The sequence below is a fragment of the Dermacentor andersoni genome, chromosome 1, assembly GCF_023375885.2.
Source record: "Dermacentor andersoni chromosome 1, qqDerAnde1_hic_scaffold, whole genome shotgun sequence".
Taxonomy (NCBI): domain Eukaryota; kingdom Metazoa; phylum Arthropoda; class Arachnida; order Ixodida; family Ixodidae; genus Dermacentor; species Dermacentor andersoni.
In genome coordinates this window covers 367989324-368061412 of record NC_092814.1, presented here as the reverse complement: position 1 = coordinate 368061412, position 72089 = coordinate 367989324, and the positions used below count along the sequence as shown (strand labels likewise).

At 46.5% G+C, this 72089-nt stretch overlaps 1 protein-coding gene across 2 annotated transcripts; it reads left to right on the top strand.

The window, feature by feature from the left end:
• Nucleotides 1-30377: 30377 nt before the first annotated feature.
• On the top strand, nt 30378-66621 carry LOC126516890 (uncharacterized). 2 transcript variants are annotated; one of them, XM_050166978.3, is made up of 3 exons: nt 30381-30723; nt 39612-39692; nt 65086-66621. In XM_050166978.3, exons 1-3 carry the CDS (start codon nt 30647-30649, stop codon nt 66269-66271), a joined length of 1344 nt encoding a protein of 447 aa, XP_050022935.2. In that variant the 5' UTR covers nt 30381-30646; the 3' UTR covers nt 66272-66621. The 2 variants fall into 2 exon arrangements, with proteins under 2 accessions (XP_054920028.2, XP_050022935.2); XM_055064053.2 differs by lacking the exon at nt 39612-39692 and having other exon boundaries at nt 30378-30723.
• Nucleotides 66622-72089: the final 5468 nt, after the last annotated feature.

The window sequence follows — 72089 nt, the reverse complement described above, 5'->3', positions numbered from 1 at the left end:
GCGTTGCACGCGAATGCCAGAAAAGACAGGTCCACGTCCTTATCCCGGTGATTAGCGGAAATGTACATCGATAGCATGTCGGTTGGTGGGTGGCTCAGACTTCATTAGGGTCGCTGTGATGTTTCTGTTGTTTCTTGTACACGCGAGTAGTCATCGATGCCATTTAGAGAGAACTGCATGAGCCCAGGCCGCGATAAGTTTTCGAGGATCGCCATATTGACCGTTGACGTCGTGTAGAAGAAAGTCTGTGACATCAGTAGGGCAGGCTCTCGGGAAGGATTGAGTGGTAGCTTACCATTTGGCGTATTTGGTAACCACAACAATATAAAGGCACTTGGAAAATGAACAGAGGGAAAGGCCCGAGTGACTTGTAAAATAATTGAATGAAAGGGCTCGTTTGGTATGTCAAGAGACTGAGGGAGACAATCGGTTTAGATGGAGGGCTTTTTCAAGCACTGGCAGGATTCGTATGTGATGAACTATGACGCACGGAATAGTATCATCCAAGCCAAAAGAATCAGCGTGGTTATGCGTGCGTTACACGCCATGGTCGCCTGCCTCGAGAAGATCATGGCAGTTGCAAGATGACGGTTTATCTTGGGTTCGTGAGGATAACAACCAGCTCATCACAAACATCAGGGGGATGTTTCTGTGGTATGAAATAACACCTTTTAAAAAAGTATGCTTGCGAACAGAGGCTCCTGAAGATGGAGCATTGCAGCCTTTGTTGATGCTGTTCAGGATGACGCCAGCGTTTTATTCGTCTCTTGTTCTCGGCAAATGAGTCCAAATTATGTTTATTCGCATCACGATTAGAGCGTGCTCAGACAAAAGATGACAGCATCTCACTTGAGGGTGGCCTAGTACCACATGTACATCACATACGTCAATGATGGTAAGAATGCGACAGTGTTAACAAACAGAATTCAAAAAGAAGTTGCTTTAGTAGTAAATTGTAGTAAAAAAATGAACTTCCCAGTATAGCTGCGTAGGACGCAAGGAATCAAGAGGCTGCAAAACAAATAGCCTTGTAGGTCTGCAGTATAACTTCATAGATAATGGCGTCATGGCCACAGGGTAACGGTAGTTCTGGAGCTCAGCCTTTCATCTGAGTAGCTCAGCGACGCCATCGCGCAAAGAACGTGATAATATATAACTAGGCGGGACTGTTCACGAATAGATAAAGACCATTTTCGAGACTGACAATGTATTTGTTTTACAATCGCGCTGAATAATGGAAAACTTTCAGTTAAAGTGAAAAAATGTGACTGTCGCGCCCATTGTAAAGTTTACTTTAAACGGCTTCAATCCTATGACCATTGCGTCATTACGGGCTTTCGTGAAAGCGTAGTCTTCAAGATGGGCTGAAATCAATGGTAAATTTAGGATGCTGATGAACGGCAGCAAGGCAGAAGCTTGCAGAAATCCCCTGGAAAATAAAATGACTTTTTGGGCAACATGGTCAAGGAGTGCGCTGTTGTTACAACGTCGTTCAACAATCCCCCCCAGAATATGAACTGGTGTCAGCAAGTATGCAGACATCATGGAAAGGTTTAAACCGCTGGAAGTCCGATGACGGCACTAACTTGGTCTGGTTAAAGACAAAGACCCATACGGTCAATAAGGCGGCGGAATATCGCGAGAAATAAGTTCCCTGTAGAAGGAGTTCAGCTTACGCACGATTGTGCGAAGTAAAATGAGAATGCCGGCAGGTGTTGGACAGAGCCCCTTTGGTGCTGTGGCCGATGCCAGCGCGCGGTTACTGTCGGGCGACCATCCATATAACCGCCTGGTCATCATTTGTCGTAGGGGCTGAAATTTGGGACGCAGGCTCTATCGCATGAGAGACGATGCTCTCCATGGTGCTATTATTCAGCGGCTGAACACTGATCTTCGCGCGAGGAGGATGCGAACGAATTGCGCCATGTACCGAATCTTAACTTCCTCGAACAGCTATTTCTAACGATGCCTTAACGTTCTTCTCCAATACCAGTAAATGAGAGGCGATGTGCGCAATGTCTTTGAATACGTGGAAAGGCTTGTCGATATAGATATCTGCTATAGTCTACGTTGGGGTTGTCGCATATAGGCGGAATGGCAGCATCGCCGACAATATGGAGAATAGACAAATCCCGCATACATTACTGCACAATCATTTTAAATGGAAGTCTTCGTTCACTCACATTATTAGCAATCACGTGACAATATTTTGACAAGCAACACCAAGTATTCTACATATCTTAACCCAAACGTATATACGTGGCCCGATGGCAAAATTGCTCGGGAGTGTAGCTTTGCGCGCACCTTAGCAAATATGAATTGTGAAAATCCAGAACCGTACACAACGGCATCTGTCATAGTCGCTCTGCGACGTTTGGACGTGAAATCTTACTAACAAATGCAGAATAAGTTCTGGTTAAAAAAAAGCTGCCGCGCAACGCTTCTGACGATTATCCTAGTACGTTGGCTTCGCATAATATGTAACATTGAAGTGATTATTTGAATAATAATTTCATAAATAATTATTTAATTACCGCAGCATATCAACGACTAGAAATCTATTGCAGCGAAGCTTTATCTGAGCGCATACAGAGTCCTAACGCACACACAACGTATGCCAAGCCTTTTGTTAAGCGGCGTAGCAGACTACTAGCGAGCACGACGGACGCCTTGAACGTACCTTGGTTTCTGAGGCAGCATGCGCATACGTACGTAGAGCAATGGGAATCCATTCTATCGGCAAGAAGCGTTTACTTTCTTATTACCGTGTAGCCGCAGGACGGACGGACGGACGGACAGATGGATGGATGGATGGACGGACGGACGGACGGATGGATGGACGGACGGACGGACGGACGGACGGACGGACGGACGGACGGACGGACGGACGGACGGACGGACGGATTGACGGACGGATGGATGGATGGATGGACGGACGGACGGACGGACGGATGGATGGATGGATGGATGGACGGACGGACGGACGGACGGACGGATGGACGGATGGACGGATGGATGGACCGATGGACGGACGGACGGACGGACGGACGGACGGATGGATGGACGGACGGACGGACAGATGGATGGATGGATGGATGGATGGATGGATGGATGGATGGATGGACGGACGGACGGACGGATGGACGGACGGATGGATGGATGGATGGACGGACGGACGGACGGACGGATGGATGGATGGATGGATGGACGGACGGACGGACGGACGGACGGATGGACGGATGGACGGATGGATGGATGGATGGATGGATGGATGGATGGATGGATGGATGGATGGATGCTATGAGCGTCCCCTTTGGAACGGGGAAGCTCAGCGGTTGTGCCAGCTACCTCTTGCTATATTATTGCCTAATGCCCCACCTATGTTAAAGAAGGAAAAAAAATAAAAGAAAAGAAAACAGGACGAATCTCCATAACCAAAGTTTCTGAACCCCTATTGTGAACTTTGTTTTTGTACGCATTCATTGTTTGTCGTTTCCTTACTTTTCTTTCACCAATCTTCCAGTCGCCTCTTACTAATCTCTATTGCGGACATGTTTACCTTTCCCCTGCTCTCACTGAACACAAGGGCTTCAAGAAGGCCAGTGATTCCTAAATCGACCACTGGGTAGATATCTTCACATTCTAATAAAACATGGTCAATCGATTCCGTAGCATTACCGCAGCGAGCACATTCTTCTTCGTTTTTATATAAGTGCTTTATAAGTGCGTGTTCTGAGGCGTCCTGATCTCGCTTTGAAAAGTAATGAGCTTCTCTTTGAGTTATAAATTGTTTCTTTCCTGATTTCGTTTTTCCCTCATAAGGAGTTACTAAAGGCAGGTTTATTTTCCATTGCTGCCACCCACGAGATTATCTCAGCCTCTCTAACTTCCCGCTTGACATTCCTTGTTGCTGTGTTACTCACCATACAGGCCGCATACTTGCTGGTAAGCTTCCTAGTACTTTTCCTCCACTGTGAATCAATGTTATTTCTGTACAAATACCTTAACATTCTCCAAGGCCATTTACTTTCTTCCACATCCCTCAGTCGTTCTTCATAATTTTAGTGTGAGGTTCACTCACTTCAAAACATGTACAGCCCATATCATCCTGCACAGCTTCATTTGTAGTCTCCCCTTTAGTGCCCAATGCGAGGCGTCCCACTGATCTTTGGTTGCCATCGAATCCTAATGGTATCCCTGATTTGAAGCAAACATCCGCATTTCCAAATGTAAGTCCTGGAACCATTACACTTTTCCACAGACCCCGGGGCACCTCGTACCTATCGTATCCCCATAGCGCTCTGTGTCTCATTATGGCCGCATCTCTCTTCCCCTTTACTGTTATTGTTCTTTCCTGTGTTTTCACATATCTATTGCCTTCGTTTATCCACACACCGAGTTATTTCCTGCCCATTTATTGTCACTGTCTGTTCGCTGTTTTCATTGAATAGCATAACACTTGATTTCTTTGACGCTAAATTTCAGACCCAACTTATCGCCTTCCTGTCCACAGATATTAGCCAGATGTTGCATATGACTTTGCTTGTTAGCTAGCAACACAATGTCGTCTGTAAAAAACAAACCCAGAAGCTGCTGCTCTACTACTGTACCCGACTGTTTGTATGAGATATTAAACCCGATAATACCTTCCTCTAGCACCCTTTCCATCCTCACAATGTACAGTGCTCACGGAATGAAATAGGACGCGGATCATTTAGTAGAACCCTACATATGTGCAAAGTACGCGAGAGCACCATGTCATGTCGCTAGGAATTTCGTCACCAAACGTGACGAGGACTCCGGTGTAAGCGTACGCGCCAAAATTACGTCGATGTGACACGAACTGCAGTCAGTTGAAACGAAAGTATGCGCATTACTTAGCCCTAAACTGACGCGTTTCATTCCGTGAGCACTGTACATCATAAACAGCAGTGGGGATAAAGGGCACCCCCGCCTAAGTCTCTCGTTATCAACTTTCTTCTCCATCCTCATCCCTTCGCATTCAACGCAAACGGTATTTTCTAAGTAAATCTCTCTCGAAAGCTCTAGACAATCGTCGCCTAAGCCTTTCTCTTCCAGAATATCCCACAAAATGTTGCGGTCTACGTTGCCATACGCTATTGTAATGTCTATAAAGGCCACATACAATGGTCTGCTTTTTACTCTTGATATTTCAATACGCTGAGTAAGAACAAATAAGTTATCATCCAAACGCCTGCCTATTCTGAAGCCATTCTGAAGTTCTGTCAAAATGCCATTATTCTCAGCCCATGGTTGCAGCTTTAATTTGATTGCCTGCATTGCTAGCCTGTATATTACCGATGTAATGGTCAACGGTGTATACCAGTGAATTCTATCTTCTGCCCCTTACCTAAAAAAATTAAATTCATTCTTCTTTGTCGCCAGCTGTCTGGTATTCGTCTACATTTTAGACTTTCTTCTACTGACCTCAACAGAGCTTTCTTACTTTTTGGTCCTAGTTCATTAATTAGCCTAACGGGAACCTTGTCTAGCCCTGTGGCTGTGCGCTGCAGAATTCTCTCTTCAGGTTTCTTCCAGTTAAAATTCGCCAGCACCAGCTCCTTTTCCATGTGGTTCTCTTTCGTGCCGATTTTTTCTTCAACTACAACCTCGTCATAACTTTGGAAAGATTCGCCAGTTATATTTCGGATGTAATTTAATGCCGCGTTCCTTTTCAGTTTGTTTCCATCTTCGTCTAGGATATGTTGTTGCATTCTGCCAGACTTCCGGCCTAATAACTTTATCTTGTTCCAAGGTATTCTAACTGCGGTCTTCTTTTTCTCAGGTATTTCTGACAACCAACGTTCACGTTCACCTATCTTTGCTTGCACCAATATTTGAACCATAGGTTTTTCTCCCGGTATATTTCCCATTTTCTGGCTGCTTCATCCTACGGCAAGCGCGGTTATTTTGCCTGCCTGTACTTTCGGGATGCTTTCTGTCGTTCGGAGATCGCTTTTCCTATCTCGCTGTACCACCAGCTTTTCTGTTTATTTTTTCCTTTCGAACGACTATGTTGCGTCTTTTCCGTATTTCTGTCATTATTACACATAGAAGCTCACTACATTGCCCATCTTTGATTGGCCATTGCCAAGAATCTTTGCTTGGCCTTCCGTTGCACGCCGCCGCAATTTTCGATCAACCACCGTAAGCTTAGTAAGGGAAAGCGGACCAATCGCAGACGCCGGCACAACTATCTTCATTCGGCTATCGATTTTCAGTGCGCTGGCTCGGCCTCATGGAAACTCTCTCCACTTGAGCGTGCTACTAGCCTCCTGGCAGCCAATTACGAACGAAAAACCGCCCAATGTAGGCAATGTTATTCGTTTTGAAAGCAAAGTGAGCTCCTATAAACTACGACAGCGTTTGAGTGGGCTGTTGAGCCAACGCTGTGCGACACCCCCCGATGCTTGCGTCGGCGGTTACGCAAATTTGACGTCAGGAGATTGGAATAAAACATATTGGAATAGTTCGACGTTATAGGGCCCTTAGATCCTGTGTGTGGGCAGTCATGTCACCAAATAGGACAATTTCGGCATCATTCCCGAAAGTTAGGCATTCTACTAACTCTTCATTATTCTCTCTGCAATTATTTCCAGTCCACAAATAGGTTACGCCCCGACAAATTTTCTTTCCACTCATTGTACCTGATAACCAAATATGCTCTTGACATTTTGAGTTAACTATGTTCCATTTGGCTCCCTGATGGATGAGCATTCCGACTCCCACTCCCTTTCTTTCCGGTTTAGTTCTGTTGCACCCTTCCCAACCATAATTCTCAATCACTGCCGGATCTTCCGAGTCTCTAAGATGCGTTTCTGTAACCTCGTATACCCCTATTTGTTCTTATTTAACTGGTCCTCAATCTCTGCCCATTTTTCCTTTCTTCTGCAGCCCTGCATGTTTATGCAGCTTATTGCATGACGATCTTTTTCTTGTTTCCCTGTTTTTTTGTTATTGGCAGCAATGATGTTCTGTGGTTCCACTAGGAGACTTTCTACATTACCACCTACACTGGCCTCCTGAGCACGCGTGGGCACCCTAAGAAAGCAACAGTACGCCCAGCAAGTCGCCAACCCACTTCTCGTGGAAGCCTGTAATTGAAGTGGATCCCGTCGCGTTTAAAACCATCACACCTTCTGACTCCCGGTACCTCAAAACATTTCTCTCGGCTCATTGTCTATATAGCCTCATTAGCAGCCACTACGGCTGTTTGTACGTGACTGTCACGTACAGGAACCTGCGGCATTGTGCACACCATGATCTGCATCTGAGGAGACAGATCACGCAAGTCGTCTACCCACTTCACCAAGCGCTGGGCTTGGTGAAGTGGGTAGTGGGTAGTGGAAGTGGTGAAGTGGGTCGCACGTTGCGCGCATTCCATGTGCTTTGTTGACACCCCCTCTCTTGTCACGTTGGCACACCACGTTCCATTGTCACGACCATTCTCGTTCACGCTGGCGGCCCTGTTTAGCTCTTCCTCGGCTGCTTGAAATCTTTTTTCCACCGCCTTCCGTGCATCGCGCTCCACGTTTTGCTCATTTATGAGCTCTTCGACTGGTTTCACATGCTCATGTTGGAAATACTCCATTTTCTTTAGCGTAGAATCGACATCACAGTGTCTTCCGATTGACTTGATCCCTTCTCCATTCTCATCTTTCCCCTCGTCTACCTTGAGGGACCACCCGCACACTGCACGCTTTGCCGTCTTTTTTGCCATGTGTTGCACTTAAATATTTCTAATCCAAACAGTAAAGCTTTCAGAGCACGTGCCTTCTAGCAAAAGCCGATACGCACAGTTTCTAAACCCTTAAAATGCCGCAAAGTAATTATCAACAATGTTTTAGAATCAATAAATGCCGCAGAGACTGAAGGTATGACACGTGTTCGCGCGTGTACAACCACGTGGCCACGCTCTCACTGTCCTACCAAAGCAATATTTCCGATACCAATGCACACACAGTAAAACCACTAATAGCTTTTAGTCTTTCCACTTCCAAGCTACTATTTAGAGGCTATAAAAATGTGACGTCCCACGCGGTTGCACGTGGCGCGAAAGGACGCTCCGACTACCCTCCAAAACCAAATATACACAAAACACACCCGCGCTCACGAAAAAAAAAAAAGAGAAAAGAGAAAGCTGGCCAATTAGTACTTCAGGCTAAAAAAATCAGCAAATCAAAAACAGCAACAAGCTCAAAGAATGCACGAAAAACTTATGTTTTCGTCGCGCCACGGAGCCTTGAAAAAACGCGTGTGACTGCCACAAAAATCACCACCATGGCCCGAGGGGCTATCGCTCTAAGGATGATTCCTGGAGGCGAGCGCCATCTGGTGGTGCTGCAAGGAACCAAGCGGTGCCTATGGTTCGAACCGGGCGATGTTCGCAAAGAAAAGCTTCGCTTTTATAAATCAGTAAATAGAATCGTTGGTATACTTTTCAGTAATCCTCTCCAGAAGCGCTTGTTTCCTCATTACCGCGCCGCTACATTGATGATGATGATGATTTAATGGCATCCCCTGTGAAAACGGGCCGTGACAAATAGTCACCTACCCTCATTGATTTAATCAGGTACTCTTTACGTATTTTTTATCTAGCATTCTTGTATACATCTCTTTAATCTTCTTTTCCTTCAAAATCTACCTTGTATCGCTAGTTATGACTTTAAGAGATCCGGTCGTATCAATTTGTTCCCTTAATTTATTCGACCTATACTCTAAACGTCTCTTGCTTATCTCGACTGATGAACGGTTGACGCTACCGTCCAGTTTAAATCGCGGTACTTCTGGAATGTGTACATTCTCAATGGGTTCTCAACCTTCGCATTCCAGTGGGATGTGTTGAGCGGTCTCTGGATTTTTGCTGCAGCATGCGCATTCATCTGGCTGCGAATATTTTCTCCGGTATGTTTTTGTCCTTTGGCAACCGCCTCGGGCCTCAAATTGCAAGGCACTGCATTTCTGTTATCGTACACATTTTACTCATTTCTTTCTTCTCGGTCTTGTAAATCTCCACGGTCCTTTTTGTTTCCGTTCTTTTTAACTGTATCTTTTTCTCTAACTTTCCTTCTGATTACCCCTGGATGTCTATTTACACTTTCAGTTAGCCTGTACTTGGTTCGCTACTTTCTTGACCACTTCCTCCATTCTGTGTCCACACTTTTCAAGTGCAGATACTTGTGCACATTAGCTCGCCATTTATTTTCATCCATGTCACCCTGCATGTGGCCAACCATGTCACCCACCCTTGCATTTATAGTTATACCGTGGGCTCCCAAAGCCAACCGGCCTATTGATGTTTGGTTAACTTCCAACCCTGACAAGATTTTCGATTTTAAGAATGGCATTTGCGAATGTTAGCACTGGCACCATTACTTCTTTCCTGATTCTAAACACCACCTTATACTTATTGTGACCTCATAGTGCTCTGTGTTTCATTATTGCAGCATTCCGCTTCCCGTTTATCTTCAGATTCCTTGGTGGGGGCTTGAGTAAGTATTTCCTTCGTTTATGTATGCGCAGATGTACTTATGTTGCTTGGCTATGCGTATGACTTGCTCTTGAATTGACACCACGTAATTACTTGTCTCTTCATCAAAGATCATAATTCCCGATTTCCCCGTGCTAAACTTGAGGCCTAGACTTGCCGCTGCATTGCACACATATTATCCTCAGTATTTTTAATTCTCTTTTATTGTCCGCTAGTAGCACTATGTCGTCCACATACATCCGTCCAGGGAGCTTCTGTTGCAGCATTTATCCATTCCGAATTCAGGATAATTCAAACTCTAATTCAGCATTTTATAGTCGTCCTTCCATGCACTTAACTTAAAGCGGATGCACGAAGGTGGGTGCCATTTGATGATGCTGCAAGGGATCCAGCGGCGCCTACAGTCCCGAAGCCACGCGATATTCGCAAAGGAAAGCTTCGCTTTTAATAAATCGATTACTGTTAAACATGGCTGCCATTCAGGAATCAATCTTCACTGTGTTTGCCGAGTCGTCACGAAACACTAAGAATGATGGGTCATTTCCACCTGACGGGTCGCTACTATGCGGGACAAGCTTTGTGGTGAAGTTGAGAGTGCTGGGATAACATCTTTTTTCGCTGACGTCATGATGACATTACCGCGGGCAGTTTAAAAAGTTTGAAGTCAATACGCCACGTGGTGGCCCTCACGCAAACTAAGCTCTAATATCCAGGAAAGCTCGATATGGTGTGTCATCAGTATGATGCTTCAGTATAGTGCTGCAGCAGTCACCAAGCACATTTTCATCTGCATAACAATGTGTTCGTGTTCTAAATGTGGCGGGAACTCTCATTCTCAAACATGAATTCATCATATTATTTACGTGATTCGAATGTGCACGATGCTATTGCATTGGAAACATTTGACTATCGAGACTTCTCAACCATTTAATGACTTCACAGGTGACCTCGACTTTCCGCTGCATTCAGCGAGAATGGCAACTGTGACTCCTCAATAGCCGTTCGTTAACCGATACTTCTCTTATCATTGCTTGGGCACCAGCTAACGAGAGCATTGTTAACAGCTCACGGTATAGAAATGCGGCAGGCAAACTAAGTCGCCTGACCACTTCACTAAATACTTTTGTACACCTCTGCTGACACTCGAACTTAAAACCGCGTAAACATTAACACAAAAATGCAACCAAAGCATAATTTATACGCATACTGAGCATGATAATCAAAAGAAAGCTCCATGTGGATGCCTCCTTGCCTCAAAAGTGATGTGGTTTTCAATGGGGTGCAATGTTGGGCTTGTTGGTGGTTTGCGACTCTTTAGTACCATGCGGGGAAGACAAGACGAACAGAAGTAGACGCTCAAAGGGCTGACTTTCAACATTACCTTGAAAGTCAGCACTGTGTGCATCTACGCATGTCCATCGTGTCTTCCTATATTCGGGATATGGATAAAAGAGTGGTGCTGGTCCTAAATACATATAAGCACGCGAAAAATACAAAACTGAACTGTTGGCCAGCCATCGCAATAGCTGGAGACAGCGCCAGAGCCACGACTAAGATGCCGAGTCCATTGTGATCGGCAACTTCGTACGGCGAGTTTAATTCCTGAAATAAAACGGATGTTTATTTTTCTTTTTTGAAGACTGCCAAAACTTCTTGACAATGGAGAGCTTAAGATAAAATTGCCATTTTTTAGAAACAGGACTATCCAAAATGGCAGACGTCAGAAAACACGTTATGTGTTAAAAGGATCTCGCTAATTAAATATGTACAACAATGAATATATTTAATTAGCACGGTAGCGCGGCTACTGACAACGTAGGGAGAGGGAGATAAACCGAGTGGGAAAGGCAGGGAGGTTAACAGGAGAAAGTATTGATTTTTTACCCTGCACTGCCGAAAGGGTAAGGGGTAATGAAAGACGAAAAAAAATAGCGGAGAGAGAATGTATAAGAGGACACTCGAATGCAAAAATTTCAAAAATGTCTTGATTGTATCGTGCTGTGACGACTGTATAGTTTGGCGTTGCAAGACTGTGTGCTCCGAAAGCGGCAGGTCGTCAAGTCGCGCTAGCGTGGTCGCTGATGATTGCCTGGGTGCGCTGTATTGGAGACATTGGAAAAGAAAGTGTTCGATAGTTTCCTCGTTGCCGCAGTGGTCACACGCAGCACTGTCTTCCCTTTTGATGCGCAAAACAAAGTATTTTATAAAAGTGACCCCAAGCCATAGTTTATAAAGAACCGTTGTCTCGGTTGGGGATAGTCCAGGTGAAGGACGAAGTTGAAGTCAGGAGTCTAGTCGATACAGACGTGTGTGCTGCAAACTAGGCGTGTTCCACAACGATTGTATGGCGTAATTTGCGAGCACTCTAAGTGTCGCTGCTGCATCTGCTCTTCACAGCCGGATTTGTTCCTTCACGCCATTTTCATGAGCAGATTGAGCAGCTTCATCGGTATGCTTTTTACCCATTACGCCATAGTGGCTAAGAAACCACTGTATTCACCACTGTCTTTGCACTACGAGGCAACGAAGGATCTCTCGGATTCCTAGAATTATATGTTCGTAGGGGCGACGACGTAAAGCAGACAGGAAGCAATGTTGTCACTTAAAACATTAGTTTTTAAGGCGGTTCCTCTGGAATTATGTGATGTGCGCTACGAAGAGCAGCAAGATCCACAGTTGTCACTGTCGTCTGGTGTGATGTCTTGAACTTCAAGGTGGTGACTTCCGCAGGAGAAATCACTGATCCTGCAGAACCCTCTACGGTGATTGAACCGTCAGTGTATAGATGGGTATTATTGTCGTATTTTTTGTACAGCGAAAGTAGCATGAGAGCTACGAAGGCTCAACTCTCATCACCAGCTCTCAAGCAACTTTTACTGACACTGTAAAGTTTGTAGCTAGAGACGAGGTGATCTCATATCAGTTTCCAAATTTCGCGAAAAGTCCTTCTCTTGGGCCCTTGGCGCAGTCGAACGTTTGTCGTTCTCTTTTCCTCTGGGAACTTGAAACTGTGCACTTGAGACGTGCACAAAACCACGTGCTTAAGAAACGCCAGCATTTGCTGCCGTCTGAAGTCTCCTTATTTGCGCCATGCAAGCCGAATGATATTTCTTGATTGGGCGTAGGGATTACGGATCTTAGCGTGCCCTCCGTTACAATCTCACGTCGGCATTGCTGAACGTTTGTCTTCACTTATCACTGGCTAGGTAGATGTTAACTTAAATAGAAACAAACGACCCAATTGTCACTTCTTAATGAGTGGAAGGCATACACAGAAAAGAAATAGGGTTTATCTTTTGCTTGAAAAAAACAAAGAAAGGCAAAAAAGAAGATAAACCCCAATAAGAAGCCCCGGGATGCAATACTCTAGAGAAGCGTGACCAAGTAGAAAATACACTAAGTTTCGTTTTGGCGGATCGATGACTTGTGAGAGAAACGCCCACTACGAGGTGTAAATCATCATTCCGAATTGAGAAAGATGGTTCGGCTGTGCGGCGGCGACCGGGTGACGTGGAGCCGTCAATCGCCGACATTTCTTGTGCATGTGGTTTCCTGCGCTCCTCAACCGCCCACTTTCAGTTTCCCAGCGAAAAAGCGAGGTATTTTCTTGGGCTGCACGGCCGAGAAGGAAGAATTTTTCACGAAGTTTAAGAACCTACATGAGATCACCTACATGAAATCACCTCGTCATTAGCTACAAAATTCACATCGCCGGTGCCCACGTACCACCGTTAATTCACTTCACCTAATTATCTTAATGATCTATGGAATGTACGGAGCTAATTAAAGAGCTTAAGTATTGAATTTGACTATTTAGCGTAAAATTAGAGCACATAAACGGCATGATTTTTGACGTCCACTGTTCCCGATAACCCAGTTTACAGAGATCAAATTCTTACCTAGAGCGTGCTATTTTCAAGAATTTTCAGCAGTTCTCAAAAGAACACCCAATATACAACAGGCCACCGCCATTTGGAATGACTTACTCCACATTTCACCTGTACAAGTCTTCGAATCAAGCCCAACATAGTTGCAAAATGGACTGCCATAGAGAGAATGGCTGAAGAAACAACAGAATAGCTGCACCGACGCACTTCCGCCTACACCGGACTGACGTGTTGAGACATCCGCTTTGCTTTTCCGCCTTGTAATCGTAATGCCCGGGCTACAAGGAACGAAATTTCACGACGAACTTCGCGCGTCAGAAAAAGGAGACGGTGGCATGACGGAGAATGCACGCTGGCTTGCGTTACATGGAGAGAAAGGGAAGCGCAGACGCCACTGCGTGGCTGCGAGTGGGACCGCAAAATGCGCAAGCGTTTTATTGTCTTGTCAGTGGACAACTAACTGGTCTTCAGTGTTACCCATTGGTAATTAACGATAGACAAATGACTTTCGAATTGCCAGTACGTTTGATGCTGTTCTTATATATTTCTTTACGATCATTCACTGTGAGCCGCCAGCCGACAGAAAAAAAAAAAACTCCCATCCGTATCGCCTGGTTAGTGTCGCGGCTTGCAACAATCATTTCGAATGAAAGTGATAAACTATATAAATATGTCAATGTTTATATGAGTTAAAGAAAGCCAGGTGGTATTCGAACCGACACATCTTTCATGGGAGGCGGGTGTTGTATCTCTCAGTAAACAAGCAAGGGCAAGGTGGTGGCTTCTTAAATAGCAGAGAATTTCTCACGCTGTCAGACACGCTCAATAATCTTGTTAACACTGCGCCTAATTTGTGCTTGTTCGGATGACTTTCATTTGTTTATTTCATGCCCACTGTGCACTGAACTAGACTCCATGATATAACCAGAACCAGTGGTCGCTGCTAAATTGGCTTTGTTTGCGCACGTTCGGAGAATTGCCTTGCTGACAACGGAAACCAAAGAGACATACGGCATTACACGCTCTAAAAACAGTTGCACCCTTTAGGGAGTATATTTACCACGCAGCAATAATCGTCATCTGCCTTGCCCACATTTCCGTTTTTTAATGCTGCGAGCCCGGTGGTTCCAAGTCACGAACGGCATGCCCGTTATCAGCTTGACAGAGCATTCTGGACGGGAATGGAAACGTTCAAGAAAGGAAACGCAAGCAAGACAGATGACGATTATTTTTGTGTGGCATATATACACCCCAAACGGTGCTACTGTTTTTAGAGTGCAAATCTCGTGAATGGCTGCTTCGAGGCGCAACCGACACAACTGCATCAATTGTGATTGCTAGTTCACTGAGTATTGTACCAGTTGCATACGTAACATGGCACATCTCTTTTTTTTACATTTGTGAGAAAGCAGGATGTCTCATATCATGTTAGTGGCATTTGTAGTTGCTCCAGCGCGCCACTCACCACCACGTTTTATTATTTTTTTTCTTTGCTTCTTTATTTCTGGCACTAGAACCAAATAGGGTTGCACGGATAAAAGTTGAGTTCACAATTTCCCCAGAACGCGATACTAGGTACGATATGTTCTGTTCATCTTTTCGCACAACTGCTCCGCCATTACGAGCTGACACACCATGATTCAGAGCATGTTGGTGGAGCAGTGCACCACCCGGATTGGCTTATTTTCTTCGCCGCGCGTTTGAGGCTTCTGGTGGCGGCGTTCTCCCAACAAAAATATACAGCTTTAGAATAGCGTTTGCAAACGAACGTAAACGCATTACGTAATTCTCAGGCACACTAGTCTAAAAGCAGTCGAGTGGCCGGCTGCGAACTGCGCCAACTTCAACTACTACACAGCGGTAGCTGCTGCGTTTCGCTTATGTTTGTCCCATACCGCATGGGCATACTAGCGTGGGGCAGGACCTTAAGAGGTCTCACTGAGGCGCCGGCTTCTGCTTTCTTTTTGGGAAACAGCGGCTAAATAGGTCGATTTATCGCGTTAGAGAAGTTTCATACCGGCAGGGCGTAAATAAATAGCGTTGTCCTAACTAAGCATGCTCCGACCGTTGTTCGGCTGCTGCTGTTTCCCTACATTATAGTATTTTATTCAGCGTGTTTGGCGCACTTAGTGCTTATGTAGGTTAAGAAGTACCGTTGTCGAACAACATTGAACATATGGCTCTCGCTTCAACGTAAATTCGCGTGATTGCTACGCTCTCGCTAACGTTGATTGCCAGGAAAGGATTTTTGTCTTACTCTAAACTCGCCTGAAACCTTCGGCGATTCCGGCGTCGTAAGCCCAACGAAACACGTCGGCATAAAAACTACACGATGGTTGCTGATGAATTGTCTTGGCTTGGATATGTTTTGTACGAGGCACCAGACGGCGCCCCATGTTCTATGTTATTTCTTGCGTTTGCGTTCGCATATGTTAACTTAAAAGTGGTGAAAGGACGCGCACAGTACACATCCCGCAAAGGAGCTTTCGTTTCATGTACGTAAACCGACAAGCGAAATTTTAGAACTGCCTAACGTCTGGCCAGGGAAGATCCGCGGCCGGCCGCAACTTTTCTCATTCCTTGCGCCTGGATATCGTCGCCGGACGAAGTTTGTTGCTCCGACGCTCCATGTACTCCAGATCGGCGTTTACATTCGGGAAGGGCTGAGGTGCACCAATTGAGGACATAACATTGGCAAGTAAACATTGCACGTTAAGAAGAAGCCTTAGCATGGCGCCAAGTTTGATGTCGCCTATTTGAACGCATATAAAAGACAGAAATGCTTTTATGAGACAACCGCTTGATGGGTTTGAAAGAAATGTGTTGCATTTCCGAGTGACAGTTCAATTATAATGAGTGTAGGAAGCGGAATTGTAATTTAGGGCATGCAATCTATTCACGAAATTTCGCTGGCATTGGTAAGTTAAAGAAAAATGAAGCGCGAAGTCTGCAAATCTGCAACTTTGCAACAGAAATAGATATCGCAATTTTGTAACCTGAATCCGCTAGAGCGTCTCTAAGGTACACAAATATGATATGTGAATGAAGGGCTTGCGTCAATTTGTTGCAACATTTTCCAGGGTCTTGGAAAAGTCCTACTTAAAAATTAGAAGCTAATTTTGAGACTATTGTAATATCTAGTTGTCTGCTTATTATTAGTATTAGGTTCTGTTTAGTGAATTGTAATATCGACGTGTTACAGATAATTGTTACACTGCATTGTTAGAGAGTAGTAAAGATAATTGATTGCTTCAAGTTTTGTAATTTTTAGAAATATAAAAAACCTGATGCCGTAAGTAAGAAATCTGCTTGCTACAATAACTAGATTTTAGCATTTGCTCTTAAATGCGGCAAACCTAATCATAATTGGTGCAGTGGTTAATGAGAAAAACCACTTCTTCGTTTTATTTATTTACGAACGTACCCACAGCGCCTTCGATAGGCATTACAGTGGGTTTAGATCAGATTCAGATTGATAGGAGGCCTTGAGCAAAATTTTCCTCGTAAGTTTACATTACAATCTAGTCTTTTAGAGGGAGATTATATTTACATATTTGGGTGCGATGCAATGCTGATGCTAAGAACGCAATGATGTTTGCGTGCCTCTACGAAGCGAGGTAGTTGAGTCCATGCGCTGACAGAGCTGTGTAGATGGAATACCTTTAGATCTGGCCGCGGATCATCAAGCATACCACTAACAAAAACTTTACGCAAATGTTATGAATCTGGCAGTCTATAGGTGACGGTTTTGCCATCCTTCATCTGTGATGTTTATTTATTTATTCACATTATTACTTTCACTCGAATGTGGTAGTTGATTGATTGATTGATTGATTGATTGATTGATTGATTGATTGATTGATTGATTGATTGATTGATTGGTTGATTGGTTGATTGATTGATTGATTCACGGCTACGGATCTAACGGAAGATTCTGCAGCTTGTCATCCTCTGCACCAATATAGCATCTTTCCATCTTAACATGGTTTCCTCATCCTGCCTGACTGTATGCTCTGTCTCAAAAAGTGAAATCACGTGAGTGTCCAGGGGTCCTATAGCGTAAAACTATTCCAATATGTTTTTATACCAATCTCCTGCTGCCAAATTTGCGTAACCACCGACGCAAGCATCGGGCGGCGACCCGCAGGGTTGTCTGAACAGACCAATCAAACGCTCTCCTCTTTTCTAGGAGGTCGCTTTTGTTTCCTTTAAAAACGAATAACATTGCCGACACTGAGCGGCTTGTCTTATCTAATTGGCTCACAAGGGGCGAGGAGCACGCTCAAGTGGAGAGGGATTCGATGGGGCCGAGGCAGTGCACTGAACATCGATAACCGGATGAAGAGGGTGGTGCCGGCGTCTGTGATTGGCCCGCTTTGCCTTACTTAGCTTGCGGTGGCTGGTCGAAAATCGTGGCGGCATGCAACGGAAGGTTAATAATGCCGCTAAAACGAATCCTCAGCAAAGAAGAGTTCGCAGAGCGAGGTCGTAAACGTGCCGAAAGTTCTCGAAAACGTTACATGGCCACGTAGAAAGTTTTATTGTACGCAAATAAACCCAAGCTCTCCGGCAGGTGCGAGTAACCAGTGCCTGAGCGATCGGCGGCAGCCATCTTTTATTTCTTTCGGAACGGGGCAGCCTGCAGCTATCCCGAAGAAAATGCAATTTTGTTCGGCATATTAACGCGTGCACATCACTTTGACGCGGTGAGTTTTAGCGGTTTTGTGACGTGGCGTGACAGGCAGTTCAAGGGGGTGCAGCCCGAAAACTTTTTACCAATAGCCGAGGACTAATGGCGAACAGGCGTCGAATCAGAAATAACTATTTTTCTTTTGTTCGGTAAAATCATGCATAATGAGTGTGTACACGTCATATCAGACGGGGAGCTATTGCGGTTTTCGTGACATCGCGGGACAGACAAGCGAAGTGGGGGTGCTCCAAGAAAGTTTTTGACCAATCGCGAAGGACTGATTACAGAATTGGGATAGAAAAGTTTGCAATAGCTTTACGTTAGAGCGCCCCATACTAACACGTGGCCACCAGCCAGACGCTTTGGCCAGTGCCAGACCCCGTAGGCATAGAACAGGGTGCTCATGAAAATGTCCGCCAGGCGCGCCGCTGGCTATAGGTTCCGGAGTAGCAAAAGCGTTTACTCAATAGCAAAAGCAGACTGTACCGAGCACTACTTGAAACTTTATTCATTTATCCCACACTCTGTACCGACACGCTGTTCCAGGAAAGTAGCAAGTGCAGCGTTCTTCACGTAGCCAGAAATAAAAGAGTAAACGTTTAATGCCAAAAATATGCAAGCACGAAAGGTTCCATTGGACACACTAATTATACAATACGCGCCGAAAAAGTACCGGTGTTAAAGGATGGCATACATTCGGTTACCACGAAATTATGCAAATTCACTCAGCTTGTTTAAAAAAAAAATCCTAATTGAAATATTTAGCACCTAAAATCATAACATGTGGTTCTTTCTCCTCAAGTACAATTAAAACATTTGGTACAATAACTTCAACGTAGCCTAATTAGTCTTATTCATGGGTACAGTGAAATGTTCTCAAGTTTCTCCTGAGCGTCTAGTTTTACAAGTGCCTTATGAAAATGGAGATAGCAAAGAAGAAAAAGAAAACCTCAGGGATGGCGTCATTCCAAATTCAAAAGCGTAATCGACTCGGAGAACCTTATGGAAAATCTTCGTGAGCCGTCTCTAAGCTGGCTGCAACAATAAGCCTAAGTTAATTGATATGCGTAATAATTAAAAGAAATATTTCCATTAAAGATTGGCCCCATAGTCTGCCCAACCTAGGCTAGGGGGCGCTACGGAAGCTGCTGCGCAGCACCGCTCGCGGGAGCAATTGACGAAGTCGCCAGGCAGCGTGGTCGCGTAGGCGTGTTGTGTACGGGTCTACGGGCAGCGAGATTGCATCTCTTGTGCTTTTGTCGGCGCAACCCTGCCCTTCATTGCCACGAGAGATTAAAAAACACCAAGGGCAGACACCAGCTCGTGAAATTCTGCATGTTTCCTGCTAGGTAGTGAAAACGAGAGAGGAGGCAAGCACGCACCACTGCTGTTGTTAGCAGAACCAAGTAAGTCGCACTTGTTCCGTGTCGCTGCCAATTTATTTAACGTTTTCGCAAGCAAAATTCTTGTTTATATCGAGCAGACAGTCGAGGCAAACGTCGCATGTAACCGGAGTTCATTATTAAACGGGATACCGGGGCTCGTATCCTGTGCTGAGTGGCACAGATGAACGTCAGCAGGAGCGGCAGCATCGCGCAGGTGCTGCGAGCGGCGTTGTGTGATATGCGATATCACTCAATGTTAAAAACGAAAACGAACTAACAGGCAAATAATTCGTGACAGACTAAAGAAAGCGCCAAGAAATTCGTGTCCAAAGCCACCCAAAAAGTGCAAAGAGAGACGAATTTACTATCGCATCATGCAATAAAATGAGCGTGACGTCCCTGAGGCGTCGAAGCCCATTATTAATTCGTACCCCGGCCACTTAGGCCCTTTGGGGCACTATTGAGCCCATTCCGAATTGGGTGCTCTTAGACGGGCGTTTTCGGTCACGATTTAGCACGATCCGCATGCAGTAGATTGCGATCGTAGGCTATCGTCTGTACTGTAATGCTGGATGATCTCAACCAAATCTATTCGTATTGTTCTACCGTTCTTGAACACGACTTTGACAATTTATCCGCATCGGGCTTGATCGCGGTCGAAAGTGCCTATGTTGCGCCAGTATTGAAGAAAGACCAAGAGCCAAAGTGATTGAAACCGCCGCTGCCCTCCTATCGCAGTACAACTGGCCGAGTGCAGATGCCACACCGTACGCTCCACATTCTTTTTAAACAGAAGCCTTCTTTGCCTCCTCCATCGATTTTTCACTACTGCTGCTGCTGTCGCTGTCTTGCACCCCACGTCGGGAGGTGCTTCAGAGCATACATATAGATGGGAGGAGTGTGGCGGAGATGAAAGCAGACACAATAAACTCGTTCGGACCTTTCCATCGCGGCGTCAAAATGTGCGTTGGAGCTCCCTGGCAGTCGCCACAATGCCCTTTCGTTAGCTGTAATTATCAGTACCCCCGAAAAAGCATTGTCGAAACTGCAGCGCTTACCTTTGTACTAACGTACAACAATCCAGAGAGGAGGTAGATAAAACCGTAGTGATGAGGTAGGGGACGAGTCACAAAATGGGTATAAGCGATGCAGCCTTGCCACTATTCGTTCTGAGCTCCCATACATAGGCGGGAGTGCGGGAGCGGGAAAATGCGATGTAAAAATGAAAGAAACGCTCCTACTAGATACGAAAGCGGTCGCGGACAAACTAGATAAATTTAAGTTCAGGAAACGCTACTCAACATTTCTGCTATTTCTGTACATTGATTGATGTAGATGTACATTAAAGAACGCGAGTGGATCAAAATTAATTCTGAGTCTGCCACTGCAGCGTGCTTCATAACACGATGGTAGAGTCGGCGCATATAGCCCTATGATTCAGCTAATGTATAAAACTTCTCGCACGATGCGATGTGCCGTGTGAGGCAATGACAATGGTAACCTAAGAGGTTATGAACGATGGCGCACAAAGACACCTCAAACAAACACGTCTGCCTGTCTGTTCTGTGGGCTACGCAGACAAACCACAGTCGTGCACGCGAGGTAACGCTTAACATCATTTAAGCACTCTCGTATTCGACCAAAGGATCAAGACATTAAGCAGTTGCCGTCAACGTCCCCTCTAATCATCGACTAGCAAGGCCAACAGCACAGAAAGCTTCGCTTACATCGATTCCCACAATACATGATCCCCACATTTTTTTTTTTTTGCACATGGGCTACCTAATCATACACCTGTACTGAAGTGCTCAACTGCTTGCACTTCGCTACTACAGGAATGTTACAGGTGAAGACACCAGTCCAAACAGCCCGAACGCACTGTCAAACATGATTAAATGATAACGCGCGTCGCACGCGCAATTCACCGATGCTCAAAGCGTCACTCAAACTGCGTCACAGTAGAGCTGCAGTGATATTCCTGTCGTCACGAGCAAACTCTCATGACTGAGCAACAAGGCGAAGCAGCAACGCTGCCACGAATAATAGAAATATTTAGGTTAGGGGACGAAAGCCGCCCCCAAGCGTTGGGGGCCGCAAACTCCATTGTGGGCCCTTGGGCCTCTTTTGGGCTCGGCTTGTTGTTATGTTGCGCACCCGGAGCTTTCCGTCCCCCATTGTTTGGCTACGGCTTGCGTCCTCTAATTTTAACCTCTCTAATAACAAGTATTAAGTAAAACGGCAAATTTTCGCATTCCGACTTACTTGATTCTGCGGATGGCGGTTATCCGTGCCTTCCTGCGCTCCTTTTCATACCATTTACCCGGGAAACTGTATGGAACCTGACAGACTGCGGCAGGCCTCGTGTGTTTTTGTCACTCTTGTGACAATTCATCTCGCTACAGTACCGGGCAGCTTGGCCACCCGACCGCTAAACCATCGCTGAACTACGGCGACGCGAGGAGCAATATTGCAAATATTCCGGGCGTCGCGAACGCCTCACGGTGCCGTTGACCTGGCACATGGTGACGCCGCTCTCCACCAGGGGAAGGACGGCGCTGGCGTGTGTCATCAAACTTGAGGTTGGCAGCCCTATCCGTTGATCAAGCAAGATCATCCCGAAAGAGCGCAGGTAAGCGTTACCCTCTATAACACGAAGTGACAGCCGTAACCGAGCTGTAGAATTTTGAGCTGGACTGCAATAATCCCCTTCTCCTCCAGCAAGAGTGAGTCCCTCGACTTACCCATCTTCATGCAGGTGCGAGTGTGAGAATGCTCTAGAGAGGACGAACGCTTATGACCGCGCCTGAACTCTCGATGGCGGCCGAGGCTGGATCTCTTCGAAATGATCCGATGCCATGCAACCACTTGCGCACTAGTGCACCCAAACATCAACCCCCCATAGCCTGATGATGAACCAACACCCAGTGAAAGCACTTCGACCATGGAATATCTGTACCATGGCCCTGATATCATGCAGTGCTCCAGGAAGAAATAGTTTAAATATCCTACCAAGGACGTCCAAGGATTGTCGAAATGGGGGCTTTTGTCCGCCCCCACCTACAAAAGTGGTCCTCCAAGAGGTCAGGTAAGTGGGTTTGCATTAATTTTACGCGAGAATAAAAATGGTTTCTGATATCTTCAAATTATAATAAATATCAATCATGCCTGTAGCGCATGAATACGTTCCGATTTCGTTATTTTGCCAACATAATTTAGTTTCAAAGCTTCAGTTACTTTAACCTCACAAAGCCCAAACATTATTCCACCTCAAAGAATTGAAAACAACTTGTTTGCATTTATTTCATGTAGTAGAAAATACATTCGTGCAAAAAGTCAATGAAGTAATTATTCAGAAATACCGTGAAATACCGTGAAATGGCTTGCCGAACTATCGGCAACTGAATACTCCCTCCAGCGTTTCAAAAATAGGCACATGCGTCAACACTTACCGCTTAAATTAAAATTTCGAAACATCAAACTCAGCGTATCAAAGCTGATGCGTGGGGAAAAGGAAAATCGCACTGCACTTTCACACGGGCGTGTATGTATACCTGGGCAATCAATCTACCGGATACCTGTCACAGGCGTATTACATGTGACAGAAAATTCATGTTGCATTGCACCTGCCATGCGGCATCTGCTGTCAACATAATATCCACTCTATCAAGCACCGTACAAAAGGTGTCGGCATGTCCCCGCGATGTCCCTGATGCGCATGTAAGGAATGTGCACAGGACGCGGAAAGTGCCGCAATAAGATCGTGCGGGGACGTCCGGTGGATGTCTCCAGCACTCATGAGGATATCAATATCCCTGCGGTAGATGTCCAAAGGACATCACTGGGCCGCAGGTGACTGATAATTGTTCACTGGATAGCCCATTGAACTCTTACTATTGCAATAATGAAATTTATTCGTTAGCCAATAGCTTAGGTGCTGTTTCATAAGGGCCTAAAGAAACACGATTATTGGCAAGGTGGCTTAAAAATGAAATGTGGTTTTTTATGCTCGAAAACCACGATTTGATTAAGAGGCACGCCGTGGTGGAGGACTCCGGCATAATTAGGAGCACCTGGAATTCTTTAACCTCTAGCTAAATCAAAGTACACGGGTGTTTTCGCATTTCGGCATTCCTTCAAAATTGGGCCGCCGTGGCCAGCAGGATGGCTGAATCGGTTAGTTGAACTCTGTAATGGTTGAACCAAGCTGCCTGGTCACATTGGTTGGAAGTAACCACTGTAGTCCGTAAACCCATGGACAAACGCAGCCGCATATTCCTAGAACTGCGTGAATGACGAAGCAAGGAGACGCATATGTCAGCACCGCACGCGGGAGCAGATCGTGGTGTTCTAAAGCTGAATTTTTTTACTCATCGTTTGCATTCTTTTCACTGGAAATGTTCCTCACATTGCTTTTTGTCAATGGATTTATAAATTACCCGTATGTCACAATAAACCTCAAATAAAGGTCAGCCCTCATCTTTGTCCTTTTTATATCCTTGCTGACTTCTGCGCAGTTCACTAGCATGAGCTTCGGGTCCAGCACCTCAAGCGCTTGTAAAAACGGCTGAGCATTCCCTCTACAGTGAATGCTCGCGCTATTTATGCATTTATCTATTTATTTATTTTCTTATACCTCAAGCGTGCCGTGAGGGACTATACATGAGGGGTGGGTACAGGTGTATCACATGATTGCAGTAAAGATTGGTGAATATAGGTCAAATGAATAGAAGTCGGTTAGTGAATACAAGGCCGGATAAATAAAATAATAACGACGGATAGCAGTATACACAATAATCCTATGGATTAACGTCGATCTGTGTGATTTCTTCTACAGCGGATTTGAATTCTACAGGCTCGGTGATCGTAACAATATGGCCGGGAAGGCGATTCCAGTCAGGCGCAGTACGAATACAAAATGATTGATGAGATGTTGTCGTGTGGGGACGTGGAGGGACGAGGGCGTCCGTACGGGTGCTGCGATACATCCGATGGACGGAAACGGTGAGTTCATTTTTAAGCGGCAAACAGTGAAAGAACGTGTGATAAAGATTTAGGTGAGAATTTCTGCGGCGCCCAGGCAGCGCGGGCAGATGAAGTTGTGATTTTCGTGCTGTGATGCTAGACTTCTTTTTAAATAATCACTCAAGATGAATCCAGCAGCTTGGTTCTGGGCTGCTTCGAGTGTTTTAATTAGGTTTAATTGGAAAGGGTAACATATTGCACTTACATAATCTAGCTTTTGACGGACTGATGTGTTGTATGCCAAGATCTTAACAGAGGAAGGCGCAAGGGAGAGATTGCGACGGATGTAGCCCAAGACATGGTTTGAAGAATTGGCAACTTGGTTAACACGATTTGTCCAAGTTAGGTCGCGGGAGATGTGGATGCCGAGGTATTTGAAAGAGTCACCGCAAATTATAAGACAGTTAATGGTGTATTCAGGAGTTGAAAAGTTGTGATGACAGTGAAGTCAAATTAGTACAGTTTTATTAACGTGGAGAGACATTAACTAATTTTAGACCACTGTTTTATATGATGAAGGTCGCTCTGGAGGATGGAAGTGTCGGACGAGTCTGTTATAGGGCGGTATAATATACAATCAGGGAAAGGCGCATTTTTCGATTACACATGCAGGGGTAAGTCGTTAATATACATTAGAAAGAGAAGTGGCCCGAGGACCGTGCTCTGGGGGACACTGGCTAAAACCTATGAGAACGATGATGAATATGCAACAAAGACGAACGGATAACGATTTGTTAAAAATGCCTGAATCCAGTTAAGAACTGATTAGTGTAGTTGGAGTTTGAGTAGCAAACGAGTATGAGGTACTTTATCTAACTCCTTTTCGAAGTCAAGGCCAAACTCGTGGCCACATAGGTTACTATCAAGGGATGTGTGAATGTCGCGCTGGCGGGAAGCGAGCTGGGTCTCGCAGGAATGGTCTTCACGGAAACAGGGTTGCTTAGCATGAAAAAAAGTTAAAACATATGGGGTTTTACGTGCCAAAACCACTTTCTGATTATGAGGCACGCCGTAGTGGAGGACTCCAGAAACATCGACCACCTACGGTTCTTTAACGTGCACCTAAATCTAAGCACACGGGTGTTTTCGCATTTCGCCCCCATCGAAATGCAGCCGCCGTGGCCGGGATTCGATCCCGCGACCTCGTGCTTAGCAGCCGTTACACCATAGCCACTAAGCAACCACGGCGGGTAAGGAAAAAAAAGGTTGATGTACGATAGAAATTTCGCTGCACTAGAGAAAACGACACGTTCCACTAATTTGAAGCAGACGCTTGTGATTGAAACAGAGGGATAGTTTTGCAACAAGACTTAGCACCTTTTTTAAAAACTGGGATTACTTTACCAACACGCTAGTCAACCGTTCTAGTACCTGTTCCAAGAGATTGATGAAAAATTTTGAAAAGAATGGTGCTACAATGATGCTTAGTGTTTTTAGCACCTTGACATTAATTCCATCAATTCCGGTTGATCATGGATATTTTAGTGAATCGATTATTTTAACAATGCCATGTGGGTCAAACATAATGGTATTCATATAGGTATCAGTGTATGATAAGATGTCGGCCATATTGTCACTGGATTCATCAGTAAAAATCAAAGAAAATGTCATATTGAGGAGATTAGCGACTTCGCTTTCCGATATGATATTGCCCATGTCATCACAAAGTGAAATTATGCTCTCCTGATGAGGGTTGATGATGCGCCTGAAACGTGTTGAACTGCTGTGTAACATCGAGGGGAGTGTAAAGGAAAAGAAATTGTGCATGCTTGTGGTTTTAAGCGCGTTACAATGCTTCTTGTAGCGTGATATTTTTGCCATGCTAATGAAGATCTCAAAGAAGAACCCAGTGCCTTAGCTGAGCTAGATAGCCGTTTCTTCTCATTTTTTTTATATGTTCAAACTTGTGATCAACCCTGGAGAGCATGCGCGCGTTCAGGTTTACAGTGGGAATGCGTAGTTTTATTAAACACATCATTTTCGATTTGAATGGCTGCCCATTTGACTCGACAGGTTCGTGGGGAAAAACAGATGTTAAACGATCAGGGAACTTTGCTAGTTCATTATTTATGCTCACGCAGGCGTCTTTATTGTAAAGTGTGAGTGTCATATTAGCTCTTCTATTGGTGAGTAGATTAGAAGGCAACGTACTGTGGATGAATTCGTGATCGCCAGAGCTTGATAATCATGTGATAACGGAGAAGTTATCGGAATGTGCCTTGGCAGAGTGGGGAGTCGAGCGCGTTTATTTACTGATTATTTGGGATAAACCGAAGTTTAGACAAGCGGTCGCGAATTCTCTAGTCAAGTTGTTTCTTGGTAATGTAGTTGCTATATCAGACCGGTCTTTTGAAGGAAAATTAAGATCGCCGAAAAGCAGAATGGGTCAACGTGGATAGGCAGTGGTAATGGAACAATGATACGGACGGCGAGTCAGCGCTGGGTGTACGATTGCAGATACCGATTAGTGGCGTGTTTAATGGTAGCTTTAAAGCACACCACTGGCGCTACGTCTACACTCTACAGTGAATGCTCGCTATTTGCTCAGGCTGGGCCCACGGACACCAGCCAACGCAAGTGTAAGTGCCTAGAGAACCTGCGAATATGGAAAGGTTTTGTTAAGTATTGTACGGATACCACAATTAATCTTGCTAAGTTAAAAGCAAACAGAAGTGTTCGTCCAACCAGGCACGAAGAAATGTGGATTGTACCCACCCTTAGAACTACTTATGATGAACAATCTTTCTCCTACAGGCTACCTTCCCTTCTAAACTTATTAAACCAGGACGATTTTGATCCTTCGTGTAATCAAAATTGTCTCACTAAACGCTTCGCCCAGTCCACTTATTTCAGGAATAGTACATCCTATCGAATTTTGTTTTGTCCCTCTTCTTGTCGATCGCTGCTTTTCATGTTCATGCCATTTCAAGCCTATGAAAATGGTTTGTATTGTCACGCGCTTTGTTACAGAATTTTGTGTTACTCGATGTTATGTTATATTCGTCAATTTATTTGAACTCTTCTTGCATGACTGACCGTCATCCTGATGTTTTGCTCACTGTAACGGGGTCTAGACCTCGTTAAGCTGCTCGAGATTTTGGTCCCGTACTCCTCCTATCTAAAGGAAATAAAGTTGATTGATTGATTGATTGATTGATTGATTGATTGATTGATTCATTGATTGATTGATTCATTCATTCATTCATTAACATGAACATCACCACCTCATTATTATTCATCTCACTATTCTTCTTCTTTTCATTTCATCATCATCATGCTCGTCATCAAAATAGATTATGCCCACAGCAGACCGAAGACCAAACCCACCCACCTACAATTAACCCTGTCTAAGTCATCTGACACTATCTTGTGCCATGCAGATTTTCTAATTTTGTCACACCGTCTTCGAATGCACTCTTCCTCCCTTGGAAACGATTCTGTAAATTTAATAAACATCCGGTTATTTGTCCCCCGCATTGCATTGCTCACCGAATTTTCTTGTTCCTAATCTCAACTTCAGCATAGGCTACCCCCTTTGCTCTCTGTAAACTGCAACGCTCTTTTCCATATGAAGCCAACATACAATGAAGGCAACGAAAGCATCGGGTAAATAATCAGCTGTGGTTACAATTGAAATGTAGAAAATAATAAAGAAATGGGGAAATTAAAGTAGACGAAAAGATAACGTGTCGCCGGTGGGAGCCGAACCCACAACATCCGCATTACGCGTGCGTTGCACTACAAATCGCGCTACGGCGACGGCTATGTAACCGTTCACTTGGGAATTCACGTTAGCTAGATCTAGACCTAGGACTGTTAGCCAGCGCCACTCGGAGCCAAGGAGGGCGTATGTGGAACATACCTTTTTTTCCCGATGGCGTCACGTACCACGTGATCTTGTGGAGAGCGGGCACGTGGCTAATAAACCCCCGCATGCTACCTGTTGACCACCTGGCAGCGCCGATGTCATTAAGTAGCGTGAGAGGGTTCATTAGCCACGTGCCCGCTCTCCTCAAGATCACGTGGTACGTGACGCCATCGGGAAAAAAAGGTATGTTCCACATACGCCCCCCTTGGCTCTGAGTGGCGCTGGCTAACAGTCCTAGGTCTAGATTTAGCTAACGTGAATTCCCAAGTGAACGGTTACATAGCCGTCGCCGTAGCGCAATGCGGATGTTGTGGGTTCGGCTCCCACCGGTGACACGTTATCTTTTCGTCCACTTTAATTTCCCCATTTCTTTATTATTTTCTACATTTCAATTTCAACTACAGCTAATTTACCCGATGCTTTACTTGACTTTATTGTCTGTTGGCTTCATATGGCCATGATTAACAAAATCGGGCCCCTTGTTTCCTCTTCGTTTACTGCTCTTTTCCTATCTCTCAACCTCTCGCCTATCATTTTTTTTCCGCTAAATCGTTCCACAGCTCTTACCTTCTTCTAAAGCTTCTTTGTTAGCCTCCCATGTTTATCCCTTATATGAAAGAACTGGTAAAAATTCATAATTGTAAACCTTTCTTGTTCTGTACGAGAGGTAAGCTACCAGTTATGGCTTGGTAGTACCTGCCATAAGCGCTCTGACATAGAGCTATACATGCCTTTAATCCTGAATGATTAGACCCACATGAAATATTTGAAGTTGCTGCGTAAAGCAATACCGCGTGCTATCAAATGAAATGTAAGCCGCGTGAACATTCGAGTTCCTCCCGCCCCAAACAGGGAAAAAAAAAATGAAGAAAAAAAAAGAACAGCATTAACGCACTTGGCCTATGGAGTTAAAGCGATCAAATTTTCTTGTAAAGACATGTCGTCTTATTATTTAATCGAGCTAGCTTCTTGAGATCAGTCAACCAAAAATGCAGCATGCTTTCTCATTAACATTTATTCACACATACCAAATGTTGGCCGACGTGTGCACCCATGTGATAGTGCTGGATTAGTCATCAACATATATATATATTTTTTTGCAGAGTTTTCTAACGTTGCAAGTCTGGTGACTCATAGGAGTAGTTTCAGTAGTCAGTAGCTTTAATGTACTAGATATGTGTCCCCATGTGGGAATACATTTTCAAAATTATAAAACCTGATGTTTCTTTTCAACAACAAGACTTAAAACCTTTATGTGACTCAACAATTTGAGATATCCATCAAGTTTTACACCTTAACTCTACTTCGTAGAATTGAGACTGCCGATTTAAACGCTTAATTGCAGGCGGAATTTGACGCAAATGATGGATATATGATGACAGCTGCGTAATTTATTTTTAGGTAATTATAGTTAGAATTTTACACATTTATCAAGAGAATTCTAATTGTGCTAAGCCCACTAACTCGTATATCCAAGGTGAAAAGAAAAATAAACCTTAGGGGAAAATGACGCTGCTGGCAGAAACAATGGCTTAGAGCATAAAAAAAAACTGTAGAAGTATATTACGGCACATATGGACCCCTGCCAAAGTTATTCCCTGCTCATCCGCACGTGAACAGCATAGAATGCGTGAAAAAAATAGAATTCCCGTAGGTTATTCACGAACAAGTATCTTTGGATGACCATTTAATAATATGCTGTGAACGTCAGCAAAGCATACCGATATCTTACACATCACCCTTTTGAAAGTTTTGATGGACGGATGTTTAGGTTTCTGGCTTTGGTTGGATGCATATACGTGGGCTCACACTTTCTGCGTTCTTCTCCCACCTATGTACACGCGCGAAAGGTGCCAAAAAGAAAGGGGAGAGATGAGGGGGGGGGGGGGGGGGAGAACGCCGTCGTCGGCAGGCACTCCCGCGCGTTATCCGAAACGCAATAAGGCGAGGCAGCGCCGCGAAAACAGACGCACGAAATTTACGCGCGCTTGTGACTCACGCGATACAGGCGTATCAGTTTCGACGCGAGCCGACCGAACGAGCGCGAGCCTCTCAACGCACGGCTGCAGACGTGACGCGCCTGGCTCTGCGAGGCAGTTTGGTTTTGAAAACTGGAGACGGCGCCGGTATCAGTCGTCGCAGCGTAGGACGGATGTGGCGTCAAACCTCCTCCTCCGCTTCCCCGCTCTACCATTTTTTTAGCTGTTTTCTCGCAAGCACAGGAAGGGACGTGTGCTGCAGGAAGCGACCTCCGACTGAAACATCGAGTGGAGAAAAGGAGCCATGGAGGCAGGTGCTTCTGTTGCCAAACCGCCAGCCATGGACAAACGGCAATGCGTGCTGCCCAGCAGCGACGAAGAGTGAGTGCTAACGAGATGATATACGATGCTTTGTGGTTGAATAGACGGAGAGAAGTATCTCTTCCTTCATTGGTGCTGAGCCTTCGTACTGAATGTCACCGCGCCGAGTCTGGCGGCCATCGATGTTAGTCCGAGGGAGCTAGCGCGTTTTTCTTTAGTGGTCTGATCACATCAGACAATGGCTGTATAGAAGGAGTGCCAGGCTTTGCTGAATCAGACTGGCTTTCTTGCTTTTGCTCTTGTTCTGGCTGCTGAAAGCATAGATTTCACTCATTTTTTTAAGAGCTCGGCGTTGCACTTGTTTGTAGAAGCATCGGCCGTATCTATTGCGGTGTGGCGATGCTGGAAATGAGGATGAAGCGCGCAGTCCGTGCAGGTTGCCCTCTCGAAATTTTCCGCATCAAAGCCTCCAATGCTCTTTTAAGCGAGCCAGAACAATTACGACCTTTCTCTGCTTCTAAAACATTGGTGTTTTCTCGCGGTTCTCCGGCTCGAGTTTGCATCTGCTTTCTTTTTTTTTTTTTTTTGACAGATAACCGAACCGTGTGTCCCGTTTTGCATGTTGCCTCGTCTCGAAAATTCGCGAGCAAACAACTTGCGCGAGATGGTTGTTTGGTCGCGATTATGGGCCATTGCAGCCGCTAATGTAGAGTACCGGAACAAGACAATTCACATAAGTATATCTGGAGCTTCGACATTGTCCACGTATCTTTTATTTCCAAAGGTCTTCGGGCTCATTCTATGCTGATATTAAGGTGTAGTCATGTAAAAATCTTCTTGCATATTTCGGTTTTGTCGGTAATCTGAAGTAATCAATTATGAAGAAAAGGCAGCCCAAACTTATATTGTGGAGTCATTGCACTCGACCAAGTCGCGATTGTAGCCAGGCTACCGACTACAGCTGTGCTTTTTTGCAAAGCATGCTTATCATGCAGATACGAGCCCGCAACGATTAGAAATCGCTACTATGTCGGGTATCGGGATCACCTCATGGAGCTCTTGAAGGCTACCAGACGACGATAAAGGGCCCAGCCGGGCACCCACAACGGGGCCGCAGTGCGCCTCATATTGCGCGAGGTCATCATATTTTATGGTTCCTGCGCACTGCATCGAGATTAGCTCGACTACGGCGGTCAGGTTACGATAGTCTACCTAAAAGAATTTCTTAGCTATTTTCTCGTAAGCAAAAAAAAAAAGAACATCACGTGTCACGTTGCGCCATAGCTTGAAACAAAGGATGTTTGACATCCGCAACAATGGTCGAGAGCAAAGCCGGAAATACACCCATATGCATTTGATGTGCCCGCCAAAGTGAACGAGGAGATGCAGCCTCCGTCAGCTCAATTGGCACAGCACGTCACGCGGAGGTTGCGAGTTCACTCCGCACGCCGGGTCATGTTGCTATCCCTTTGTTTTGTTTTGTTTCCCGTACAACCTTTATAACGAATGTGAGAAAAAGCTCACCATCTTCATCACTTCTACAGAATACTACTGCCCGATTCTGCTGTCACTTAGTCTTATCAGCAGTCGCTGTTCGCTTTCAGGAGGGGATAATAAAAAAAATACGAGTCATTTGTTCTACTTCTTTGTATGTACTAACTCATTTTCTTTGATAATTTTTTTTGTAAGGTGAGTTTTGGCCAAGAGCGCACATTCAAGAGCTCAAGCTGATTATAAAACTGGAGTATCTCACATGAATAATAAATCGCAGTGCTAAACAATTTAGAAGGATAACTAACTTACGTTTGAATGATTCCTTTAGGGCACGTTTTGCATTTGAAAATCCCGCTCCTAATGAAATATTTCCTGTATAATTTGAAAGAGGTTTACGATGAACTGAACTAAGAATGTCTCATTCGAAGCGTCATTTCTTCAGTACTTTAGAAGCAAAGATTCGAAACAATGACAAAATTATATGGAAGCTTGCCAAATAAACCAGGAAAAAGAAAATTTGTGTACAGTGTATCACGACTAACAATGGCACGATAACAAATGATGAATTGAAAGCCACAGTTTTCAACCATTATTTCAGGTCCGCCTTTTCCGCTAATTCAGCGATGAACATTAGCCTTTTACCGTCTTGCGCCTCAGTTCTTCAGGAATTGTACGATATCGCTTTATCAATTTATGGTATTTTTCAAATCCTTACCAGCCTAGACACAAAGCGACAGGTCCTGATGGCATACCCAATCGTGTGCTGAAAGAATGTGCTCGTTCTCTTAGCAATCTTCTTCATACAATGTATATGACGTCATTATCTGAAGGAATCATGCCGGACGAATGGAAGTTTGCTCATGTGGTTCCTGTCCATAAGAAAGGACCTAAAAATAATTTAGAACAATATCGCCCAATTTCTCTCCTATGCGGTTCGTCAAAAATTATGGAACACATCGTATACAGCAACCTAATAAGGCACTTGAATTCGCAAAACTTCTTTTACGCAGAACAGCATGGCTTTAGCGCCAGATTTTCTTGTGACACACAGTTAACGGAATTTTTCTTTGACATAACAACTGTATTAGATCAAGGTACTAGCGTTGACTGTTTGTTTTTAGATTTCAAAAAAGCATTCGATCGGGTACGACATGATTGTATAATACACAAGCTTCAGCATTTAAAAATTCCCGCTGACCTAATGAACTGGTTAAATAAGTACTTCGTAACTTCGTAACTTCGTAACTCGCAGGCAGATAACAGTGGTAAATGGTGTTGCTCATCAGCTGTTCCAGTCACGTCCGGAGTACCGCAGGGGTCTGTTCTGGGCCGCTAATTATTTCTTATTTTTATTAACGATATAGCTAAGAACATCCAGTCGAACCTACCAGTATACGCAGATGACTGCGTTGTTTGCCGCTCGATAAACAATCCAAGTGACAGCAAAATCCTTCAAGAGGACCTTAATAACGTTTCGAACTGGTGTGCCACTTGGTGCATGACACTAAATGAATCAAAATGCAACTACGTGTGCTTTTCTAGGAAAAAAACTGACGTTTCCCAATCTTACAGGCTGAATAATTCGACCATTTCGAGCGTAACAGGGGCCAAGTACCTCGGCGTTCACTTCTCAAGCGATCTTACTTGGCAGGATCACATTGCAGAGATTGCCGCGAAAGGGAATGACACACTAATGTTCTTGGCTCGAAATTTTCATCCCTGTCCTCTGGCAACCAAAAAGTTATTATACACGACATACCTAAGGCCTATTGCTGAATGCGCTTGTACGATATGGGACCCTTATCAGGACAACCTTAAATACATCTTAGAGCGCGTACAAAACCGAGCGGCACGCTTTATCACTGGGAGCTATCGCAGATCTAGTAGCGTCACAGAAATGAAAATACACCTAGCGCTTACGACGTTAACCGAACGCCGGCGCTGCTTGCGTCTAAAATTTTTTCATAAGATCTTTTACAACAACTGGCATTAATAAATGAAAATACATGCTTAACCCGCATTACATATCCCATCGCTGTGAACACATATTAAAAGTAAGGCCAATGAAGTCAAGAACGAACTTGTTAAAGCATTCTTTTTTTCCCAAAACCATCAATGAATGGAATGCTCTGCCTGAGGACACCGTTTCTAAAACATCAAATTCAGCCTTTTTCAATGAACTGCTTCACATGTGATCAGTTCGAGTGTTTTGATGTTTCTTTTTCACTTTATTTTCCGCGTTTTCTTGCCTACTATATGTATTTATGAGTGTATATGTGTTTATGCATTCATGTAGGCCCATGTATGTGTAAATATGTACATATAGTCCTTTTCTCTCTTTTCCCTTTTTGTTTTGAGATAGTTATGCTGCCTGCACTGCATTATTCGTCACCGTGTTTTTTGTTATGTAACCTTAATTACAACTGTTTAAAATATGTATTATTGCCCCCCCCCCCCTACCCTGTAATGCTCTCTGAGCGAATGTGGGTCTGTATAATAAATAAATAAATAAATGCAAAAGATATCTTCAGTGCTTCACGTGAATTTGAACTCTGGCTCCACAATGGGGGAGGCAGAGTTCTTACCTCTGAGGTACTCCACTTTTTTTTTTCATAATATTGATTAAAATTACAAAAGTGTTGTGAGTACAGTAACTATGTACAGTATTATTGAAAGGCACAGAAGGTCACATCTCATTCCAAGAAAGCCAGGACTGCTTAGAGAACCATTTAATGCACGTCCCCCCCCCCCCTAAAATCTATAAACAGGTAAAGCTAAACACATAATCAAAAGTTGAAGATCATTAATCTCATCCATAACTGTCTTTCAGGTGCGTAATCATCTGACTGAAAGAAGTTTTTTGGAAACTACTTTTCTGCATTTCGGTTTTGCATTCGACTTTACCTCAAGCTAAGCCGCCCTATGAGAAAAAATATGTGAAATGGTGCGTCCTCACAGGGAATGTATTCTGGGACGATCACTTTCGGCGGTATTAACCCCTCGGACATCAAGCGCACGATTGGCTGGTTGAGCGTAACGTCAGGCGGAGGTGATAGTATCGCCAAAAGCGATCGTCCCAGAATCGTCCCTGGGATGCAGCGCAATATTTGGGAGCATTTAAATAAAACCCTTTCTGTAACCTTCTATAGGGATCGTCACGGAATAACATGTCACCTTTACGGCTATTAAAACAGTCTTCAATGGTAATCGAGTGGCACAGCAGCGAACGATATTACGCCTCGATCTATCGGTCGCGCCGCTAGCTGATACGGTTGGCTGACATTGCCCTCGGAGCTTACGTGTTAACTCGCACTGAGCAAGAATAATTATAACCTAAGCATGGAGTAGAAAGAGTATGCGGGATAGAAAAGAGGTGAAAGAAATAGCCGCCGGCGAAAACCACCTCTAGTGTGTTGTTGTGTTGTGCCTTCAAAATATGACACATACACAATGGGGCGCTATGAATGGAGTTCCTTCTTCTACTGCTTTTCTTCCCTATATATGATATTGCTCTCCATGCATTAGGGACTATTTACATCGATTGATACAGCACAAAACAGAGCAAGACAAGCAGTAATTCCGCAAGTTGGGCGAGTTTGTTTCCCATCATAATGAAAGCATAAACAGCGGTGAAAGGGAACAGAGACAATATAGAAGACCATTGCAGCACTGACAAACAATTTAAGCTTATTAAGGAAATCTTGTGATGTAAATATTTGTCAGAATAATGCCCTTTAGATAAAAAACCTACGACACCCTTAATCTAACAGGGTCATTCAGTGCTAAATTCAACTGAACATTATGGAACACAGTATCGCAGTCAATGCCAGACAGATATTGCATCCATTTGTCAGAGAGCGTTACAGATAGTTGACTGAAGCGTTCATTATTGTGCACAGTGTGATAGGCTTCTATCAGGATCCTCAATAGCCCTCGTAGCCTCCTGCCTATACTTGTGCTAAGAACGTCAGTTTCATGAAAAGGTCCTGACAACCACATATGTTACAATGAGCAGTTAAATAAGACGGCGCGTGAGTAATAATGTCATTCTGTGTTCTCTAGGTGAGCTGATGATTTACACATCGTCCGTTCTGGCAATTATAAACTTTTCCACACGCTAGGGGTATTCCTTATATTAGCTGTGCGACACTGCAGAAAGCTGAGATTATTTCGCACAAGTTGCGATTCTTCCTTGCACGTTTCTTCTTGTCAACTTCCAAACAAACATTCTTTAGTTTTACAGGAACTGTAAGCGCTACAGTGACACCATCATGAGTGGCAACATTTGTTAATCGAAGCAACATGCGATGAACATAAGGTAGAACAGCTACTTTCTTTGTCTTATCCCTCACACTTGTTGCACTCACCTAGGTGCACGATTATGCTTCATCGGGCCTATTAAAATTATCTGGGCAGCATGATTCTTCTAGCCTTCTAACTTGTGCACAAAAGCTTTCTTGCGCAGTAGGCCAACGGTATTTTTAAATATTTAGTGCAGGCTAGACAACACAATGGCATTTGTTACTACTATTTAATGGCCCGAATCTTTCGTAAAAGTTTAGATGTCCTTGGCCTGAAAGTCCAACAAAGATGAACACGACTCAACCTCAAGCTAATATAAAGAGATTGTAGCTGGTCATCTTTCGCTATTTTAAATGTGAAGGAAGCTCCTCAGCCAGAATCATTGCTTATCTTTCTTATGTGATTTACTTTAGCAGCTGCCGATGCTTCGGCGAGAACTAAACAACCATCGACATGCCTGGCAATTTCCGTAAACATTCAATGCAAATATTCGTTTAGCTGTCGATCAACATGACTAAAAACTTTCGCTCAGGATGGGCACCACACCACGTACGAACCAATAGAAATTTCACGCATTTGAGCACACGTGCCGCTATGGAATCCTACCAGCGGGGATCGAAGGTAAAGAGCCAGCAGGTCCATGACCCCTTCGGCTTATATACCAGTTTTTTTTTTCAATGAAAGCTCTTCATTATCGTCCTGTACGATGCAATTTTCGACGCAAAGCAAGAGCTTATGTTTAGGTAGGGAATAGTACATGCTTATAGAAGAGCCATGAATTGGGCTAGCTGGTGTGCATTAATTTTCCTTGCGCTATGTATTGGAAGACACTAACAGACCAAACGAACACTGGTTGTAAAGCGGACATGAAGTGACACGGGGGAGCACCAACTCCCAACAGGTTTATTGTCAGGACAATACACAACTTTAACAGAGCACAAAGACGCATTGGGACTGTGTGAACAAGTGTATAACAGCTGTGTCTTACCAGTACTCACGTACGGGGCAGAAGCCTGGAGGCTTACGAAAAGGGTTCTACTTAAATTGAGAACGACGCAACGAGCTATAGAAAGAAGTATGATAGGTGTAACGCTAAGGGATAAGAAAAGAGCAGATTGGGTAAGGGAACAAACGCGAGTTAATGACAACTTAGTTGAAATGAAGAAAAAGAAATGGACATGGGCAGGACACGTAATGAGGAGGGAAGATAACCGATGGTCATTAAGGGTTACGGACTGGATTCCAAGGGAAGGGAAGCGTAGCAGGGGACGGCAGAAAGTTAGGTGGGCGGATGATATTAAGAAGTTTGCAGGGACAACGTAGTCACAATTAGTACATGACCGGGATAGTTGGAGAAGTATGGGAGAGGCCTTTGCCCTGCAGTGGGTGTAACCAGGCTGATGATGATGATGATAATGATGAACAAGAGTTACAAAATATCCCCGCAGATCTCGTTCTCACATTTCTACTCCGTATCGTTCAATTAGTGTGTTCTGTGTGTGTATGGGTCCCTTGCGCAAGTAATTTCAGAATTAGACACTAGTACAGAAAATGTTAATAAAACAGAAAGTAACGGGTGCCGTTACTAAGTTTGCCACTCGTTACTATTTACTAGCTGTTTACTATCTTCCATATTTCACACTTACTAGGTGCAGCCTTTACTAAACAGTCACTAGGTTGCACAGATCAGTTAAAAACGGTGCTACCCAGTCCCACCAATGGGCCATTATTGACTGTACAGGTTCTTTTAATAAGATGATTGGACAAACCATAGTCCAAATTACTAGGTTGTAATTATAGCTATACGCTTAGTTGTGCCCCCCATATGTGTAGATTGTGCGGAATACAAATATGGGTATGTAAACTTGCTTATGTTTTCAAATACATGATTTTCCACCAGTGCATCTTCTGCTTCTATAGGCTATTATTATATATACTAATCCGGTCGTCCTAAGAAACATGTCACGTAGTATCCCGATGATCTTATTGTGTTATGAGTTTTTTTTAGTTCCTTTATGTAGAGTGCAGCTTACTACTTGAAACTTAGACTCCGCCACACATGACGCCTTGTGCCATTATTTGATGGGCGTCAAACGTACCTAAACTGCATTAAAAAGCTTCTCGCAAGTTTTTTTCGCAAACGTGTTTGTATTGTACTTACAGAAAAGAAGCAACCTAATTATTAATTTGCACTGCAAGTGTCATTTGTAAAGAAACAGGCCCCACTAGCTTCATTAGGTAGCGGATACCACTAGATTGCTGCCATTACAATGTATAATTCGCAAACTTGCTACCTTTGCTAGACCAATCAGATAGCTCTTTTCGGTAGTAAATGCTTCTACAAGATCCGTTACTGCCTATGGTTACTAGGATCTTCGCATACTTTGTGATAAACCGTGACTTGATTTTAATTAATTACAGACACGACCTTTTTTTTTTAAGTCCATTTAGTAGCCTCGACCCTCGTCCGCGAAACTATATAGGCTGTGAAGCCACACAACCCTCCTTCATTTTCTTGCCATGTCTCTATCCTTCCCAGTTATGTCGCTAGTTCTCTCTTTCTTTTCCTATCTTTTTTTTATGTCACCCGCTTCCACAGTATACCATATGCTTTAGGCGAGTTCGCCATTATTACGTGGTTCCATGTGCCCACGCTTTCAGAGCAACCGAATTGCCCAAACCCTCCACGACATATCTTTCTTGCACCTGCGCTTTTTATTACTCGTGTTATATGCATATGCAACATGTTTCGCATCTCCTGTTGACGCGAGGCCAGCAGTGTGCAGGGTACACTCATGCACTGGTCTGCATGAGTTAATCCTTCATGCTGCGCGAGTCGTTCGAGCGGCTGCAAACTCTCCTGTATTTTGTTTACCTTAACGTGAAAAATACTCCCGTTTCATCAACGTCCACGTGTGTGCATTGTTCTGTCCGCCTCAGAGCGTCTAATTTGTGTCTGCGTGATAGAAGGAGACGAGCAAATGTGGAGGGTGATTCGCGTGGCATCATCAGTTCTGGCGTCTACTTGCTTCTCTTCGATAGCGAGCATAGCGATAGCGATAGCGAGCAGCTAGCGGTGTGATACCGCGTGCCGATGACTGCGTTTCATTGGCCTGCGGCGCTGTGAAGGATCGTATTTATATGTGCCGCAGGGATCTCGAGGCGGAGGTGAAGCCAGTCATCGTCGGAGTCACCCAGCGTCAGCCGCCGAATAGCCGCCGACTACTTAGGCCGTAAGTGCAATGTGAAAGCTCCACGGCGCCATGTGGCACTATTGCACAAGATGGCGTATATGTATGTATGTATGTATGTATGTATGTATGTATGTATGTATGTATGTATGTATGTATGTATGTATGTATGTATGTGGAGCTGCGCCACCCACGACGTATGCGTCGTGGCTGGCGCCGCTCGTACATACATACATACATATACGGGGTGTCCCAGCTAATTTTAGCCACTCTTAAAATAGGGAAATACCACGTAACTGGACAGAACACAGGTAATCTTGTTTGCCGTCGTTTGGAGATGCTCAACCAATTTTTTTATTCCGCCTAATTAGATAATTAGTCTTAATTAACTTCTCAAATGTTATGATTAGACGAAAAGTGTCAGTGAGAAAATTGTAGAGCGACATGAAAAACTTCCGATATAGCTTGTTTTCCTGAATGAGTGCTACACTAAAGTGTTTTTCCACGTGAGAAACAAGCCCGCGAATACACGCAAAGTGCCTCGAGTGGCCAGTCGCGCGGCAATTTGCGTTCATTTGCGCCCGGCAACGCCACAGCTCGCCGTGCTCGGTCCGAAGCCGCTCGCTCTGCCATCTAGTGATTCGGCCCCCAGGTAGAGTCAAACAACGTGTACAGCCTCGAAGATATCTATCACTGTCGCTTCCTGTTGCAACGATGGCCCAATGGAAGGGTAGCGCGGTGGTATGCGCGTTCGACTACGGAGCGGTAGTAACGGCGTGCGGGCAGAAGATGGGATCCTCACCGTGGCCACTTTCTTTCTTTGAGTTAGACGGAAATGGCACAATTTGTTTTCCTGCCACGGCTTTTTAATGACGGCGGGGTAATGCCAAGTAATGCTCTCGCACTAAAAGAAAAGAAATTATGCAGACCCCACGCTCTGTTGGAATGAACTTTATGCGAAGATATATATTGTTGCGGGGTTACGGGCAAAAGGTTACCAGGTTGACCAACGTGTTTGTGTAAATCGTGTGGGCCTGGTATCTCACCGGAGTAACGAACGCTGCGGTTCTAAGCGCAACGCGCGTAAGAAAATACAGCATTGTCCTTATTTAGCGGAAACCGTTTGTTGCCTCCGGCCACACCCAACACTGCGCAAACTACCAGTTCCGGACCGGCGTGGCAATTAAAGGGGCTTCCGCACCATCGGCGCACAGTACAGAAAGGGGCGCCGCTAGAACGTTCATGCGAGTGGACGGCTCCCCATGACACGCCGCTAGGAAAAGTCCACGCGACTATCATTCTTGCTCTCGTGATAACCAATGGGCCCACTCGCGAGAGTTGGGGCAATCTGCGTCGGGTTGGGCCTCCGATAAGCGCGGCTCGGTGTAGTAGGACCATTAGGCATCGATCTTCGGCTTAGCTTCCGGAAAAAGGTCAACACAGGGCACGCGCTCGCCGTACAAGCAAAAAGGAATATAGGCGAGCTTAACTCCGAGGCACAAAGGGGCCGGTGGACGAGAGGAAAACGTGAACGCACCCAGTGCTGTGCCGCAGTGCTCTACCTCGAGCTGGCTCTCCACCGCTGGAACGCGTGCGCCACCACCGCAAAAGAAAAAAAAAAGAAGAAATGGTTCGTGGCAAAGACCACCAACGACAACCGTCCCGAGTAGAAAGAGAGAGGCGTAGGGACGACAAAACAGGTGAATGCCCGTGTAATGTCGCCGGGACACACCTCAATCCCCACAAAACTGAGTGTTTGTCTGTGTGACGCGAATACAGTGAACTGTGGAATCAACGCGGGCGCTTGTGAGCATGTGATGACATCAGAAACGGCGTTTGTAACTACGAGTGCATGATTTCTACGCACGGTCGAATTGATGTGAACGAGCGGCATAGTGGTGCGAGATGGGTAAGAAATGCCCAGACTAAGTGCTCACACTAACCATAGCACGTGGCGTTACATGGAGGACGCGAAAGGGTGACTTTATTGGCGCTAGTTTGGCACAAACTGAAGCCCGTGTCCCCTATAACCATTCCGACAATTGGCGTGGTGCAGCTGCTTGCCTTGGCCGAGCTGTTATGACACTACCATAGTGGAATCGAAACGACGTTGTTCTACCTGGACACTATGCGCTTCGGGAAAGAGCGCGCTTCTAAGCTTGATGAAGCAGCCTAGTAACGACGACAATGGACGTGAAAGTACGGCACGAGGTTCGGGAGGAACAAGAAGTTGATGAGGATAGCAATAGGGGCTTGTTGGTACGGCATATCTTATTTTGTTATAGCGCAAGCTTGACACGTACAACAGAAGACACATCTTCTGCGCTGTGTGTGTCAGATGTGTCTTCTGTTGTCCGTGTCAAGCTTGCGCTATAACAAAATAAGATAGGAACAAGAAGGCGGCGCGTTGCTGTCGGGCGCAAGGAAATCAACGCGCGTAGGGAGCATGCTTTTCAATCGGTGCTTGTAACGATGCAAAAAACGAACAATATAAAATACTTAACGAAGGTAAAAACTTCACTTGGAATGATACTGCATATACTGAAAATCAAATAATGCGGAAATATGACCACTGGCATAACCACCCGTCTAAGAAAATTAGTATACCTTTTGTACAAACCGAAGAACAGGTAGATTACAGAGTATATACAGATGGATCAAAGAAAGAAAAGGAAACTGGTGCAGCCTTTATAGTACTCGACTGAGAAAGTAAAATTCAAAGCCAAAGAAAATACAAACTACCAGGATACAGTTCCAATTACGATGCAGAAGTGTTAGCCATTTCAAAAGCAATCAAACACATCAGATCATCACAAAAACAGTTTAGATATCAACTATTCACAGACAACTTATCAGCACTTCAAGCTTTAAAAAATCTAAATAATTCAAATCCAATGATATGCGAAATTAGAAACATACTAGGTCAATCAACGGAACTTAATATAAAATTAACGTATGTTACAGGCCACAGTGGTATATTAGGAAACACATTAGCTGATGAACTAGCAAAAGAAGCCACAAAAGAAGGAATAGAAACATTCATTCCAATCACAAAAGCATTTATATCCAAACAATTGTAAGCAAATCTATATATAGAATGGCATAAAATATGGAAGAAAGAAGGTACATATTGTCACGTGGTGGTGACGTTGAAGAACACAGTAGCAATACCATGAACGACAAAACTAACTTTTATTGGGCGAACCTGTGCCCACAAAACAGGCTACGCTTATAGCACAACGATAGCGGCGAACACGGTCGGCGATCGTCGAAGATCGGATCAGCGGGTCAAGCGCGTCGGCTTTTATAGATCAGTTCTCGAATGTTCCAGAGTAATCGCTGCGACCCGCGTGCCTTCCACAAAGTTCTACACCATTCGCGTCAGGCGATGAAATCACATAACACAAGGTTCGGCGACAACAGACAGCGGATAGAAGCATCTATAACTTTCCAGAAACTTCGGATACATGTAGGCGCGTACCGCGCTCTGCGATAACAATTGTTAGGCGGCGAAACGTGGTCGCCCGATAAAGCGAAGTACACGTGTCAATATAGCTACACATACAAATGGATAAAGAACGTCAACCACATCCCTGCACACTTTCCTACATACTATTATACCTCTCAAGCACTGACTGGGCATGGGAGGTTTCCCTTTTACTTTTCAAGATTTACCATAACATCAGATTCAAAATGTCAATGCGGGAAAACCTTTGAAGATTTCGACCACTATCTGGAAGACTGCCAAATTGTAACTAAGCAACGAAACGAACTTACCAAAAAATTAGGAGATAAACTACAGAATAGAAAACCAGAAATTATTAAGACTAAAGAAACAATGGCAATTCTAGAAGAAATAGTAAATCAAGTTAACGAGAACGCTATACAGTGCGAAAACAATACAAAGTTAACTAAAGTAGTGAAATAAATAAAACAACATCTTCAAACATATTAAACACGGTTATGAGGAAGAAATAGTTCAGAAAAACCATTATTGGTGAGGATTCCTCAACCACTATTTCTCATCAAGCCAATAACATCACAACAAAACAACGAAACAACAGATACACAAACAATAACACAAGGGTTAGAACCATTAAAGCAAAGAGTGGATTCTCAGCCTCACAAAAGCAAGCAATGGACGAAGCCTCTACTACAAGACTAACAACGGACCCAACAAGACAAATGGGAGCTAAAAAGAATCGAAGCTATCAACAAGAAAAGCAAAATATCTAAGCAGAACATAAGATGCCCTCAAGAAGGAGGAAAAATAAAATTTATTTAATCATTTTATTTACTTTTGTTCAATAAACGCCCGCTGTGCTGAGCCCGTCCCCTTGGCGGTGGATGCTGATAGTAGCTTTCTCTCTTTCTCTATTTCACTCTCTCTCACTCACACCATTGCTGTAACTTTAACTTTTTCCCTTTACCTACCCCCTCCCCCTCTGCCCTTTCCTCTATACTCCCTCTCATTGTTTACCCTAATCTCAACAATCTTCCAATCCAATCCTCAGATTTCCTATTTCTAACCTGCGATAATTTAGTGGTGCAGGTGGGGTTCACCTAACCCCTCTCACATTCTGTTCTGCTGCCGAGATGGCGGGATGTTCTCGCGCGTGCTACCTGGCTCCAGCACAGACGGCGCGCGAGAATCAAGAGGCTATAGTCGGACTATGAAGTTGGAATGACGATGCAACGACCATTACGAATCCGAGCGCGCTTATACAGTCATCGGCCCAAGTTAATGAACAACTTGGTCCCCTGGGTCGGAATAAGTTCTCGTCATGGTACTGCTACGAATTTATCTCGTTCCTGTCATGCATGCGACTGCATTCGTAGAAATCACGCCATGGCTTGACGTACCGACCATGACATTCTTCATACTAATCATTTTTATGACATATGTGCCATAACATGTCATTAATGTCACACATGCTTGTCCGGAATATATATGCAGTTAAAGAAATACATGGCATGTCATTCATGCCGTGACATGATTGACAGTCTTGTCAATTCCATTCTGTAATAATTTATATATCAGGATATCCATAACATGAGTGACATATGGAAGAAACGACCACGACGGCATCACGACGTAGGACACTAGATAGATAGATAGATAGATAGATAGATAGATAGATAGATAGATAGATAGATAGATAGATAGATAGATAGATAGATAGATAGATAGATAGATAGATAGATAGATAGATAGATAGATAGATAGATAGATAGATAGATAGTTGGATAGATAGATAGATAGATAGATAGATAGATAGATAGATAGATAGATAGATAGATAGATAGATAGATAGATAGATAGATAGATAGATAGATAGATAGATAGATAGATAGATAGATAGATAGACAGACAGACAGACAGACAGACAGACAGACAGACAGACAGACAGACAGACAGACAGACAGACAGACAGACAGACAGACAGACAGACAGACAGACGGATGGATGGATTGAACACACCTGCATTCCCGACGACTGCTTCGCGTTAAAAGAAACACACACGTCCACTCGCCCAGAAACTTGTAAAGGGCCGCCAATGAGCACCACGAAATTAACAACATGGAAAGTGAAGCTTTATGGCCCAATCAATAACAAAATTGTTAGCCAGATCTGTCCTGTTGGCTGCGCCGCAAAAATAGCTAACATTTGGTTACTGACGGTGCCACAATGTTCCCCTTTCCACGTTGTTCATTTCATGGTGCTGATTGGCTGCGCTTCTCCAACTTTTCGCGCGAGTGTATGTGTGTGCGCGCGCGTGCGTGCGTGCGTGTGCGTGTGTGTGTGTGTGTGTGTGTGTGTGTGTGTGCGTGCGCGAGTCTGTGTGTGTGCGTGCGTCTGTGTGTTTGTGTGCGTGCGTGCGTCTGTGTGTGTGTGTGTGTGTGCGCGTGTGCGTGCGTCTGTGTGTGCGTGTGCGCGTGTGTGCGCGCGCGCGTGTGTGTATGTGTGCGTGCGTGCGCGCGTGCGTGCGTGTGTGTGTGCGTGCGTCTGTGTGTGTGTGTGCGTGTGTGCGTCTGTGTGTGTGTGCGTGTGTGCGTGCGTCTGTGTGTGTGTGCGTGCGTGTGTCTGTGTGTGTGTGTGTGCGTGCGTCTGTGTGTGCGTGCGTGTGTGTGTGCGTGTGCGTGCGTGTGTGTGTTTTATATCACCCTTTCCTGTTGTCTAATATATTAAACCTGTTGTAGCATGCCAAATATCTTGCTCGGCTAACCTCCTCAAACATCAACAAACATTTCTCTCACCAACGCGCACATATTTTAACTAATCGTAGATATTACGGTTTTCTTGTGAAGCATTTTGGAATACGCAAATTATGTTCATGGTGGGTGCGCTATGCGGTGTGAAGAACGTATGATGGAAATGCTTGCTCAAGAGACTACTGCCCTACGCCATAGACATGGCTTGACGTAACGCCAACATTCTGAGCAGTTCACTCCAAGGACGGGAAAGCAAAATTTCATATCTTTTTTGTTCACTACGTAGATGCGTCGATTATTGGCCGCGTTGCGATGGAGTCTGGAACAGTGATGCCCAGAAGGGCCTCAATTATAAATAGAGACATTAATAGATTTGTGGCAGTCAAATGTATTAATGTCTCTATCTCCCTTGGAATCCATTCCGTAAGAGTTACGGAATGGATTCCAAGGGAAGGAAAGCGTAGCAGAGGGCGGCAGAAAGTTAGGTGGGCGGATGAGATTAAGAACTTTGCAGGGACAACATGGCCACAATTAGTGCATGACCGGGGTAGTTGGAGAAGTATGGGAGAGGCCTTTGCCCTGCAGTGGGCATAACCAGGCTGATGATGATGATGAACACATTTGTAAATAAAGAACAGTTCATTAACCTTCTCCCGAAAACATAAAAATATTAAGGCTGCGAAGAAATTAGATTATTTAGTAGCCTACAGGTAGAGCGATCATATTTTTCTCAGTTTCCTTGGAGATTCGTATTCTTGGATAATATACACTTGGATTATTTGTAATTTTTTTCCGATGCCATAGCTACTTGGTTACTTTTACGACTACACACTTTAGCAGCAGTTCCAGACTTTGAAAACAGTTTCCTTTTTTTTTTTTTGCGGAGGGGCGGTGTGTCGGCGGAATTACCTTACACCAATAATTGACGCCAATTATTGACGTTATTTTTCTATCAAATATGCTATTTGACATCTAGGCAGTACTTTTGTGGCCTATATTACTTGTGGTTTCCTTTCGAAGTTGTATACGAAAATGTTGCCTTATTGTAACTCTGCTGTTTCAGGAGAAGCCTGCTTAACAGCTCGAGAAATCCACCCTCTAACGACAAGTTCACTACGACGCCGCTGCCACAAATTATACAGGCAGTAGTCGTCCATAGAGGGCTGCACGGCAAATATACTTGAAAGTAACTAGCCTCTCTTTCTACAATTCTTCTTCCTCGCTCCTCCAAAGTTTTAACCCACTTGGCCAGTATCCGCTGGCAGAATACACAACATCGAGAGCCTCAGTATTATGCTCAAGGTTATCTTTGACTAAAGTAATGCAGAAAAATTACCGCCCAAGCACTCCGTACACACGGTAAACCAGTGAAGCTGGAACTTACAGCCCCGGTGTTTATCACCGGGTCAATCCCATCGGTTCATTAAACGACGGCTTGATAAGCTATGGGATTCTCGGGACGCAGTTGCTGCTTGCGCTCGGCTGCACGAGCCTGTTCTCGTGCCCGGGCTCCAGCACCGGCAAGACGTAGACGAGCTCGTTGCCGGTTCTGCTCGCGGCCTTGCTGATCGAAAGCTGCCTGCTCCTCAGGAGTACGTATGACGCGTGGCCTACCCATTTACGAGCCGTAGTGGAACTGCTGCGTGCACGCTCGGCTGCGACGGAGAGCAACGACGTTACTACTGGCGAAACCAATCACGCGCCTTTCTTTCTTTCTGTTTTTGCGCATCCGCCTGAGGTTACCACGGAGGAATTTTTGCCGTAAAGGCGACAGACGGATGGATGGACGAATCGCTTAGCCATATACAGCTTCGCTGTAAAAGCAGTGAAGAGAAACGGTATACCATCACACACGTAGGGCAGGCGCGCATGCACTCTGAATAGGATGATATTGTTTAATTGCGACCTCAATAACTAGTAGGTTAATCAATGTAGACAGCTTCCCTTGGTATGCATAGCATCGTGCCGCATGCACGGGATTCAGGCATGCACCTGCCTTTCACCACCGAGCAGCTTGAGGCCGCTCTTGCTTTCTGTAATCGGTCTTCATCGCCTGGACCAGATGGCATATCGTACAGCCTGTTGTGCCAGCTGGGTGAGCGAGCAGGAAATTTGTTGCTGCATATATCAATGAATCCTGGTTGTATGGAAACGTTCCTAAAGAATGGGAGACAAGCCGTCTGGTACCACTCCTTAAACATGGCAAGTCACCACTAGGACTCACGTTATACCGGCCCATCGCGCTGGCTAGTTGCGTTGGGAAGGTGATGGAACGCATGATCCTTGCCAAATTGGAGTGGTACCTGGAACGCTACAAAGTTTATCGAAACGCTATGGCCGGTTGTGGACGTCTCTGCTTCTCCGTTGATGATGTCATCGATCTGGTCAGTTACATCCAACATCAAAAGAAATGTAAACGGTTATCTGTTGCTATGTTCCTGGACGTAAAAGAAGCTTATGACAATGTTGTTCATGGTACTATATTTGATGCTCTTGAATCGGTTGGTCTTGGTGGTCGAATGTACCGGTGGATCCGCAACTACTTACATATGAGGTCCTTTTTTGTGCAGACTGATAACGGTCGAACGTCTGAACACTACACACACCGCGGCGTTCCCCAAGGTAGGGGAACACCGCCACACTATTCAATCATGTTCTGGTTCGTCTCGTGGAACGCGTACCGCGTGTTGTCCAGATATCACTCTACGCCGATGACATATGCGTGTGGACATCAGGTGTAACACGTCCTCAGGTGCGCGCGAAGCTTCAAGTAGCCGCGACTTCAATATTGGAGTAACTTGGCGAACAAGGTCTGCCGATTTCACCTGAGAAATGTGCGCTGGTCGTGTTTACACGGAAGCCAATGCCGTCCTACGCCATATTTATCAATGGGATAGATCCATCTTACGCCAGGACGCAAAGATTCTCATGGGATGATCCTTGATGGAGATCTCAGCTTGAGTTCCCATGTGACCTACATGAAGAAATGCCTAAAGGCCATTTCACACCTTTTCAAGTTACTTGGAGGGGAAAACGTGGAGTACATCAGTACACGTGATGTTACAACTCTACAGGACGCTCTTTCTCGAGTATCTGAGGTACATCTTACCTGTACAGAGCAGTACCTGCAGAAGTAACATCCGCACAATCGGGAGTGCGCAGGCACAGGCACTCAGGGTTTGTCTCGGATTGCCGCGCTGCACATAAAGAGCGGAGACAATTACGATAGCTTAAGATAACCCAGTCACAACTCATATGACATTGGAAGTGCTCAGAACACACACCAAGCACGTTACTCAGGCCCCTTTCCACCACCTCGTTGCGCTACCGAAAGACCGGCCAGGTGCTTCTTTTTGCCAGGAGATATCGCCGTAGCGTGACGCCCTCTACAGAAATTATACGCCAGCTGAGAGGCTCCTTGCACCTCCTTGTTTTTCTCGCCCACAAGTTCGACTGTCACTACTGGGAATTCGAACGAAGCCAGAACTTTCGTATCCAGCACTCAAGCAGATATCTCTACTGATTTTGCACAAGACATACAAGGACCATCTCCAGATTTACACTAATGGCTCGACAGCTGTGGACGGATCTGCAGGAGCAGTGATGTTTTCCGAAAAAGCCGCGACCATTCAGTTTAAAACATCACCGCACAACGTCGGCTGCTGCGCAGCTTGCGGCACTTCGCATGATCCATCAAGACGTACGGCGAAGATGGAGCATATTCACCGATTCGAAGGTAGTCCTGCATTGTTTGCTATCTGCTCTACGTCGTGGCCCACAAGACCAACTTTTGCTAGAAATAAGGCAGTTATATCACCAGCTAGCAGAGAAAGGACATGACATCACTTTTCAGTGACTCCCACGCCACTGCGGCATCAAGGGCAACGAAAACGCCGAAGAAGCTGCGAGGAGGGCTCACCAAGATGCCGTGAAGGAACCCATCCCCCTATCAAGAACTTACTCAGCAACAAGCTTCGCATAAACGCGCGTCAGGCCACACGATCCACGCAGAACACGCCAGCTTTCAGACTTACACGACTGAACCGTTTGGATCCATCTCTCCGACTGCCCATTCCATCTGGACTATACCGAACCGAGACAACTGTTCTCTGCCGACTATAGCTAAGAGTGTCTTTGACGAATACATTTGTTTGCCACATCGAAATGACTGACAGTGCTGCCTGTGATAGTTGGGATAGTGAGGAAACAATAAAAAATATCCTTTGTCATTGTCCTCGCTTACAGCTCCGAGCGACAGTCGCTCGTGGCGGCGTTGGCACGCCTCGATGATGGGCTGTTTTCTGAGCAAATAATCTAAATGTGTCGGCTGATGCGACCTTCAAACCAGAAGGCCGTGAAGGTGCTACTGAATGATGCTACCTGCTTGAATGACTGTTACACCCCTGAGTTCTTTTGTGTGTGTGTGTCTGTTTTTATTTTTTATTTCCCCTCTCCCACGCTTTTAATTTGTGTGCCCTTTTTGTGTTTTCTTCGTCTTTCTGTCTCCCCTTACCCTTTCCGCAGTGCAGGGTAGCAAACTCGGTATCTATCTTCCGGTTAACCTCCCTGCGTTTCACATCTCTTTTATCTCTCTCTTTTAAAGATCGCGAGTTTAAAAAAGCGCTGCTTCTATGGGGTGCACTTGTTTTTCTTTTGAACATGTAAACCCTGTCCAGGCACCCAGCCATTATACCGCTCTTCAGTGTCAGGGATACTGGTGGCCTTGGGCACCAACGTTTCTCTCTTTGCTGCTTCATCAAGAGCTTCCAACCACTGAGTCCGGGGACAGACAAGCTGAAACACGTGTCTGTGACAACCAAAGCAAGATACCTTTCTTGCGACAGTGATCCTCCTTGTAGAATTCACGATTCATTAGGTTCTTTTGTGAATTGCCTGGCTCATGACTACCATACAAACGACATCAATTCAAGTTATAACTGAAATAATGGCGATTTTCGCTAAATTTATTTCGAAATAAACTAAAGTAAGGCGTTCAACCACCCTAAAGAGCACAGGGAATGTGTGGGACGCCGTAGTAAAAGGCTCTGGTTTACTTTCGACCACCTGGGTGTCCACTCAAAGCAAAGTGCGCGAGCCCTGTTGCATTCAGCCCCTATTCGGAATCTGGCCACCGCTGCCGGGAGTCGAATTCGCAACATCACACTCAGCACATTGCAGCCATATCCACCGTGTTATCGCGGCAGCTTTTTGATTTCCAGAGCCATGAAGGGTGCGATGTCTCCTACGTTGAATAGAAGAAAATATTTTGATTAAATCGTGGTGGATCAATATTGACGTAACAATATTGACGCTTAACAGACGGGAAGCAATGACAGAGGTGATAACCTGGAATAACCCACGCGCGTGTTTCGTGAACTTGTGCCTACAAAGCGAAGCAAAAAGATAGTGGTAATCATGACTACTGGTTGGCAAATCAAGTGACATTGCTAAAGCCCGCCCGCTATACATATACGTGCCCGACATGCCGTCGTCATCCGTTGCACAGGGTATTATAGGGCTCCATTCAGAGCAATCCCCAATGGTCATGTCAAAATGCGAAAATATTCCCAGGAGCCAAGTTTAGGAATCACGACATCAGCAAAAATAGTAACACATCTTATGGCTCAAGCGTGTAATGTAAGATCCTTCTAGTGCATTACATTGGTAGTGCACGCAAATGCGCACTGAACCGCATCCTTTGCGGTTACATGGTGATAAGGTGGGGGAATAAAAGAAAGGCGACATGTGTGATTTGAAGGCTTTTGCTAGGGCCTGTACTACAGTATTCACTGAGCTATTACGATAAGCTAGGTTATATTTGGCCTTGAAGGTGCGGAAACAAAGAGCACGTCCTGCGCGTAAGAAATAACACAACTCGGTGCAACAGATGAAGCCAAAAAAGCAAAGAAAACAACTGATTTAGAACATTTTAGAGAGTGGAATATTCTTTCGGCAGTAGCGTGTCCCTAAATTACATTTATGCGGCGAAATATCTGGAGGGACTAGGGCTCCGTTTTCGTAGATTGGAACCACAGTAACGGGATATAAGGAAGCGCAATGGGAATTGTTGTAATCTCAGCGCTGACACCCGTTGTTGCATCTCGGTCGCAAGCAACAAGGGTAGCGTTGACCTGGCGGCCTGGGGCACAACTGGAAGCATCGGAAGGTCCCGGCAAAGCATGAGTCGACTGGTAACAGAACAACTTGTTTATTCTAGCATCGCAAATGAGTGGGTGGTCAGGTCGACCGAAGTGGAGAGACGGGAGAGCACGTAACTCAACGGAAGAAATCGGAGCCTCTCTCGGCGTCCGGGAGCAGCTGCTTTTATACTCTCGGAGTCGAGGGGAAGAAGGAACGCCTCGTCAGAGGCGCACGTGATGCGGGGCACGGACAGGCTGAGAGACACGTTGAGACGAGTTAGTGATGCATCCGCCAGGCCGGCGCCGGTCAGACCTCCTCGCTTCACACTTGGGGAGCTCCTCTCCCCGGCTGCCGCGCTTTGACAAGCGTGGGCACCAACATGCACACACACACACACGCACACACGAATACACGTGGCATTGAAACATGCCTGGACGCGCTTGGCAGGAGGCGTTACGGCAGCGTTGAACGGGCCGAAATGTCCGCCGCTTTGAATGAAGCCCCGGCGTCCGTTACATCCGCGCCGGCTATACCTCGCGTCGTAGACGAAACGTAATAGACCGCCCCGCCGGGAAAAGGAGATCCCGATGGTCAGGGGACTGCATCCGCTGTCCGGAGGGATGTCGCTCGATGATGCTCATCACCGAAGTCGGTCGTCCCTCGGCGTTTCTTGAGCGCAGCGCACAGAGAAGGCCTCGTTCTCATGTTCAGGTTCACACAGGACACTGCAAAGTGACTTCGGGAGAGTTGCCATTTTTCTCTCGTTCCCAGCAAGCGTTAGAACTACGCCGAAACTCAACCGCTCAGTCAGCAAGCACGACACAACCCTCACTAAGCCCTGCCAGGCTCTTTCCCCTTTTATACTACTGCCTAGTTCCTTACAGTAGTCTAGCAGCATTCAGAACGCGTCCACAAATTGGAAAATTGCACTAGAAAGCACGTCATGACTTTGAAACACTAAACAAAAGCAATGTGTTAAAAAACCTGCCTCAGGAAGAAAAACATCAGTAACAAACAACTTTGAGGCTGATTCTTACGTTAGGGGCTTCGACTTAAGCCATCGGCGTTACCGTTGAGACTCCCCTTTTTGTAACGCACCTCAAAGGAGTGTTGTTGCAAAGCGAGGCTCCAGCGCAGGAGGCGGCCATTTGTGGAAGAGATGGTCTGCAGCCACTGGAGAGGGCAGTGATCCGTCTCGAAGCATGCGAAGCGGAGATCGCAGCGAGCGACCGTACACTAGCTCAGCTGGCGAAAACCCCGTAGCCGCATGCGGCGCGGTCCTTAATGCAAACTTCACCCCAGGCAGACACAGCTCCCAGTCAGTTTGCTCAAACCACAATGCTCTCAACACGCGCTTCATGACGGAGTGGAGCTTCTCAACGGAATTCGACTGTGGGTGGTACACTGAGCTGTGTAACAGCTTTACCCCGCACCTTTCGAGAAAGGCTGTCGTCAAAGCGCTAGTAAACTCTGTGCCCTGATCTGTCTGGATTTCCGCAGGAAAACCAATTCGCGCAAATATGGACAGTAGTGCATTGACTATCTCAACTGAGCTGAGTTCTTTAAGCAGCACTGCTTCAGGGAACTTTGTCGCTGGGCAGATCACAGTCAAAATGTGTCTGTACCCCGTGGCTGTTACCGGCAGAGGTCCCACTGTATCAATAACGAGCCGTCTAAAAGGCTCTGTAATGATAGGTACCAACTTCAACGGCGCCCTCGATTTGTCCCCTGGTTTGCCCACCCGCTGACAGGTGTCGCATGTCTTCACAAAGTGGTCTGCGTCCCGAAAACACCCTGGCCAATAGTACTCTTGCAAGAGACAGTCCTTAGTTTTCTTAACTCCTAGGTGTCCGGACCACGAACCCCCATGCGACAAGCGCAACAGATCCTGACGGTAGCACTGAGGCACGATCAGCTGATCGAACTCCACTCCCCTGCGGTCTAGATACTTCCGGTACAGGACCCCACCTCTTTCCACAAAACGAGCATTTTTCTTGGCGATACCTTCCTTGACATTGTAGCGGATGTTTTCTAGGCTGCCATCATTTTTTTGCTCGGCTATCAAAGCCGACCGGCTGACTTTTAGCAACCTATTAAGTCCGTCTGACGTAGGCGCGATGAGCAAATCTGCAGATAGCTCTTCTAACTTTCCCGTGTCGGGCATTTCCTCTCCAGTATCTTGTGCCTTCAACGCTACAGGCTCAATTTTATTCAGTTCGGACGTGCTCTGAATATCAGCTTGCTGCTCCTCTGACCCTTTCTCATTGTTCGACAACGTCGGCCCCGCAACTACCGCCTTTGCAGCGAGCTCCCGAACCTTCGATCTGGTTAAGGCCTGAACGCTAGCCTCACCAAACAAAAGCCCCTTCTCGCGCAGGAGGTGATCGGACCTGTTCGAAAATAGGTACGGGTACTGGGGGGGGGGGCAGCATAGATGACACTGCGGCCTCCGTCTCAAGCGCTCCGAAAGGTCCTTCAATAAGCACTTTTGCTACGGGCAGACACACGCTATGAGCTTCCACGGCTTGCTTGATCCATGCGCACTCGCCCGTGAACATATCGGGTTCTACGTAGGAGGGGTGAACTACATCCATTGTAGCTGCGGTATCGCGAAGCACTCGGCACTCTTTCCCGTTCACGAGGAGGTCTCGCATGTAAGGCTCGAGAAGCTTCATGTTCTCGTCAGTGCTGCATAATGACAAAAACACGACTTTTGTTTTTGTTTCTGGACACTGCGCCGAAAAGTGACCCGGCTTCTGGCACGTATAACAAACGCGCGCTTGCCTCGTCTCGAACCGCTTTCTGCGTACGGCTTCGGCTGCCGCCGTCTCCTTACGTTCGGTCGGACACTGCGCCGAAAAGTGACCCGGCTTCTGGCACGTATAACATACGCGCGCTTGCCTCATCTCGAACCGCTTTCTGCGTTCGGCTTCGGCTGCCGCCGTCTCCTTACGTTCGGTCGGACTGCTTTCACTCGCATCCGCCCTACGTGTGTTCCCCTTTGCTCTCATGGGCGTGAACTTCGGCCTCTCAAACTTGGAGCCAAATTCACCCTTTTGACCGTCCTTAGCTCCGCGAGCCCGACGCGTCACAATCTCCTCGGCTAGCTCAGCGGCTCTAGCCACCGTACTAACGTCTGGCCTATCCAAGACCCAGTACCGCACGTTCTCAGGTAACCGACTATAAAACTGTTCCAGCCCGAAACACTGCAGAACTTTCTCGTGGTCACCAAACGCTTTCTCTTCTTTGAGCCACTCCAGCATGTTTAACATTAGCCTGTAGGCAAACTCTGTATATGACTCACTTCTGCCTTTCTCATTTTCCCGAAACTTCCGACGGAACGCCTCCGCTGACAGCCTGTACTTTTTTAGCAGACTCGATTTCACTTTGTCGAAATCCTCTGCCTCCTCTCTCTTCAAGCGAGCGACTACGTCGGCCGCCTCGCCGGGTAACAAAGTGAGCAAGCGCTGTGGCCACGTTTCCCGAGAGAACCCCTGCTTCTCGCACGTTCGCTCAAAGTTAACCAGGAACAAACCAATGTCCTCTCCAAGCTTAAACGGCCGCATCAGGTCAGTCATTTTGAACAATACTCGTTCTCCTGCACCGTGTGCCTGACTTCCATTGCGAGCGCGTTCCATCTCTACCTCGAGACGCTTCATTTCCAAAGCGTGGTCGCGTTCTTCTTTTTCTTTCTCTTTTTGTTCTTTTCGTTCGCGCTCCTGTTTCTCTTTTTGCTCTTTAAGTTCGCGCTCCTGTCTTTTTGCCGTCTCCCTCTCCTCAATGGTCTCAAGGCATTCCGACAGCTCGTCATCCTCAGCTTCTAACTCCAGAATAGCCCTCAGCAGTTCTGGTTTTCTGAGTTTGTCTGAGGCATCCAGACCCAACTCTCTTGCAAGCTCCAGCAATTTCGGTTTGCGCAACGACTTCAAATCCATGGCTGCTCTGAATGCTGCTTTCTCTACTGCCTACTATTGTCTTGCCGCAAACTAACCCGGCAGCAACGACAACCACAATTACCAGCTCTGTTTCTGACACTAACAAAAGCCTGGCAAAACTCAGAAGAAGAAAGTCCCGCACTCACCAAACCTCGCAGCCAAGAATTCAGCGCAGTCGTTCCGCTGCAGGCAACCAGTCATCACACAGGGCTCGTTGCACTGCTCCCGGATGGTCGTTGTGCTGCTCAGCATACAGTCAACTGCATATCTTCGCTGCTGGCCTCCGTTGTCGCGATCTCACCGCTGGCAGACAGTTGTTGGAATCTCAGCGCTGACACCCGTTGTTGCATCTCGGTCGCAAGCCCCAAGGGTAGCGTTGGCCTGGCGGCCTGGGGCACAACTGGAAGCATCCGAAGGTCCCGGCAAAGCATGAGTCGACTGGTAACAGAACAACTTGTTTATTCTAGCATCGCAAAAGAGCGGGCGGTCAGGTCGACCGAAGTGGAGAGACGGGAGAGCACGTAACTCAACGGAAGAAATCGGAGCCTCTCTCGGCGTCCGGGAGCAGCTGCTTTTATACTCTCGGAGTCGAGGGGAAGAAGGAACGCCTCGTCAGAGGCGCACGTGATGCGGGGCACGGACAGGCTGAGAGACACGTTGAGACGAGTGTAGTGACGCATCCGCCGGGCCGGCGCCGGTCAGACCTCCTCGCTTCACACTTGGGGAGCTCCTCTCCCCGGCTGCCGCGCTTTGACAAGCGTGGGCACCAACATGCACACACACACACACGCACACACGAATACACGTGGCATTGAAACATGCCTGGACGCGCTTGGCAGGAGGCGTTACGGCAGCGTTGAACGGGCCAAAAAGTCCGCCGCTTTGAATGAAGCCCCGGCGTCCGTTGCATCCGCGCCGGCTATACCGCGCGTCGTAGGCGAAACGTAACAGAATGAAAGCAATGATGAAGAAATTGCGGCCACTGACCAAGTCAAGGTGAAAAAACACACAGAGACGTTTCGGGACCCGTACGGGTTCCTTGGTCACACTAAAAGCGGGCAAGAGCCGCGAGTCGTTTTTATGGCAGAATGTGACGTAGGGAACGGGTGTAGTTAGCGGGAAGATTGCCATCAGTCCTGTTGATAGTGTTGTCAGTAGTTTGAATAAATAAAGATTCTAACAAGAGTCGCGTCATCGAATTCTTTTCCTTAGCTATTATAGCAGCGTTTTCCCAATCGATGCGGTGACTGCGATCATCGGCGTGTTCGGCAAGGGCGTTCGAGACTTTTTTCTTGTTGGACACGTCCCTTTGGTGCTCTTTTAGTCTTCTCGTGAATTTGCCGGTTTCACCGATGTAGCTGCAGCTGCAGTCTGCGCATGGTACCTTGTATATGACACCGGGATAATTCTTGCTTTCAAGCCGATCCTTTACGTTAACAAGCTGATTTCTCAGCTTGTTGGATGGCATGTGGGCTATTCTGAGATCGTATGTTGAGAATACGCGGCTAAGAGCTTCGCTGACGCCAGGAACATATGGGACGCCAGCGCGTTTCATGAGCGACTTGCCTTGAGACGGCTTTTGATGGAGGACGCGGGCTTCCATTTTGCCAATAAACTTCTTGGGGTACCCGTTCCTGGATAATTCGTGACGAATTCTTTTCAGTTCGTTCTGCATTTCGTGGTCACTTGAGCAGATGCGTGTGGCCCGCGTCACGAGAGATGAGACAACGGATTGCTTGTGGCAAGCCGGGTGACTTGAATTGAAGTTTAAGTACTGGCCGGTATGAGTCGCCTTCCTGTGCACGGCAAATGAGAGCCTCGTTCCACTTCGCCGCACGAGGACGTCAAGGAAGGGGAGGCTGTTGTCACACTCGTATTCTGTGGTAAATTGTAGGGCTGCGTCTGCTGAGTTGAGAAGACGTAGGAGGCGTGAAGCGTCCGGCTTTCGCACAATGCAAAAACAGTCGTCTACGTAGCGGACAAAAACCTTCGGCGCGGGAGCGAAGTCAGTGAGGGCCTTCTGTTCAATGACTTCCATGACCAAGTTGGCGGTAGTAACGGAAATGGAAGCACCCATGGCAGTTCCGTTGATCTGCCTGTAAAAATGTTTGTTATAAGTGAAGTAGGTGTTGCTCAAACAGAAGTCTAAAAGCTCGCAAATGTCCTGTACTTCCAAAGGGGTGCGCTCAGCGAGCGTGTCGTCCGCCAGCAGGGCATCTCTGCACGTAGCAACGGCCAGGTCAACAGGCACTGAAGTGAAGAGCGACTTCACGTCAAATGACACCATAATGTAGTCTTCATCCAGGGAGATGTCGCGCACTTTCTCCACGAAGGCATAAGAATTTGAAATGTGCGTCGTTGTCTTGCCGGTGAGCGGGCCCAGCACTTGGTGTAGGTAACCTGATAACCGGTGCAGCGGTGACCTTGTAAAGTCTACAATGGGCCGTAGTGGAACGCCTGGCTTGTGAACTTTCGGTAGTCCGTATATTGCAGGTGCGGACCCGTTAGTACACAAGAGGCGATGGTAGAGATGCTTTTGCTGCGGTGGAACAAATTTAAAAACCTTGGAGAGGAGCTTCTGCAGTCTTGTTTGCAGGTTGACCGTGGGGTCTTTTTGGATCGCGACGTACGTATCCTCGTCTGATAGCAAATCCTTCATTTTCTCATTGTAGTCACTTCTGTCGAGCAACACGATGGCATTTCCCTTATCTGCAGGAAGGATAGCAATGGAGTCATTGTTCCGGAGGCCCTCGACGGCTTGTTTCTCGGCAGGTGAAAATCGTGCTTGAGGGTTGCGCGTCCGCCACTTTGACAGAACACCAATGGCGCGGGTGCGAGCTTCTTCTCTTACTTCGGAAGGAAGTTGAGTGACGGCGCGTTCCACGGCGCAGATTACTCTCGCTGGGTTGGGTGAGGCGCCAGTGTTGAAGTTCAAGCCCTTGCGCAGAAGAGCAGCTTCAGATTCAGTAGGCTTGTAGGAGGATAAGTTGAGGATGACTTCCTTGGTTTGCGTGGGTTCCTTCGGCCTAAGAGCGTCAAGCTTACTTTTTTGCGACTTCCTGCACTGGCGGTCTCTTAATGTCGCCACGAAATTTGCATGAAGCTGTACATCCGGGAAGTATTGAAGAATGGCGTGTTCTAGCTGGCGCCTTGCGAAGAACGTTGCTGTTTCCAAATCCTTGATTTTCTGTCGGCATTCTTGAACCCTTGCTGCCAATAATTTCCTCTCGGCTTGTCGAATTATCTTGTGGCCCCACGCTGATGCAACCGGTGTCTTCAAGCGCAGACTTTTTGGGACAAGGCCTTCCACTTTGCACGTCTGGTTGAAGGACATGTGGCACTTGAAGGCGGCTATTCTGCACGTAAATGCGACAAACCGGCGAATTTTGGTTACGACGTCTTGCCCGTAGTTATTTCTGTAGGAAATGTAGTCAAGAGTTCGACGAAAGTTCGTCTGGTCAGGTAACATGATGATGAAGAAATTGCGGCCACTGACCAAGTCAAGGTGAAAAAACACACAGAGACGTTTCGGGACCCGTACGGGTTCCTTGGTCACACTAAAAGCGGGCAAGAGCCGCGAGTCGTTTTTATGGCAGAATGTGACGTAGGGAACGGGTGTAGTTAGCGGGAAGATTGCCAAACGTCTCTGTGTGTTTTTTCACCTTGACTTGGTCAGTGGCCGCAATTTCTTCATCATCATGTTACCTGACCAGACGAACTTTCGTCGAACTCTTGACTAGAATGAAAGCAAGCTGTATTTTGGCAATATTTTCCTAGCAGTATTGATTTCTCTCAGCGGCAACTGTGTTAGAAAATTTTGTTCCGTGTCGAGCTATTATTGGACAAGGCTCGGCGAGACGTTTTGTGTCTTGTTTCCGGTTTGCCTGTGTGACATGTAACTATCGCTGATTTGCATATAGAGCTACATGTCATGTAAAGTTGTTAAAGAACGTCTTCAAGTCTCGCTTAAACGAAAAGTGGCTGTTAAAAAAAAAACAAATGTTCCACTTTTTGCCTCTCGGTCACAAGTATGCTACCGAGATTGGAAAACCTATTCATTTAAGGGAGGTCATGTTCGGTGAAGCGATTCATAAGAAGAAAAAAGTGTCATTCACTCACTCTCCTGTACAAAACGATAAAGCCCTACGCTTAGAACACTATTTGTTGACAGACATGCTGTGGTCTCCATAGCGTAAAGCGCTCCTCCCCAGGTCTGACCAATTTCAGCTGACAAGCGCAGTGCATCGTGTCAAAGTGCAAGATCGTGTCTGATAAATGTCAAGGCTCATTCACCCCGGCAAATGACACCGGTCGCGCGACCTAGGTGGTCGCAAAGCGACCAGTCGCAAATGATTGCGCTTGGACAGTGTCGCCGCTCAGCTATCCGCCGTGCCGGGCGTGAGGCGCGTTCGTGTCAACTTCCGTCGCAACGTGGTGGCTGTGGACGTGACACGCAGTGCCTACTCGGCGCCCCTTCTCGAGGTGTGCGTCATTGGTGACGTGCCGGTGCGCTCGAAGGCACTGCACAGCAACTCCTGTGTGGGTGTCATTTATGGTGTCGACCCTTCTTTCGACGCCCGCACAGTGAGAGAAAACCTGGAAGCACCCGTCGCGGTGCTGTCATGCTCGCGGAGTGGCACAAGCGTCACCGTCACTTTCGTCGGGAGCGTCGTGCCTCCAAACGTGCGACTTTTCAAACAGCTACGCGCTGTTCGTGCCCGTCTGCCCCGACCACTTCAGTGCGACCGCTGCGGCGTTTTCGGCCACGCCTGCGCCACCTGTTTCCGCGACGCCCGCTGCCTCCGCTGCAGTGAGTCGCATCCTACAGGAGACTGCCCCGCGGAGAAGCCACGCTGCGTCAATTGCGGTGGCCGACACCCTTCGACAGAGCCGAGCTGTCCCGAGTGGCAGCGCGAGAGGAAGGCGGCCGTGTTGTTGCCTTCGTCTGAGCGGCCCCTTTCGAGAAAAAAAGCGCTTGAGCTGGCCGGCGCCACATCGTACGAGCCGCATACAGCCGCTCCGTCGACGTCTGCTCGCACCCCGCAGGGCCGATCTTACAGTGACTCCCGGCGTGGCCGCAACACCCAGACGGGCGCTCCTGAGCCGTTACGCGTAAAATCCCTTGATAATTTGAAAGTAGCGACACTCTTTGAGCTATGCCGCCGCCGCGCGACCTCCTCGCCTCCTCCTCGCCCCTCGCGCGTTCCCCCGCGGCAACCAGTTTTGCCCCCGTTTTTCTGCACGACGATTGGTCTCCCTGCCGTTGCCCTTGGAAACGCGCGGATCTTGAGTTTTGCTTGTGTTTTTCTTTTTCGTTCGCGCCATTTGCTTCCTTAGCGCGGCTGGCTCGGCGCTTTAGCTCGGCGTAGCGAACGTTGTATCCGCTGTGTTTCCTGCTCTATGTGCTAGCGCTATGCCGTGCTGTTGCGCATATAACTGCCGCAAGAAGCCTGAAGATAGCTATGATATGATATGTTTCTATGATACCACAAGGAAAGCGTGACGGCTTGCGCAGGAAGCAGTGGCTGCATGACATTGGCCGAAAGAACTTTGTTCCGACAAAGAACAGCGTTGTTTGCGAGCTGAGGCATTTTTCTTATTGCTCGTAGCAAAGCAACCCGTAATGCTGCATTTTTTTTTTCATGCTTCCGGCCTGCTAATCTGCGTTTGTGTTGCGGTCGTCCTCAGTATGCTTAATATTCTCGGGCGGCTCGATCACCTCGCTAACTGTTGTTATTCAGTCGGAAGTGGAGCATTATAGATTCTGCTTCGCGCCCTGAAAAAAAATTAGTGGCAAGTTTTCCGGGGTATTGCAGGTGATGAGCGTTAGCTAGTCAACATTGAGTTTTTTTTTAAGTTTTAAGGCGAAAGCCTTTAGATTTCTATGTTAAAAAATTATGGGGTTTTACGTGCCAAAACCACTTTCTGATTATGAGGCACGCTGTAGTGGAGGACTCCGAAAATTTCGACAACCTGGGGTTCTTTAACGTGCACCTAAATCTAAGTACACGGGTGTTTTCGCATATCGCCCCCATCGATATGCGGCCGCCGTGGCCGGGATTCGATCCCGCGACCTCGTGCTCAGCAGCCTAACACCATAGCCACTGAGCAACCATGGCGGGTAGATCTCTATGTTTCAAGGTTGCGTTGTAAACTGGAAGTATCACGTGACCCAAGGAAGGCCAGAGGTAATCCAAGGCATGTCCACCCGTGTATATGAGAATGATTACACAAGTTAATTAATGAATCATTAGTGATTGACATAAGGTGGATTAGGGAGGATGAAGGTTAATTAGGCGGTAATAAAGAAGATTAAGATGGATTAGAGTGAATTAAGAAGAATTAAGATGCATGAATAAAGGATAAGGTGTGTGGAGGAGGAATAAGGCGGATTATGGTGAATGGTTGATGAAAGGGTATTAAGACCGATTAGGGTGGATTAGGGTGCATGAACGAAGATTAGGGTGGATTAAGGTGGATAAAGGAAGATTAAGGTCTATTAATGTGGATTAAGGTGAATTCGGGTTGATAAAGGAGGATTAAGGCTGATTAGGGTGGATTAGGGTAGGTTAAGCTGAATTGGGAGTATTAAGCTGGATTAAGGTGGATTAGGGCGGACTAAGGTGAATTAGGGTTCATTGAGTATTAAGACCGGTTAGTCTACCATAATCCTCCTAATGCACATTAATCTACATTCATCGACCTTAATCTACCTTCACTCACTTTAATCCACCATAATCCACGAAAGACCTCCTTAATGACCCTAATCCACCTTCATCGATCTTAATCTACTCTAACCCTCCTTAATGCACTTTAATCCTCCTTAATCAACCCTAATGCTTCCTCGTTCACTTTAATCCACCCCAATCCACTATAATCGTCTTAATTCACCTTAATCCACCCGAATCCACATTCATCTACCTGAGTCCACCCTAAAGCTCTTTCATTCACTTTAATTCGCCCTAGCCGACCATAATCCTTCTTAATGCACCTTAATCCGCGTTAATCCACCCTTATTCATTTTCATGCACTTTAATCCACCCTAATCCTCTATAATCGTCCTTAATGCACCTCAACGCACGTTCATCCACCCCAATGCACCTTCATCGGCCTTAATCCACCTTAATCCTCCTTAATACACCCGAATTCATCTTAATCCAATCACTAATCAATCATTACTTTGCTAATCATTAAGCATCTCTTATACGCGGCTTCACATGCTTTGGTTCGCTTCCCGCCTTCGGTCACGTGATATTTTCTGTAGCTCACAACGGGACCTTGAAACAGAGGTCTAAGGCTTTCGCTTAATAAGCCACACACAAACGGATGTGTCACGAGCAATAATAGATCAGACGCACGAAGTAAAGCATCTGATCATGAGGCAGAAAAATTGTCTGGAGCATAGAACTCGCCTCAAAGCTCTCTTTACACCGGTATACCCCGTTGATACGGCTTTAAGAAAAAAACCAACCTCCTCATAAACGTTGCCTCCAGCATTATCGATGCTGTTATTAGCATTTCTCAAAATTTTTAACCCCACTGGGGCGCGCAATTGGCCCAAAATAACACGCCTCCATAGAATCCTGCGGCCCGTCCGCGGGAGCACAGAAGGAAAAGCGCGCCGTGCGCAGCCGGCGGGCGAGGAGAATTGAGGAGGAAAGCGCCGTGAGGAAGAGAGTGTCGCTACTTTCAAATTATCAAGGGGTTTTAGTTACGTGTAAAACCCCTCAATCTCCCAAAGTAGCGCCATTCACTTCCCTCCTCCTCCGCTCGGCGCGGCCTCGACGGTGGCGCTGCCGGTGGTGGGCCAGCCGTAGCAGACGTCGGCTAACACGCTACGGGAGGAAATCCGCAGAAAAGTTCGTTCGAGCCTTGCGGAGCAGTTGTTTCAATCGAGATCTTTCTTCGTCAGTCGGTAACTGGCCTTTAGAATTTCGTGTTGGAATTGCGAAAGAAATAGAGAAAAGGACCATTATTCAAGGCGTATTTAAGGCGTAAAGCGCGCGACGTTGAGAGTTCGTGTTGCTGAAACACGACGCAAGCACGCGGTGTACTCAAACACGCGCGTAATTACCAAAGCTTTAGGTGTTGACAGCGTGAAAGTATGTGTACGTGGTTTCGTAGGTTCATTTACGTACCTGCAGGATACTTTTGTTCGGCCGGCGCGTGAGAGGTTCCTGACCGCACACAGCCGGAATGGCTGTGTGCGGTCAGGAACCTCTCACGCGCCGGCTTTTATGGCTTTTATGTCACAGGCCAGCTGCAGATGCGTGCATTTCACCGCAAGACGAAACTACATGAAACAAAGAGAGCACATTCGCAAAAGAAGTCAAACAACGAGCTAAAAACCACGCAGAGCATGAACACACACTTTTTCGAAGCAGAAGGCGTGAACTAGGCTCGAAATAAGAGGTTGTGAGTAGCCGTGTCCCTTACTTCACCAAGCCGTGCGTTCTTTGCCACTTCCTCGAAGTCAGCCCACCCGATCCTGCGAATCCACACTACTTCTTGCGTTGCGCCCGCCGCCCCGTTGCGCCCGCCAGACGGCAAAGCAAAAAGCTTTTTGCCCTCGCTGTGTCTGTTGCGGCAACCGAAGGTGCAGCAGCATGGCATCGCAATTAAGTTCTCGGCCCTATACATTCTATTACGCTAACGCACTCCGTCAGTCCGCCTGCCGTACTTTCGTCGCGCAGTCCCAACAATGGAGGTCGGCGCGCGCTAGAAAGAAAAAAAAATATACGAAAGCGTGACGCCTGCTCCCCGCTGTGGTGGTCAGAGGTGGTCAAAATTACTATGGAGTCCCGCCTACTACGCGGCTAACAATCAGATCATTGTTTTGGCATGTAAAACTCCGTAATTTAGCTTTCTTAAAATTTGGCATTGCTTCATGACAAACGGCTGCGAAAACACCGCAGAGAGTGATATGGCGTCTTTTTCTTTCTTTTCTTTTTTTGTTGTGTGGGGCTGTCAGCATGATTTGTAGTGACGAAAATGAAAATTCCCAGAGACTGCTTGCCTAAAGTCGCATGTTGTTCGTTCTGTGTCTTTCAATATCACTGTCAAGTGTCTTACATCTCGGTTCGCTACTAAACAAACGCAATCGCTTTCTTTGTCACCATAATTATGCACGCATAACATTTACGCAGGTGCAGCATGGAAGGAAGTGACATCGAGGCCGCACTGAGCCGCCGTTTACACGAGGCAGTGCGGGTGGACGATGCGAGCGGCGTAGCGGCAGCGCTGTCGTCGGGCATTCTGACGGCCGACGACCCAAGCAAAGATGGCGGAGGCTGTACCGCCATCCTCGAGGCCACGCGCCTAGACCGAGCCGCCGTGGCCTCGGTGCTCTTCGAATTCGGCTGCGACCCGTGCCTGGGCGACAACCGCGGCTGGACGGCGCTGCACGAGGTGTTTCGGAGCCCGGCGGTGGCCGCAGTCCTCTTCAAGCACGTGCCGCCGGCGTCGTGGAAGCGCGTAGCCGACTCCGTCTACGGCCTAACCCCGCTTCACGCCTGCGTCAAGGCAGCGGTGTCCTCGAGCGTAGCACCGACTGCGTCGCAGCTTGAGGTGATCCGCGAGGTGGCCTCGCGGTGCAAGGGGGACGCCGTAAGCCTGGACGGCGACACGTGCTTGCACTTGGCTGCTTCCGGTCGCCACGACCGGCCCGAAGTGGTCCGGCTACTGCTCGAGGCAGCGCATATCCGGAATGTTCAGAACGCGCGCGGGGAGACCGCCTTGCACTTGGCCATCGTCAAGGGACACTGCGAAACTGCCTCACTGCTCATCCAGACCGTCGCAGAACAAGATGGAGCGACGGCGGAGCAAGACGGAGTGACGGACGATTCACCCACAGGCGCGCCTGCAGAATCGCCCAAGCTCGGTGAGGAAGCCAGCTCAACAGATGTGACGAGGGACACGCAAACGCAGACGGCGGACTTGCTCGACCCGTCCCTGTGCGACCGCTTCGGGCAAACGGTGCTGCACTACTGCGCGTCTCGCAACGCGGTGAACCTGCTTGAATTGTTGCTGCGGAACTACGGCGTCCGCGATGTCCAAGACCTCCGAGGCGATACGGCACTGCACGTGGCTGCGCGCCGCGGCCACGACAAGTGCGTAGCGCTGTTGCTGGGCTCAGGGGCCGACGCGAGCCTGCGCAACGACGAAGGCATGACGCCTTTGGACATGGCCGTCGCGGCGGGATTCGCGGACGCTGCCCGACTTCTGTACGAGAGCGCAACGGAGCCCCTGCTTCGAAACGCGGACGCGCTCCGCCGGCACGACTCCGTACGCCGCTGCACGGTCATTGGCAACATGTTCCTGAGCGTCGGTTGAGTTGAGTCTGAGCTGTGAATCAGCAACTCTTTTCAGCCTGCCAGAGAGATTCCGAGAGGCGCTAGAAGAAAAAATTAAGTGTACTGAACTTGCTTATTGTCAAGTTGCGGATAACTCCAACTCTTAGAGCGTGTTTATCGCGTGAACCGTTCCTTGCTAATGCAGCACGCTAGTCTTAGGAGGCCTTCATCTCACTAGCGTCCCCTCTGTTTCAGTTTCAAGAGCATTTTCAGTGACATTTACAATCGGTGCGTTTCTTCCCTATATTTGGCGTGGAGATGATGTGCCTGAATAGCAAATTAATGTGTGCACCGTGCTAGCTTTATTTAAATAAAGGACTTTGTCTAAGGCGTCGTTTTGGTTCTTAAACTTTCTGCTCCTACTGTGGGGTAAAAGAAAGGAAAACTACCGCAAACGGTACCCAAACGCAGCTTGGCTGAGGCAGGCAGCGCTGCAATGACGGTAGCAAGGGGCAACCTCCAGAAGTCTAGAGTTACTCTGCGTGCTCCCACGGGAACCATATACAGCCACTCTACAGGCGGCAAGTGTCCCGTTTGTTTGCGATCTTATTGCCGCTAGAGTGCGTGCAGCCATTGCATCTGTTAACAGAACGATTGATGCGCCTTACCTACGCGGGTATCTTTCGGTTGTGCAGAAAGGTCAGGAAGTGCAGCGATAAGAGAAAAACGACGAGGAGAGTGAGACAAGGCCTCTTTTGTGCCATGTTGGAACGGTCATGACGTTCACCTCAAGTCGCTTGATCATTTTTTGTGACTGATATAACCATCGTCATCGTCGTCATCGTCAGCCTGGTTACGCCCACTGCAGGGCAAATGCCTCTCCCATACTTCTCCAACTACCCCGGTCATGTACTAATTGTGGCCATGTTGTCCCTGCAAACTTCTTAATCTCATCCGCCCTCCTAACTTTCTGCCGTTCCCTGCTACGCTTCCCTTCCCTTGGAATCCAGTCCGTAACCCTTACTGACCACCGGTTATCTTCCCTCCTCATTACATGTCCTACCCATGCCCATTTCTTTTTCTTGATTAAAACTAAGATGTGATTAACTCGCGTTCGTTCCCTCACCCAATCTGCTCTTTTCTTATCCCTCAACGTTACACCCATCATTCTTCTTTCCATAGCTCGTTGCGCCGTCCTCAATTTTGCCGTAATGCGTGCATGGTTAGCATAAGAAAAGCTATAGGGGCTTCGAATGAAAAGGGGAACTTCTCGCCAAACATCGACATTTAAACTAGATTTCAGTTACGAAAACCTTCGCGAAATCCTCGAGACCTTTCTCTGTCATGTCTTAACACAAGCGGCAACTTACTGTTGAAAGCTGCCACTAAATGGTTTCCGCCACAAGCGCAAAGGCAATAAGGTACTCTTCGAAACAGTGCATTGCAAATGTACATTTTCGAAGCACTAAGACAGTCAAGCTGGCCCTTGCAAAATAAACTGAAACGTTCATGTGATATAGTTATGGTACTAGGGTACCGTCAGTGACACATTAGGGAAATGACAGCGAGGGATTGAGCGGGGGGGGGGGGGGAAGTTTTACAGAGAAAACAAGGAACGACCGAAACACAGCTAAGACGCATATGAGATAGCGCATGAGACAGACTAAAGTAATAGTGAATATAGTGATAATTTTGCTAGCAAGCTGGCAATGTAAGGTATAAATAACAAGGTCGGTTTCTTTCCCCCTGTTGGCTGCCAACCAAGGAGCGGGGTGAACGGTGAAAAACCATATATTCAATGCCCCTTTTCGTCCAAAACAAAAAAGAAACAAACCAACGCATTTTAATTTACCTTATTGGGTTTTACGTTTCAAACCCACGTTGTGATTCTGTGACACGCTGTAATGGGAGACTCCGGATTAATTTCTACCAGCTGGGGTTCTTTAAAGTACCCCTAAATCGAAATGCACGAGTGTTTTTCATTTCACCCCATCGGAATGCTGCCGCCGTGGCCGGGATTTGATCCCGCAACCTCGCGCTCAACAGCGTAACACTAAAACCACTAAGCAACCACAGCAGTTCCAAGCGATCGCAAATTGCCATCTCGCAACGAAGTCACCTGCCTGTAGAGTAGAGCTGCCAACATTGCAGCACACAACACGGGCACACGACAAAACCCAAAAAGGTCGACAGCATGTTACGCTCCTGTAATAGGTGAATGCCAAAGCCTACTGCACACTTGGCAATGCACCAAATCGCATTGTCGCGTTGCTGCTTTCGATGTTCTGCTTCTTTGGCTCATCTCCGACGCTTAGCTGAGGCTTTGCGCTTTCATATGGCGGGGTCAGGCTCGCGCCAACGACGTTTTTGTTCGATCATGCGTTGCATCTTCTCAGCAAGAGATTGACACGTATGCTGTTCTGTTTGTTGTATGGTTCATTTCAATGAATGTATGCACTATTCGCTTCGCTTAAATGAGCGCTTGTAGCCTCAGCCTTTTGGGGGTATGAGCCATTTAATTTTATGCTTGCTGACGGGGGCATGAGGCATTGAGAAGGTCTCGTTTTTTTTTTTTTTTTTTTTTCACCACTCGACTGGAAGCCGCGTTTCTGTACATTATATGCGGGATTCCAATGAATGTATGCACTGTACGCTTCACTTTACTGAGTGCTTGTAGCCTCTGCATTTCGAGAGGGATGGGCCATTGCATTTATTGCTTGCTTATTGGGGGGAGGGGGGAGGGGGGGAGTGGTATGAGCAATTGCCGATTATGATCGGTTTTCGACCATTCGACCGGACGACGAACTTTTTTTCCAAGGCCATCTGGGGTAAGACAAACTTAAGGTTTTCGCCTGAATGATTATACCAAACTTTGGCAAAGTGGACAATTGGGCGAGTTGGCTGGCATTTATTTTGCTAGCAAAGTAACCGCGCCGTACGCACAACCAGTGCCGGCTCGATCTCCGAAGTGCGCTTACGTGGCGGCGGCGGTGCAACCAAAATGTATTAGGGAATGACAACACAAACGATATATCAAACGAAAAAAATGCATCGGCAAGTCTTTCTAGAAAATGGGGTGGTTAGTAGTACGCTTTAGATTGGACCTCCTATCCAAACATATAGGAACGGAGAAATTGTTTAGCTCGGCCAACACTCCACCGCATTTAATGAGAATTCTTGGATGCAAAAGAAGAGGTTTAAATTTATGTAGTATGTTATGTAATGCGGGTAATGCTTCACTTTCCAATCTTCCTGCTCAGGAGAGAGAATAACAAGAGAAGGTTTCTTTTCGTACTTTTCTGAACTGGGCGTGGCTGTCTGTTCGGTGTTGCTTCTGGCGCTATCTCGGCGGATATATTTGTGGATTTACGGGTAATCGTATTCAGGGTTCCCGGAATCCTTTAATCGCCTGTTGGAGATAACGTAAGCACTGAGCCCTATAATAATAGGGCTCAGTGAAGTTAGGAGGCCAAAAGAAGCATATACAGTGCTCAGAAGCAGGCACGTCCTGTGCTGCCGGGGCTTAGCGGAGAGACGAGAACTAGGAGTCGGATTCCTGATTAATAAGAATATAGCTGTTAACATACACGAATTCTATAGCATTAACGAGAGGGTGGCATGTCTTGTTCTGAAACTTAATAAGAGGTACAAAATGAAGGTTGTACAGGTCTACGCTCCTACATCCAGTCATGATGACCAGGAAGTCTAAAGCTTCTATGAAGACGTGGAATCGGCGATCGGTAGAGTGAAAACAAAATACACTATACTGATGGGCGATTTCAATGCCAAGGTAGGCAAGAAGCAGGCTGGAGACAAGGTAGTGGGGGAATACGGCATAGGCACTAGGAATAGCAGGGGAGAGTTATTAGTAGAGTTTGCGGAACAGAATAATATGCGGATAATGAATACCTTCTTCCGCAAGCGGGATAGCCGAAAGTGGACGTGGAGGAGCCCGAACGGCGAGACTAGAAATGAAATAGACTTCATGCTCTGCGCTAACCCTGGCATCATACAAGATGTGGACGTGCTCGGTAAGGTGCGCTGCAGTGACCACAGGATGGTAAGTACTCGAATTAGCCTAGACTTGCGGAGGGAACGGAAGAAACTGGTACATAAGAAGCCGATCAATGAGTTAGCGGTAAGAGGGAAAATAGAGGAATTCCAGATCAAGCTACAGAACAGGTATTCGGCTTTAACTCAAGAAGAGGACCTTAGTGTTGAAGCAATGAAAGACAATCTTGTGGGCATCATTAAGGAGTGCGCAATAGAAGTCGGCGGTAACTCTGTTAGACAGGATACCAGTAAGCTATCGCAGGAGACGAAAGATCTGATCAAGAAACGCCAATGTATGAAAGCCTCTAACCCTACAGCTAGAATAGAACTGGCAGAACTTGCGAAGTTAATCAACAAGCGTAAGACAGCTGACATAAGGAAGTATAATATGGATAGAATTGAACATGCCCTCAGGAAAGGAGGAAGCCTAAAAGCAGTGAAGAAGAAACTAGGAATTGGCAAGAATCAGATGTATGCGTTAAGAGACAAAGCCGGCAATATCATTACTAATATGGATGAGATAGTTCAAGTGGCTGAGGAGTTCTATAGAGATTTATACAGTACGAGTGGAACCCACGATGATAATGGAAGAGAGAAAAGTCTAGAGGAATTCGAAATCCCACAAGTAACGCCGGAAGAAGTAAGGAAAGCCTTGGGAGCTACGCAAAGGGGGAAGGCAGCTGGGGAGGATCAGGTAACAGCAGATTTGTTGAAGGACGGTGGGCAGATTGTTCTAGAAAAACTGGCCACCCTGTATACACAATGCCTCATGACCTCGAGCGTACCGGAATCTTGGAAGAACGCTAACATAATCCTAATCCATAAGAAAGGGGACGCCAAAGACTTGGAAAACTATAGACCGATCAGCTTACTGTCCGTTGCCTACAAAGTATTTACTAAGGTAATTGCAAATAGAATCAGGAACACCTTAGACTTCCGTCAACCAAAGGACCAGGCAGGATTCCGTAAAGGCTACTCAACAATAGATCATATTCACACTATCAATCAGGTGATAGAAAAATGTGCGGAATATAACCAACCATTATATATAGCTTTCATTGATTATGAGAAAGCGTTTGATTCAGTCGAAACCTCAGCAGTCATGGAGGCATTGCGGAATCAGGGTGTAGACGAGCCGTAAGTAACAATACCGAAAGATATCTATAGCGGCTCCACAGCCACTGTAGTCCTCCATAAAGAAAGCAACAAAATCCCTATAAAGAAAGGCGTCAGGCAGGGAGATACGATCTCTCCAATGCTATTCACAGCATGTTTACAGGAGGTATTCAGAGACCTGGATTGGGAAGAATTGGGGATAAGAGTAAATGGAGAATACCTTAGTAACTTGCGCTTCGCTGATGATATTGCCTTGCTTAGTAACTCAGGGGACCAACTGCAATGCATGCTCACTGACCTGGAGAGGCAGAGCAGAAGGGTGGGACTAAAAATTAATCTGCAGAAAACTAAAGTAATGTTTAACAGTCTCGGAAGGGAACAGCAGTTTACGATAGGTAGCGAGGCACTGGAAGTGGGAAGGGAATACATCTACTTAGGGCAGACGGCGTTCACGGCGCTCCTGTAATAGTGGCGGTCTGACCTTATTTTATGTGCTCCCGGTACTACGGCTGTGCTTGATTTTTACCTTAGCTGACCGCCATGGAAGGTGGGACTCCTGAAGGCGAACAGGCGAGTGTCGTGCGAAAGCGGGGTCCTCCGTTCAAGGATCAACATAAGCCACGAAGGAAAAACAACAAGGTGTCTGATGTCGACCGATCAAGAATCGTCGATGCCTCAAGGCGCGGCAG

Excerpts from the sequence above, each read along its gene's own strand:
- LOC126516890 (XM_050166978.3), top strand. The coding sequence starts at position 30,647 with ATGGAGGCAGGTGCTTCTGTTGCCAAACCGCCAGCCATGGACAAACGG. Across the intron at positions 30,724-39,611 it reads CTGCCCAGCAGCGACGAAGA|GGATCTCGAGGCGGAGGTGA; the intron begins GTGAGTGCTAAC and ends TATGTGCCGCAG. Across the intron at positions 39,693-65,085 it reads AGCCGCCGACTACTTAGGCC|GTGCAGCATGGAAGGAAGTG; the intron begins GTAAGTGCAATG and ends ACATTTACGCAG.